Below are 72,089 nucleotides of genomic sequence, written 5' to 3'. Positions count from 1 at the left end.
TTCATTTGGTCATAGCTTGATTGAGGAATGTCTGATTGTTTCCTATCAGTTGAAAGTGCACTTTTCATACTCATTTGGTCATAGCTTGATTGAGGTATGTCTGATTGTTTCCTGTCAGTTGACTGTGCACTTGTCATACTCATTTGGTCTAGGCTTGAATGATCAAAGTCTGGCTCTTTCTTATGTATGGCAGTTACATATTCAGTGCTCATACTCATTTGGTTATAGCTTGATTGAGGAATGTCCGTTTGTTTCCTATAAGTTAAATGTGCACTTTTCTTCCTAATTTGATCATAGCTTGATGGAGGGATGTCTGATTGTTTCCTGTCAGTTATATGTGCACTTTTCTTCCTTATTTGATCATAGCTTGATTGAGGGATGTCTGATTGTTTCCTGTCAGTTATATGTGCACTTTCCTTCCTCATTTGATCATAGCTTGATTGAGGGATGTCTGATTGTTTCCTGTCACTTATATGTGCACTTTTCCGTCTCATTTTATCATAGCTTGATTGAGGGATGTCTGATTGTTTCCTGTCAGTTATATGTGCACTTTCCTTCCTCATTTGATCATAGCTTGATTGAGGGATGTCTGATTGTTTCCTGTCACTTATATGTGCACTTTTCCGTCTCATTTTATCATAGCTTGATTGAGGGATGTCTGATTGTTTCCTGTCAGTTATACGTGCACTTTCCTTACTCATTTGATCATAGCTTGATTGAGGGATGTCTGATTGTTTCCTGTCACTAATATGCGCACTTTCCTTACTCATTTGATCATAGCTTGATGGAGGGATGTATGATTGTTTCCTGTCACTTATATGTGCACTTTCTTTACTCATTTGATCATAGCTTGGTTGAGGAATATCTGATTGTTTCCTGTCAGTTATATGTGCACTTTTCCTACTCAATTGATCATAGCTTGATTGAGGGATGTCTGATAGTTTCCTTTCAGTTAAATGTGCACTTGCCTTATTCATTTGGTCAAAACTTAATTGATCAATGTCGGGCTGTTTCTTATGTATGGCAATTACATATTCAGTGCTCATACTCATTTCATCATAGCTTGACTGAGGAATGTCTGTTTGTTTCCTGTCAGTTAAATGTGCACTATTCATTCTCATTTGGTCATAGCTTGATTGACTGATGTCTGGTTGTTCTGCATCAGTTAAAATTGCACTTTTAATTCTCATTTGATCAAAGCTTGACTGATCAATTTCTGGCTGTTTCTTTTCAGTTAAATGTGCACTTTTCATATTCATTTGGTCATAGCTTGATTGAGGGATGTCTGATTGTTTCCTGTCAGTTAATTTCGCACTTGTTATACTCATTTGGTCAAAGCTTGGTTGAGGGATGTATGATTGTTTCCTGTCAGTTAAATGTGCACTTATCATACTCATTCGGTCAATGCTTGATTGATCAATGTCTGGATGTTTACTATGTATGGCAGTTACATATTCAGTGCTCATACTCATTTGACCATAGCTTGATTGAGGGATGTCTGATTGTTTCCTGTCACTTAAATGTGCACTTTTTTCCCTCATTTGTTCATAGCTTGATTGAGGGATGCCTGATTGTTTCCTCCCAGTTAAAATTGCACTTTTCATTCTCATTTGGTCAAAGCTTGATTGACCAATATCTGGCAGTTTCTTGTCAGTTAAAGGTACACTGCTCTTACTCAGTTGGTCATAGCTTGGTTGAGGGATGCTTGATTGTTTCCTGTCAGTTGAATGTGCACTTGTCATACTCATTTGGTCAAAGCTTGATTGACCAATGTCTGGCTGTTTCTTATGTATGTCAGTTACATATTCAGCACTCATACTCATTTGGTCATAGCTTGATTGAGGTATGTCTGATTGTTTCCTGTCAGTTGACTGTGAACTTGTCATACTCATTTGCTCTAAGCTTGAATAACCAAAGTCTGGCGCTTTCTTATGTATGGCAATTACGTATTCGGTGCTCATACTCATTTGGTTATAGCTTGATTGAGGGATGTCTGATTGTTTCCTATCAGTTAAATGTGCACTTTTCATACTCACTTGGTCATAGCTTGATTGAGGTATGTCTGATCGTTTCCTGTCAGTTGACTGTGCACTTGTCATACTTATGTGGTCTAAGTTTAAATTACCAAAGTCTGGAGCTTTCTTATGTATAGCAATTACATATTCAGTGCTCATTCTCATTTGGTCATAGCTTGATTGAGGTATGTCTGATTGTTTCCTGTCAGTTGACTGTGCACTTGTCATATTCATTTGGTCTACGCTTGAATGACCAAAGTCTGGCGGTTTCTTATGTGTGGCAGTTACATATTCAGTGCTCATACTCATTTGGTTATAGCTTGATTGAGGGATGTCTGATTGTTTCCTATCAGTTAAATGTGCACTTCTCATACTCATTTGGTCATAGCTTGATTGAAGTATGTCTGATTGTTTCCTGTCAGTTGACTGTGCACTTGTCATATTCATTTGGTCTATGCTTGAATGACCAAAGTCTGGCGGTTTCTTATGTGTGGCAGTTACATATTCAGTGCTCATACTCATTTGGTTATAGCTTGATTGAGGGATGTCTGATTGTTTCCTATCAGTTAAATGTGCAGTTTTCATACTCATTTGGTCATAGCTTGATTGAGGTATGTCTGATTGTTTCCTGTCAGTTGACTGTGCATTTGTCATACTCATTTGGTCTACGCTTGAATGACCAAAGTCTGTTACTTTCTTATGTATGGCAGTTACATATTCAGTGCTCATGCTCATTTTGTTATAGCTTGATTGAGGAGTGTCTGATTGTTTCCTATCAGTTGAATGTGCACTTTTCATACTCATTTGGTCATAGCTTGATTGAGGTATGTCTGATTGTTTCCTGTCAGTTGACTGTGCACTTGTCATACTCATTTGGTCTAGGCTTGAATGATCAAAGTCTGGCTCTTTCTTATGTATAGCAGTTACATATTCAGTGCTCATACTCATTTGGTTATAGCTTGATTGAGGAATGTCTGATTGTTTCCTATAAGTTAAATGTGCACTTTTTATACTCATTTGGTCATAGCTTGATTGAGGTATGTCTGATTGTTTCCTGTCGGTTGACTGTGCACTTGTCATACTCATTTGGTCTAGGCTTGAATGATCAAAGTCTGGCTCTTTCTTATGTATGGCAGTTACATATTCAGTGCTCATACTCATTTGGTTATAGCTTGATTGAGGAATGTCTGATTGTTTCCTATAAGTTAAATGTGCACTTTTCATACTCATTTGGTCATAGCTTGATTGAGGTATGTCTGATTGTTTCCTGTCGGTTGACTGTGCACTTGTCATACTCATTTGGTCTAGGCTTGAATGATCAAAGTCTGGCTCTTTCTTATGTATGGCAGTTACATATTCAGTGCTCATACTCATTTGGTTATAGCTTGGTTGAGGAATGTCTGATTGTTTCCTATCAGTTAAATGTGCACTTGTCATACCCATTTGGTCATAACTTGATTGGCCAATGTCAGATTCTCTCCTGTCGGTTAAAATTGCACTTTTCATACTCATTTGGTCATAGCTTAGTTGAAGGATGTCTGATTGTTTCTTGTCAGTTAAACCTGCACTTGCCATACTCATTTGGTCAAAGCTTGATTGACCAGTATCTGGCTGTTTCTTTTGTATAGCAGTTACATAGTCAGTGCTCAAACTCATTTGGTCATAGCTTGATTGAGGGATGTCTGATTGCTTCCTGTCTGTTAAATGTGTACTTTTTATACTCATTTGGTCAAAGCTTGATTGAACAATGTTCGACTGTTTCTTGTCCGGTAAACTTGCACTTTTCATTCTCATTTTGTCATAGCTTGACTGGCTGATGTTTGATAGTTCACTATTGGTTAAATGTGTACGTTTAATTCTCATTTGGTCATAACTTGATTCGCTGATGTCAGATTGTTTCCTTTTAGTTAAATCTTCACTTTTAATAATCATTTGGCCAAAGCTTGGTTGACCAATATCAAGTTGTTTCTTGTCAGTTAAATTTGCACTCTTCATACTGATTTGCTTGTAATTTGATTCAGGGGCATCTGATTGTTTCTTCTCAGTTAAAGTTCTACTCTTCATACTTGTTTGGTCATAGTTTGATTGGCTGATATCTGATTGTCTTCTATTAGTTAAATGTGCACTTTTCATTCTTAAATGGTCATAGCTTGATTGCCCTATATCTGATTGTCTCTTCTCATCTAAATATACCCTGCTCATACTTATTAGGTCAAAGCTTGACTGACTAATGTCTTCCTGTTTCTTATCAGCTAAATTTGCATTTGTCACACTCATTTGTTCATAAATTGGTTGTCCAAAGTCTGATTCCTTCTTGTCAGTTAAAATAGCACTTTTCATTCTCATTTGGTCATGGCTTGATTGGCCGATGTTTGATTGCCTTCTGTCAGTTAAATGTGCACTTTTCATTTTCATTTGATCATAGCTTGACTGATAGGTTTCTAGTGGTTTCATCTTAGTTAAGTATGCATTGATCATATTCATTTGGTCATAGCCTGATTCAGGGATATCTGATTGTTTTCTGAAAATTAAATTTTCACTTTTCTTACTCATTTGGTCAAAGCTTGATTGATCCATGTCTTCCTCTTTATTTTCAGTTAAATTTTCACTTGATATACTCAATTCTTCATAAATTTTTCGGCATATTTCTGATGATTTCCTGGCAATTATAATTTCACTATCTGTTCTCATTTGGTCATTGCTTGATTGGTTGATATCTAATTGTCTTCTGTCAGTTTTACTTTCACTTTTCATTCTCATTTCATCATTTGTTGATTGACAGATTTCAGATAGTTTCAGGTTAGTTATATACGCAGTTCTCATAGTCTTTATGTCATAGCTTGGTTGAGGAATCTCTGACTGCTTCCCGTCAGTTAAATTTTCACTTTTTATACACATTTGGTCAAAACTTGATTGTCCTATGTCTGCCTGTTTGTTCTCAGTTAAATTTGCACTTGTCATACTTATTTCTTCATAATTTGGTTCTTCAAAGTCTAATTCTTTCCTATCAGTTACAATTGCACTTTTCATTCTCATTTTATTGTAACTTGAATGAAGGATTTCTGATAGCTTCAAGTTAGTTAAATATGAACTTCTCATAGTCAAGTCATAGTTCGATTGAGGGGCATCTGATTTTTTCCTGTCAGTTAAATTTGCACTTTTTATACTCATTTGGTCAAAACTTGATTGAGCCATGTCTGCCTGTTTCTTGTCAGCACTTGTCATACTCATTTCTTCATAAATTGGCTGACCAAAGTCTGATTCCTTCCTGTCTGTTAAAATTGCGCTTTTCATTCTCATTTGGTCGTCGCTTGACTGGCTGACATCTGATTGTCTTCTGTCAGTTAAATGTGCACTTTTCATTCTCATTTCATCATAGCTTAATTGACGGATATCTGATTGTTTCTGGTTACTTATATATGAACCACTCATACTCGTTTGGTCATAGCTTGACTGAGGGATGTCTGATTGTTTTCTGTCCATTAAATTTGAACTTTTCATATTTATTTCGTCAAAGCTTGTTTGACCCATATCTGTCTGTTTCTTGTCAGTTAAATTTGCACTTGTCATACTCACTTCTTCATAAACTGGTTGGCCAAAGTCTGATGCTTTTCTGGCAGCTAAAATTGCATTTTTCATTCTTATTTTCTCATAGCTTGATTGGCTAATGTCTGATTGTCTTCTCTCAGTTAAATGTGCACTTTTTATTCTCATTTGCTCATAACTTGATTGGCTGGTGTCTGATTGTCTTCTGTCAGTTGAAAGTGCACTTTTCATTCTCATTTGATCATAGCTTGATTGGCCAATATCTGATTGTTTCCTGTCAGTTAAATTTTCACTTTTCATACTCTTTTGGTCAAAGCTTGACTGACCCATGTCTGCTTGTTTCTTGTCAGTTAAATTTACACTTGTCATACTCACTTCTTCATAAACTGGTTGGCCAAAGTCTGATGCTTTTCTGGCAGCTAACATTGCATTTTTCATTCTCATTTTCTCATAGCTTGATTGGCTGATGTCTGATTTTCTTCTCTCAGTGAAATGTGCACTTTTCATTCTCATTTGCTCATAGTTTGATTGACTGATATCTGATTCTCTTCTGTCAGTTGAAAGTGCACTTTTCATTCTTATTTGATCATAGCTTGATTGGCCAATATCCGATTGTTTCCTGTCAGTTAAATTTTCACTTTTCATACTCCTTTGGTCAAAGCTTGACTGACCCATGTTTGCCTCTTTCTTGTCAGTTAAACTTGCACTTGTCATACTCACTTCTTCATAAGTTGGTTCCCCGATGTCTGATGCTTTCCTGTCAGTTAAATTTGCACTTTTCATTCTCATTTTCTCATAGCTTGATTGGCTGGTGTCTGATTGTCTTCTGTCAGTTGAAAGTGCACTTTTCATTCTCATTTGCTCATAGCTTGATTGGCCAATATCTGATTGTTTCCTGTCAATTAAATTTTCACTTTTCGTACTCTTTTGGTCAAAGCTTGACTGACCCATGTCTGCTTGTTTCTTGTCAGTTATATTTACACTTGTCATACTCACTTCTTCATAAACTGGTTGGCCAAAGTCTGATGCTTTTCTGGCAGCTAACATTGCATTTTTCATTCTCATTTTCTCATAGCTTGATTGGCTGATGTCTGATTGTCTTCTCTCAGTGAAATGTGTATTTTTCATTCTCATTAGCTCATAGTTTGATTGACTAATGTCTGATTCTCTTCTGTCAGTTGAAAGTGCACTTTTCATTCTCATTTGATCATAGCTTGATTGGCCAATATCTGATTGTTTCCTGTCAGTTAAATTTTCACTTTTCATACTCTTTTGGTCAAAGCTTGACTGACCCATGTCTGCCTCTTTCTTGTCAGTTAAACTTGCACTTGTCATACTCACTTCTTCATAAATTGGTTGCCCAATATCTGATGCTTTCCTATCAGTTAAATTTGCACTTTTCATTCTCATTTTCTCATAGCTTGATTGGCTGGTGTCTGATTGTCTTCTGTCAGTTGAAAGTGCACTTTTCATTCTCATTTGCTCATAGCTTGATTGGCCAATATCTGATTGTTTCCTGTCAGTTAAATTTGCACTTGTCATACTCACTTCTTCATAAATCGATTGTCGGAAATCTGATACTTTCCTTCCAGTTAAAATTTCACTTTTCATTCTCGTTTGCTCATAGCTTGGTTGATTGATATCTGATTGTATTCTGTCAGTTGAGAGTGCACTTTTCATTTTCACTTGATCATAGCTTGATTTACCAATATCTGATTGTTTCCTGTCAGTTAAATTTGCACTTGTCATACTCACTTCTTCATAAATCGGTTGTCTGGGGTATGATTCTTTCCTGCCAGTTAAAATTGCTGTTTTCATTCTCATTTGCTCATAGCTTGGTTGACTCATGGCTGATTGTCTTCTGTCAGTTGAACGTGCACTTTTCATTCTTATTTCATCATAACTTGACTGGCCAATACCTGCTTGCTTATTTTCTGTTAAATTTGCACTTGTTGTACTTATTTCTTCATAAATTGGTTGGCCGAAGTCTGATTCTTTCCTGTCAATTAAAATTGCACTTTTCATTCTCATTTGTTCATAGCTTGATTGGCTGGTGTCTGATTGCCTTATGTCAGTTGAATGTGCACTTTTCATGGTCATTTGGTCATAACTTGATTGGTCAATGTCTGATTGTTTCCTATCAGTTAAATTTGCACGTTTTGTACTCTTTTGCTCAAAACTTGACTGAACTATTTCTGCCTTTTTTCTGTCAGTTAAGTTTACACTTGACATACTCATTTCTTCATAAATTGGTTGTCCAAAGTCTGATTCTTTCCTGCCAGTTAATATTGCACTTTTCATTTTCATTTGCTCATAGCTTGATTTGCTGATGTCTGATTGTCTTCTGTCAGTTGAAAGCGCACTCTTCATTCTCATTTGATCATAGCTTGATTGCCCAATATCTGACTGTTTCCTATCAGTTAAATTTTCACTTTTCAAACTCATTTGATCAAAGCTTGACTGACTCATGTCTGCTTGTTTCTTGTCAGTTAAATTTGCATTTGTCATACTAACTTCTTCATAAACTGGTTGGCCGAAGTCTGATTCTTTCCTGTCAGTTAAAATTGTACTTTTCATTATCATTTCTTCATAGCTAGTTTGGCTGGTCTCTGATTGTCTTCTATCAGTTAAAGGTGCACTTTTCATTCTCATTTGATCATAACTTGATTGATGGATGTCTGATTGTTTTCTGTCGGTTAAATTTGCACTTTTCATACTCATTTTGTCCAAGCTTGATTGAACCATGTCGGCCTGTTGTTTTTCAGTTAAATTTGCAGTTGACATACTCACTTCCTCATAAATTGTTTTTCTAAAATCTGATTCTTTCCTGTCAGTTAAAATTGCACCTCTCATTCTAATTTGTTCATAGTCTCTTACATCTGCAATTTTCTTACTTATTTTTTCTTTGCTTAATTGACTGATGTCTGATGTTTTGCTATCAGTTAAATTTTCAATCTTCATTCTCATTTGATCATAGCTTGATTTGCTCACATCTGATTGTTTCCGGCCAGCAGGATTTCTCGTTTGGTCATAGTTTAATTGGCCTATGTCTGATTGTTTTTTTTCAGTTAAATATGCACTTCTGATACTCATTTGGTCATAACTTGATTGAAGAATATCTGATTGTTTTCTGTCAGTTATATTTACACTTTTCATACTCATTTTATCAAAGCTGGATTGACCAATATCTTGCTGTTTCTTGTCAGTTGAATGTACGCTTTTCGTACTCATTTGTTCATAGCTTGATTGGCCAATATCTGATTTTTTCCTGTTAGTAAAGCCTGTACCTTTTATACTCATGTGATCAAAGCTTGATTGACCAATGTCTGGCTGTTTCCTATCCATTACATCTGCTATTTTTTTATTTATTTGGTCCTTGCTTAATTGACTAATATCTGATTGTTTTTTGACAGTTAAATTTGCACTTCTAATAGTCATTTGGTCATAACTTGATTGGCCAATGTCTGATTGTTTTCTGTCAGTTACACTTGCAATTTTCTTACTTATTTGGTCATTACTTGATTTATTTATGTCTGATTGTTTCTTGTCAGGTAAATTTCCACTTCTTATACTCAATTGTTCATAGTTTATTTCACTTACGTCTGATTGTTTCCTGTCTGTAACATCTGCTTTTTTCTTACTTATTTGGTCATTGCTTAATTGACCAATGTCTGATTTTTTCTTAACAGTTATATTTGCGTTTTTTATATTCATTTGATCAAAACTTGATTGACCAATGTCTGATTGTTTCCTGTCAGTTACACTTGCAATTTTCTTACCTATTTGATCCTTGCTTGATTGTCCAATGTGTGTTTTTTTCTTGTCAGTTAAATGTGCACTTCTCCTACTCATTTGTTCATATTTTTTTTCACTTATATCTGATTGTTTCTTTTCAGTTAAATTCGCACTTTTTGTATTTATTTGGTCATAGCTCGATTGACTGATGTCTGTTTGTTTCTTGTCAGTTAAACTTGCACTTTTCCTAGTCACTTGTTCATAGCTTGACTGACCTAAGTCTGATTGTTTCCTGCCAGTTAAATTTGCAGGTTTCTTACTCATTTGGTCATTGCTTGATTGACTTAAGCCTGATTGTTTCCTGGTAGTTAAATTTGCAGGTTTCTTACTCATTTGGTCATTGCTTGATTGACTTAAGTCTGATTGTTTCCTGCCAGTTAAATTTGCAGGTTTCTTACTCATTTGGTCATTACTTGATTGACTTAAGCCTGATTGTTTCCTGCCAGTTAAATTTGCAGGTTTCTTACTCATTTGGTCAATGCTTGATTGATTTAAGCCTGATTGTTTCCTGCCAGTTAAATTTGCAGTTTTCTTACTCATTTGGTCATTGCTTGATTGACTTGAGTCTGATTGTTTCCTGCCAGTTAAATTTGCAGGTTTCTTACTCATTTGGTCATTGCTTGATTGACTTAAGCCTGACTGTTTCCTGCCAGTTAAATTTGCAGTTTTCTTACTCATTTGCTCATTGCTTGATTGACTTAAGCCTGACTGTTTCCTGCCAGTTAAATTTGCAGTTTTCTTACTCATTTGTTCATTGCTTGATTGACTTAAGCCTGATTGTTTCCTGCCAGTTAAATTTGCAGTTTTCTTACTCATTTGGTCATTGCTTGATTGACTTATTTCTCTTTGTTTTTTGTGAATTGAATTTGTACTTGTATGGCTGATGTCAAATTGGTTTATATTGGATAAGTTACTGCTTGACTGGCTGGTGCTTGATTGTCTTGGTAAACTTGATTGACTCATCTTGATTGATTAATCCTTTGTTGTTTCCTGCCTAACTGGTTTAGGACTTTTTGTTCAAGGACTCATTTTCTACTCACCGGTTTGATGTGGACTGACTGGTTGGCTGAGAGCTGGTTTGCAGTGATGGTTTGGCAGATGACAGATTCATCAATAAGTATCTTGATTGAACAGGAGACTTTCATGCTGTGAAAGAAGGCTCTATGTATCTGGTATTTCTTACTGTGATTCTGACTTTAAGATACCCCTCTGTATAGATGAGAATAAGAACATTAAAGGAGGGCTATCTACATATTATCTCCAATTTACTGGACTTGACATCACTGATGATCACAGACTTATACTTGCCATCTGCCCTTTCCCTGCCATCTGAGAGGGAGAAGCTACTGACCCCAAGGGAGTATAACATCCCCTGAGCCTTGCAGGGGTACAGAGTCATAGCTATGAAGTCACAATGCTAGGATATATGTGACTGTGTGCGTGGTCCCCTGTGTGATGAAGGTGTGGACAGAAAGGCCCCACCTGACTACTGTTTTCTCTCTGAGAGTTTAACATATAAAGCAAAAATCCAGGTACCTTGAGCTTATGCTCAGTACTCACTCTAAGAGTACCTGCTATTTTAACCAATTTATCCAAAGATGAATCTTTTTCATTTTCTTCATGGTTTAGTTCTGAAATATATTCTTCTTCCTGCCTTAATGTCAATTTACCACTACTTTCTTCTATAGATAGAAGCCAGAATGCTTAAAGCTATTGTTTCATATAAAGTTATCTTAATTTTTTACTGAATCACAGTGAATTACAAGTTAACGAATTCATTCATGATTGATTTCAGGTGTACAGTTTTTCAACATCAATCCTTTCACCAATGTCCATTTCCCTTCATCAACATCTCTATGAGAGCAAAAGAATACTAGTAGGAAACTTTCTTTGAGGCCGTACCAAGTGGTGCGCAGAACTTACTCCTGGCTCTGTTCTCAGGAATCACTACCGGTGAACTCAGGAAACCATATGTGGTTTAACAAGATCAGCCTTGTGCAAGCACCCTACATGCTGTACTATGGCTCCAGCTCCAAGTATGAGGTATCTTAATAAGTAACTGTGAGGGTTAGAGGTTGTCTCAGTGGAAAAAGGTGCCTGCTTTTGAAGTGTAAATATGCAAATTTGATCCCATTGTTTCTTTGAGCTCATTGAATATCCTCAGAATCTCCTCTCTAAAATACTTATCTGAGACATCTGATAGCTGATTATTACTGGTTGAGTTTTCACTGCTAGTATCTTTGTTCACTAAGCTTGGTGGGAGCTCTGCAATGCTTTCCCCCTATACCTGTTGCAGATTGAGGGGTGGTGAGTCTCAACAATTTATCCTTTGCACCACTCCGCTTCTTTGGAACTTTCTGGAAGGAACAGCTTGTTCTCTTTATTTTCTGTCAAAACTGCCCAACCCAATTTGTTGTTACTCATTGTTTAGAGTTTCTTATGCTCGTCCTGTTGTATTCTGTGTGGGATTTGTAAGAGAAGTATGCTTCATGATTCAGCAGTCACGACACTTCGTTGTTTTCATGATGTGGGAGGCAGATTCTGATGGCTTTACCCTCTGGAATTTACAGAGAGACAGCCTGTTTCTGCGGATTTTTGTCTCATAGCTGGTCACATAGTAGGTCACACAGTTACAAGTTGCCCACGGTGGTAGGTGAGGGTCATGGTTCAGCTTTCCCTCCCCATTTTTGATAGGATGATTATTGTTATTGAACTTTGTGTGTTTCTTTTAATAATTCTGAATATTAGTTGTTTATCTTATGTATTGTATGCAATTTTTTATTCCAAAAAGACATGGGTGTCTTTTTCCCTAATTTATCTTTCATACTTCCCACACCTTGCTGCCATCCCAGTGACACGCTTCTTACTGAAGATCAGTTCTCCTGCTATTTGTTTCTATTGCCTTCGGCATTTGATATTCAACAAAGAAGTTTCTTTATGTGTATTATCTTGTAGCCTGCTACTTTGCAACAGTTTTTTTTATTCCTAATAGTCTTTAGTGGTAATGATAATTTTTAATCTGTATGGAAGATTTTTGTTTTAATAATTTTATCCTGTTTGCTTTAATATGTTTTCTGGATTTAGGTCTCACATTCAAGTTTTAAATTCATTTTGAGTTAATATTTTTGTATGATATTAGAGAGTGATCCAATTTCATTCTTTTGCATGTGGCTATCCAGTTTTCCCAGTAGCATTTATTGAAAACTTTACATTTTTTCTTATTTGCTCCTTTACTGGTCACAAATTACTATATGTGTGAGGAATTAATTTTTTTCCCTTTATTTTATTTTATTTTTTTTACAGTTGTAGATTTACAATTTTTTGTGCTTTGGTTTCAATTATACAATGATCAGATACCCATCCCTCCACCAGTGCCCATTTTCCACCACCATGGATAATATCCCTCCCACCCCCATCCCCCCATTCCCCCTGTCTCTGTGGCAGGGCAATCCCCTGTGTTCTCTCTCTCCTTTTGGGTGTTGTGGTCTGCAAAAGAGGCATTGAGTGGCAAACATGTTCAGTCCATAGTCTACTTTCGACATGCATCTCCCCTCCTGGGAAGATCCTCCAAACATCCTTTATTTGGTGCTCCCTTCTCTATCTGAACTGCCTTTTCCTCTAGGATACCCGGCTGGCCTCTAAGTTATGGAGTAATCCTCCTGGTGCTGATCTCAGCTATTCTTGGGTAGTAATCTCATACTTTGTTACTTTATATCCCCCAGATGAATGCAATCTTTCTATGTCTATCCCTCTCTTTCTGACTCATTTCGCTTAGCATGATAATTTCCATATTGTACCACTTGTATGTAAATTTCATGACTTCATCTTTTCTAACAGCTACATAGTACTCCATTGTGTAGATGTACCAAAGTTTCTTTAACCAGTCATCTGTTCTTGGGCATTCAGGTTTCTTCCAGTTTCTGGCTATTGTAAAGAGTGTTGCAATGAACAAACAAGTGCAGATGTCACTTCGACTATACATTTTTGCCTCTCTGGGATATATTCCCAGGAGTGGTATTGCTGGGTCAAATGGGAGCTCAATTTCTAATTTTGTGAGAATCGTCCATACTGTTTTCCAGAAGGGCTGAACCAGTAGACATTCCCACCAACAGTGAAGGAGTGTCCCTTTCTCACCAAATCCACGCAAGCATCGGTTGCTTTTGTTCTTTTGAATGTGGGCCAGTCTCTGAGGTGTGAGATGGTATCTCATTGTGGTTTTGATCTGCATCTCCCTGATGATTAATGATGTAGAGCGTTTTCTCATGTGCTTTTCTGCCATTCGGATTTCTTCTTTGAGAAAGTTTCTGTTCATTTCATTGCCCCATTTTTGGATGGGGTTGGATGTTTTCTTCTTGTGGAGTTTAACCAGTATTTTGTATATCCTGGATATCAACCCCTTGTCAGATGTGTATTCGGTGAATATCCTTTCCCATTCTCTAGACTGTCTTTGTATTTTGGTCACTGTTTCTTTGGAGGTGCAGAAGCTTCTTAGTTTAAGATAATCCCATTGATCTATCTCTGTTTTCACTTGCTCGGCCAGTGGCGTGGCATCTTTGAAGATACCATTAGCTTCAATGTCATGGAGGGTTTTGCCAACTTTATCTTCAATGTACCTTATGGTTTCTGGTCTGATGTTGAGGTCTTTAATCCATTTTGATCTTACTTTTGTACATGGTGTTAGGCAGAGTTCTGAGCCTATTTTCTTGCATGTAGCCGTCCAGTGATGCCAACACAATTTATTAAAGAGGCTTTACTTACTCAACTTCACATTTCTTGCACCTTTATCAAAGATTAGATGAGCATATGATTGAGGGGAGATGTCAGTGTATTCAACCCTGTTCCATTGGTCTGCAGTTCTGCCTTTGTTCCAGTACCATGCTGTTTTATTTATTACTGCTTTGTAGTACAGTTTGAAGTTCGGGAGGTTGATTCCTCCCATTTTCTTTTTCCCAAGAATTGCTTTAGCTATTCGTGGGGACTTATTGTTCCATATAAATTTCAGGAGTGTTTGCTCCATTTCTTTGAAGAATGTCATGGGTATCCTTATAGGGATTGCATTGAATTTATACAATGCTTTCGGTAGTATTGCCATTTTGACAATGTTAAGTCTCCCGACCCATGGGCAGGGGATATCTTTCCATTTACTCATGTCCTCTTTTATTTCCTGAAGTAGCGTTTTGTAGTTTTCTTTGTACAGGTCCTTTACTTCCTTAGTTAAGCTGATTCCTAGGTAGTTGATTTTCTGGGGCACAATTGTGAACGGGATTGCTTTTTTCATGTTGCTTTCTTCTCTCTCACTGTTTGCGTATAGGAAAGCCATGGACTTTTGGGTATTGATTTTATAACCTGCGACTTTACTATATGAGTCTATTGTTTCTAGGAGTTTTTTGGTGGAAGTTATTGGGTTCTCTGAGTAGAGTATCATATCATCTGCGAATAGTGAGAGCTTGATTTCTTCCTTTCCTACCTGAATGCCCTTAATATCTTTTTCCTGCCTAATCGCTACTGCAAGTACTTCCAGTACTATATTGAACAGCAGTGGAGAGAGTGGGCATCCCTGTCTCGTCCCTGATCTTAGATGGAAGGCTCTCTGTTTTTCCCGATTGAGGATGATGCTTGCTGTAGGCTTGTGGTAGATGGCTTTAATTATGTTGAGGAAGGTCCCCTCTATACCCATTTTGGCTAGGGTTTTCATCATAAAGGGGTGCTGGATCTTATCAAATGCTTTCTCTGCATCTATTGATATGATCATATGCCTTTTATCTTTTCTTTTGTTGATATGGTGGATTATGTTGATTGATTTCCGAATGTTAAACCATCCTTGCATCCCTGGGATGAATCCTACTTGGTCATGGTGTATGATCTTTTTGATGAGTAGTTGGATTCTATTTGCTAGTAGTTTTTTGAGGATCTTTGCATCTGTGTTCATCAGGGATATCGGCCTGTAATTCTCTTTCTTTGTGGTATCTCTGTCTGCTTTTGGTATCAGTGTGATATTTGCTTTGTAGAAACTGTTCGGAAGTGTTTTTGATATTTCAATTTCGTGGAAAAGCTTAAAGAGCATTGGGAGTAAGTCCTCTTTAAAGATTTGGAAGAATTCACTAGTGAATCCATCCGGGCCAGGACTTTTGTGCTTGGGGAGACTTTTTATTACCATTTCAATTTCCTTGATGGTGATAGGTCTGTTCAGGTATTCCAGGTCTTCTTGGTTCAGACTTGGGAGTCTGTTGGAGTCTAGGAATTTATCCATTTCCTCGAGGTTTTGATGTTCCGTGGCATAAAGCTTCTTAAAGTACTCCCTGAGGATCCTCTGAATTTCTGTGGTTTCTGTTGTAATGACCCCCTTTTCATTTCTGATTCGGTTTATTAGGGTTTTCTCTCTCCCTTTATTTGTGAGTTTTGCTAGAGGCTTATCGATCTTGTTAATTTTCTCAAAGAACCAGCTTTTGGTTTCATTGATCTTTCGGATTGTTTTTTGGGTTTCCATCTCGTTAATCTCTGCTCTGAGTTTTATTATTTCCTTTCTCCTGTTCGGGTTGTGCTCCTTTTTTTGGTCCTTCTCCAAGCTCTTAAGCTGTGAGGTTAGGTTACTTATGTGTGCTCGCTCCTCCTTCCTGAGGAATGCTTGTAGAGCTATAAACTTTCCTCTTAATACAGCCTTTGCTGTGTCCCATAAGTTTTGGTAACTCATGTTCTCATTTTCATTCGTTTCTAGGAATCTTTCGATTTCCTCTTTGATTTCCTGTCTAATCCACTCGTTGTTCAAGAGTGCACTGTTTAATTTCCAGGTGTTTGATTTAGTTTTCTGTTTTTGTGTGTGATTTACTTCTAATTTCAGCGCATTATGGTCTGAGAAGATTGTTGATACAATCTCTACCTTCTTAATTTTATGGAGGCATGTTTTGTGGCTCAGCATGTGTTCTATCTTGGAGAATGTTCCATGTACGCTTGAGAAGAATGTGTATTCAACTTTTTGTGGATGAAGTGTCCTGTATATATCTACTAAGAACCTTTCTTCCATTGTTTCCCTCAGATTAAGTATGTCCTTGCTAAGCTTGAGTCTGGTTGATCTATCAAGAGGTGACAAAGCAGTGTTGAAGTCTCCCACTAGTATTGTGTTGCTATTGATGTCTTTTTCCAAATCTATGAGTAGTTGTTTTAAGTACTTTGCTGGTCTCTCATTAGGTGCATATATATTTATTATTGTAAGTTCTTCCTGTTGTACAGATCCTTTGATCAATAAGAAATGGCCTTCACTGTCTCTTATGACCTTCCTCACTCTGAAATCGTTGTGGTCTGATATAAGGATGGCTACCCCAGCTTTTTTATGGGAGCTGTTTGCCTGTAGGATTGTTTTCCAGCCTTTGACTCTGAGTCTGTGTTTGCTTTGACTATTGAGATGCGTTTCTTGCAGGCAGCAGAATGTTGGATTCAATTTTCTAATCCATCCTGCCACTCTATGTCTTTTAATAAGTGCGTTTAGCCCATCGACATTGAGAGAGATTATTGTTATGGGATTTTGTCCCATTGTTCTGTTAAAATTTGGTGTATTTGAGGGGCCTTTCTTGCCTTAAAGTAGCCCATTTAGTTGTTCTTGTAACCATGGTTTTGAGTCTATGAAGTTCCTGAGCTGTTGTTTGTCTGTGAAACTGTGTGTTGTTCCTTCTATTATGAATGAGAGTCTTGCTGGGAAAAGTATTTTTGGGGAGGCATTTATTTCATTGAGTTTTTTTACTATGTCCCACCACTGTTTTCGGGCCATGAGGGTTTCATCAGAAAAATCAGCTGTGAATTTTATTTTATTTTATTTTTTTTTTTTTAGATTTTTTTCCCTTTTTTTTATTAGTGAAAAACCATGAGGTACAGTTATAGGCTTACAAATTTTGTGCTTGGGTTTCAGTTATACAATGATTAAGTGCCCATCCCTCCACCAGTGCCCGTCATCCATCCCCACGGGTCCCAGCATCCCCCTCCAACCCTCATCCCCCCCTCCCGTCCCATCCTGCCTCTGTGGCAGGGTATTCCCCCTTGTTCTCTCTCTCTTCTTTTGGGTACTGTGTTTTGCAAGAGAGGCTTTGAGTGGCAATCATGTTTGGTCTATCGACTACTTTTAGCATGCTTCTCCCACCCTGGGAGGGCCCTCACAACACCCTTCATTTGGTACTCTCTTCTCTATCTGAGCTTCCTTTTCACCTAGAGCCTGTGGCTGGCCTTCCATTCATGGAGCAAAATTCCTGGTACTAATCTCAGCCATTCCTGGGTGTTACTCTCCCTTTTTGTTGCTTTATGTTCCCCAGATGAATGCAATCTTTCTGTGTCTATCCCGCTCTTTCTGACTCATTTTGCTTAACATGATACTTTCCATGTAGTACCACTTGTATGTAAATTTCATAACTTCATCTTTTCTAACATCAGCTGTGAATTTTAAGGATGCTCCTTTGTAAGAGATTTCTTTCTTCGATCTTGCTGCTTTCAGAATTTTGTCTCTGTCTAAGGTTTTGGTCATTTTGATCAGAATGTGTCTTGGGGTATTTTTATTCGGATTTCTTCTAGCTGGTACCCTTCGGGCCTCCTGAATGTGGTCACAAGTTTTCTTCAGCTCTGGAAATGTTGTAGCAATGATTTCTTTGACAGTTTCTTCTTCATCAAGGTTTTCTTCCTGTAGCTCTGGGACTCCAATAATTCTTATGTTACCCCTCTTGGCTTCATCACGATCTTCTCTTGCCATCTGTTCCCGAATTGTGAGTCTCTTTTCCATTTTCTGCTCTTTTCTGGAGAGTCTCTGAACTTTATCTTCGAGCTCACTGATTCTGTTCTCAGCCGCTCTTACTCTGCTGCTGAGGCCTTCCACTGAGCTTTTCAATTCGCCTACGAGATTTTTCAGGTCTGACATTTCTGATTGCATTTTCCTCATTTCTGCCTTCAGATCCTCTTGTCTTCTATTGGCATTGCTTTCCATTGTTTCTTTTAAATCCCTAAGCATCCTAAGTAGCTCCCTTCTGAATTCCTTGTCAGAGAGGTTGTCTAACACTACAGTACTGTTGGTGTCATCTGGGCTAGACTCTTCAATATGAAAGTTTGGTGGGCTTTTGCGTTGCTTTACCATTGTGAGAGGTGTGGTTTAGTCCTTCACGTTCACTGTTACTATTCTGCTTGATATGCAGTGTAAGTTAAGATAGGCTTATGAGTTATTGGCTACTGTGTTTCTAGTGGCTGAGCTAAAATAGAGAAGTTTCCATCTAAGAAGGTAGCTTATGGTTCCTATGGCATATGTAGTGGGAAAATATTTCCCACTAACTAACTAACGCTAGCTAACGCGGCCGCGGCTCCAGAAAGAGTCCCTGGCACTGGCGAGGAGTTGGGAATGTCTCCTGTTTGGAATTGGAGCCGTTCAGCTTTGTTGCCCAGAGCTGGGCCTCTGTGCCCGTCCCACGCAGATCAGGGGTTGAAAACTGGCTTTCTAGGGGCTGGTTCTAGCTGTGCATGCCCAGAGAGGGACCCAGGCCCTTGGGGGAGGGCTGTACCTGTTGGAATTGGAGCCGTTCAGCTTTGCTGCCCAGAGCTGGGCCTCTGTGCCCGTCCCACGCAGATCAGGGGTTGAAAACCGGCTTTCTAGGGCGAGGAATTAATTTTTAACTTTCAATTCAACTTCATTGATCTGTGTGTCAATGCTATGCTTTGTTACTGTTATTACTAAATTTTGTATGATATAGTGTGGTAGTTTCCCCCCTCCCACGTGGATCCCATTTATTTCTATATAAAACCTAATTGTTTTGTCTAGAATTTCCAATACCAGGTTGAATAATAGTGGTGAGAGTGACTGTACTCACCTTTTGCCTTAGAGTAAGGCAGTATCTTTTGTCTAATATTTTCCCATGATTTTAGAAGAAAATATTTCCATTTTCCTCAATTTCTTATGAAATTAACTGTGGATTTGTCATATATGGCTTTAAGGTATGTTCCTTATATCTACAATTTGCTGAGTTTTTATTACAAGTGGACTTTGAATATTTACAAAACCATTTTCTGTTTACTGAGTGATGATAGGATTTTTATCTTTCCCTTTTATCATCAAACCAATATGATAATTGGTTTTCAAATATTGATGCATTCATTCATCCCTGGAATGAATCACAGTTCTTGATGTATAATTCTTTCTTTACTAGTTAGTTTTTGTTTATTTCCTTTTTTAGTACAGGGGTCATACTCTAAAGTGCTCAGTTGATACTCCTAGTGGTTCTTGGGGGACAACATAGTGTTGGGATCAACTGGGCCTCTGCATGATAGCCTGAGTTCCATTCTTTGAGCTATCTCTCCAGGTCATGTTTAATTCTTTTAGTGAAATACGAATGTGCTTTTTTTATGATTTTATTTGGTATAGTTGCATCTGAGTTTATCAGTGACATCAGACCTAGTTTTATTTATTTGTTTTTATACCTGGGCTACACACAGTTGTGTTCAAGGATTACTCCTGACTCTAAGCTCAGGGATCACACCTGGCAGTGCTCTGGGGATCAGTGCAATGCCAAATATCAAACCTAGATCAGCCACATACAAGCCAAATGCTCTCCCAGTGTACTATCACTCTACCCCTTAGTTTTGTTTTATATAATTTCCATGTCTTCGAAGATCAGCATTATATTACCACCATAAAATTCACTTAGAAGAATTACTTTTCTTCCATATTTTTTAAAAAGTTTGAGAGGGATAGAGCACCTTTGAAGATTTGGTCAAGTTCACTAAGAGAGCATCTGGACCTGGCATTCGTTGTGAAAGACACTTATGGTTACAATTCTAGTTTTCTTATTCTTAATTGTTCTGCTCAGGATTTCTATTTCCTCATGCATTACTCAGTCTTGGAAAGTTCTATGTTTTTAATAATTTTTTCATTTCTACCTTTTCCTTGTGTTAGTGAGAGAAAGTTGTTCATTGTAGTATCATGATCCTTTTTATTTCTCTAGTATCTGTTGTAACATTTTCCCACTCCCTATTTTAATTGTCTTTTGTTGGTTTCTTTTTTGAAATAGGTTTTTTATGACTTTTAAAGATTATATTTCCTTGTATAATTTTTCCTAACATTTCACTTCAAGCAAGTTTATTACTTAAATTCACAGAAGTCTCCTTTTCACAACAGAAGGTCTGGGTGTGTTTTTTGATATTTCCAGTCACTTTCTCTCCATATTGTTTCATACCATTAAAGTGTAGTGCAATTATAGGTATAAAATAATTTTTGTGATTTTTCTATGTCCTTCTGAGTTTAAATGAAGTTTTACTCTGTTTCTTTGTTCTTTTGTAGGTCACTTTTTACCATTCTCTTATTTTGTAATTTGCTATGTTTGTGTGTGTATGTGTTCTCTTATTTTGTAATTTGCTATGTTTGTGTGTGTGTGTGTGTGTGTGTGTGTGTGTGTGTAATCAGATACATTTGCCTTGTTTGTTTCTTGGAAGCATTTTTGTTACAGGTTATAATAGATTTACTTCCAAGGTTTTAACTTGGAACAAATTTAAATTGGTAAATCTGTAAAAAAAAATCTAGTTTTTTTCTAAGAGATTCCATTTTCACCCTACTTACTCACATATTAAGTTTTTAGTTATCTTGAAATGTGCAAGTGGGATTTATTGTTGTTTTATTGAAGACTTCAGTAATACTTGGAAATCGAAGTTAATTCCTCTTAACTATATTTTTCCCTGAAAGATATTTTATGATTCTTTCAAAACTAAATGATAACCTCACCGAGTAGCATTCTGTGCATTAGAGCTATTTTCCTTTTAACATGCTGAATATGTCACGTTTTCCCTTCTGGACAGTGTTTCTGTTGAGAAATATGCTGATAGTCTCATGAAAGTTCCCTTATTTGTGCCTTTTGATCTTTTAAATTATAGCATTTAGTGTTATACACGTATTTAGGTTATTTTATTTGCAACTTTCAGATTCCTGCCTTTGTAAATTTATCTCCATCACTTTGGGAAAGTTCTCAGCAATTATATAATCAAATAAGATGCTGACTTCCCCTTCTTTTTTCACCTACTAGAATCTTTTTTTTCCCTTTATTTTATTTTATTTTATTTTATTTTACAGTTGTAGATTTACAATTTTTTGTGCTTTGGTTTCAATTATACAATGATCAGATACCCATCCCTCCACCAGTGCCCATTTTCCACCACCATGGATAATATCCCTCCCACCCCCACCCCCCCATCCCCCCTGTCTCTGTGGCAGGGCAATCCCCTGTGTTCTCTCTCTCCTTTTGGGTGTTGTGGTCTGCAAAAGAGGCATTGCCTACTAGAATCTTTTTACTGATAATATTGTGCATCTTGATGCCATCCCGTAAATCTCTTATGTTATCATGATTTTAAGCTTTTTTAATTTTTTCTGGCATTTTAAATTATTTTCTTTATCTCTGTGATGTTGTTGAATCAATCCTTAGTTACTGTCATTCTACTTTTGAGATAGTATATTAAACTAATATATTTTCATGCCATGATATCTGCTTGGAGTTTTTTCATATTTTCTTTGTAATTGTTGAAGTAACCTTCCACTGTCCTCTTGATTTCATGAGCATCAATAGGAATGTTGTTTTGAAGATTTATTCAGGAAGTTTGCATTTTAATTTTATATGGAGCTCTTTGCAGGCTTTTGTGTTCTTTTAACAGAAAAAGAACACAAGTTCCTCTGGCTCCTTATCATGAATAGGTCTGCATGAAGACTGGGGCTAGAGGTTTATATTCAAGGAGGCTTTAGTGTCAGAGACTAGGAATTCACAATCACAGATGCCAAATAACAACTGTGACTCAAAGTTTTTATGGACCTTGGTAAATACTGGAAGTTCATGGTTGTTAGTGTTCTTTACTGACTGGAAGACAAAAGTGTGCAATGTTGGTCAGCAACCAGGAATCTGTTTTTAATAGTGACTAATGGTTGTTACAGTGCCAAGTTAGAGTAGATCTGGGTGGATTCCTGGTTCATGGTTGTTAGTTCCCATCAGCAGTGGTGACCGTGAAGTCAAGTATTTGTGGACATTGACTAATGGACTAATGTTTTGTTGTATAAAGTTCTTGGCAACAACTGTGGCACTGGTAAGTGATTGAAAAATTCATATTTACAAGTGATGGGAAATAGTTGTAGGATCAAGATCAAGCAATTCTGTGTTGGTTATCAGGGGTTGTAGCCATTAGCTAACCCAATCACCTCACGGATTTGGATAATAATTAGGATTTGGTTTTAGGCAGGTTTGAAAGGAAGCTGGAGCCTCAGATGCAGCTGATTACAAAATATGCAGTTTAGGGCTGGCATGGCACTGGTTGACTATGCCAATAAGGGATGAGCAGAAAGTGAGATACACCTTGCTAACTGGCTATGCTATGGCACATAAATAGGGAATTTTGTCCCTACTAATAGCTGTAGACATAGTATACAGCTGTAGGGATGTGGCTTTATTGCTAACAATCAGATGCATACCTATAGGGCCATAAGACATGTTTTCTTTGCCAGAATTAAGCACTGTTATTCATTGCATTTCCCACTTCCTTATTATCCCCACTAGCTCAGTTATTTACTAGAGATACGAAGAGTTTTCCTCAGTCTTTTACTGTGTGACATGAGATCCAATGCAGCACTCACCAGCACTGGTATAAGCAAGATTCCAGACGTCTCCTAAATGGTATCTTTAAATTGCTCAATCTCTGTTGATGCCCTATAGTTTCTTTCTTCCTTGACTATTTTTGTAATTATTGTATTCTATAATTGGGTGTAAGTCAGTGATAACATTCCCATCTTCTCCCCAAGGTAAAGTTCAGCACATTAGAAAATGCCTCCTGGATGTGTGCTGAAAGTAAACTATAGACCAAGCATGATGGCCACTTAATAACTGTATTGCAAACCACAACACCCAAAAGGAGAGTAAGAGGGAATGCACCAGCCACAGAGGCGGGGGGGAGGGACGGGGATGGCGAGGGAGGCGGGAGGGCTACTGGGAACATTGGTGGTGGAGAATGGGCATGGTGGAGGGATAGGTACTTGATCATTGTATGATTGAAACGTAAGCACGAACGTTTGTAAGTTTGTAACTGTACCTCACAGTGATTCACTAAAATTTTTTTAAATGAATAAATAAATAAGTAAGATGACAGAAATTTAGCCTCAAAAAAAGAAAAGAAAAGAAAATGCCTCCTGATTGTATCTTGACGGTTTGTGAATGGATTTTTTTTTTTTTTTGGTGACAAGAGCCTCTCCCTATGTCCAGCTGTCTTAATGGGGTTTTATTTGCTGCTGCAGAACCTTTGTTCTTATGGGTCTTATGGGTTTGATGTCAGTTTCTATGTAGATTAATAAAGTTATGGTATGGATTTGCTCTTATCACAGAATTATGTAAATGCAATTTTTCTTATTTGATCATCATGACCCTACCTTAATTCATGTTTATTGAGAAATGTGATTTGAATACAGTTTTCTCTTTTCAAGCATTCTTTCTATTAGATTGCCTAGTAAACTAACTAAATAGTATTAATATATTGTTTTCACAGTCTCTTCAAATATCCCTTATCCTTTACTAATACACTGGGAGATCCTCTCTCTCTAGGAAATAGTGGAATGAGGCAGAGGCCAGAGTACCAATACTTCAACTTTGGCTTCAAAAATATTTATGCTCTCTTCCTCTGCCTTGTATTTGCTAATATCAAAAATGTCTAACTTTATTGTCTTTCTGAAATGTCTCCAGATTGAAAGAAAATTACATCTCCAAAAGATGAACAATGTCAGTCTTTCTCTACATCTATAAATTAGTAATGTGCTTGGAGAAAGTGAGAAATTAATTTAGCTGTCTCAAGAAGAACAAATATATGGTATGATAGATTTTAAAAATAATGTGTTCTGTAAGCAGGGCATAGGTCACCATCTCTGGGCCCAGCAGAGGGCCTGGAAATCTCCCTTAATCAACGCTACATTCCCCAACTCCAATAGATGAGCACCAATCTCTGTCTGTACTGAAGAAGTGCAAAGCTCATTGCTAACTCCTCTGCCATTTTTGGATTCTCCAGAGGATCTGGGAAACCCACAAACTCAGCACCACTCCCAAACTGAAACAGGTGCGTGCTAGTGAAGGATCTATTAGCCCTTCCCATAGAGTCCTTTTAAAATGCTCTCTTCTCCTTCAATGGAACTGCACAGTTGATTTTATGGCCTTGCAACATCTACGGCCCACCAACTTCAACTTCATAGTTTCATAACAAGAGGTCCAGGAAAAACAGTCATAATGGAAAAAAACAAAGGTCAAGAGGAGAATCAGGCTGAAATGTATCTATTGGAAGCACCCCGGTAAAGTCCATAAGCCTCTAAGGAATCCAGTGGAGTTATGCTTCCCCTGAATTTTAGGGTATATTTATAGGGATATAAAGGAGGTCTGGGGTGGGGATAGAAATTAGTGCTTAGCCCAAAACCAGGTGTTCTTTTTGCCTGATGGGGGTTGGTTGACTGGTGCTAAGGATCAGATAAGGGGTCTTTGTTTTGGGTTCCATATATTCTCATGATAAGACACTTTTGGGTAGTGATTTTATGAGCTACATGCACAGGTTTCAAGGTGTCCTTCTACCCTGAGCTCCTGGACTGACCCAGCATTCTGGCCTTTTCTTTACAAAAGGAGTGGGAGAAACATCAATCTCATACTACCTCCTGCTGTTTCAGGGCAAAGTTGGGGGAGAGAGGAAAGGTCACAGAATATGATCAGCTGGGGCAGTCATGGGCACTTGGGTGTATAGTTGAAGGAGAAGCTGGTTAAAAGTGGTCTGCGATATTTCTTGGACAAACTTAAGGAGACATGGGGTAAGAAGAATACCATTATAAAAATGAACAACTCTGCCATTGGGAGTATCCAGGAACCTAATAAAGCTGTGTCCACATGCCCCACCAGCTACATCTATTTCAAGTATTAAAAATGTCAGGCTTATTAAACCCATTTAAATCTAGCCTATTAGAATACATTTATTTAATCACTCCATAGAACTAGAATCTAATGTCTACAGAGGGCAAGTTACAGAAACAGTTTTCTCTCCATATTCACTTTAAATTTTCCAGGTTGGTTAATAACCTGACTTGTTCTTTAGTATAAACTCAGCAAGATTTGAGAATTCTCCATTTGGGGTACCCCTTTATTTACTGAGAGGTCCTGGGGATTGTCTAAGGACAGATCAGGAGACACACCAATGATAGCATTAGTATTTTATCTGTCACATCAGGGTTACTCAGACTCGGCCATTTTAAAGAAATGAAGATCAGATCAGCAGGATAAGCTGGAGGTAGACTTGATCCTGCAGGATGAGCTGGAGGTATAACCTCAGTCCTATCACCTTCTGTAGGAGTGTCTGGGAGGAAGGAGTACTACTTATCCATTTTCTGAGTTAGGAGATATCCTGGTCTCCAAGTTTTTCTTGACGCTGAGAGAAGGCAGTGCCCAGACTGTGGTCGGTTAATGCAGATATGCATATTCCTCACTTTCCATAGTAGAGAAGACTTCCATCTCTTCCTTGTCCTGGCCTGTCTTTAGAATCTCTCTGAGGTTAGTAGGGTACAAATTAAAGTATCTGTTATAATGGTCCTGCAACTGTCATTTATTTTGTTTTAATTTTATTTTTAATTTAGTTTAATTAAATTTATTTTTCACATTTACAAAAGTTTTTTCATGATTGGGTTGTCATATAATGTTCCAACATCTGTCACTTTGGCAGTGTACATTTCCCACCACCAATGTCCCCAGTTTCCCTCCCACCACTCCCACCTGCCTGTATGGCAAGGACTTTTCTTTCCTCTCTCTTTCTTTCTCTCTCTCTTCTTTTTTGGGCCTATGGTTTGCAGTGCAGATACAGAGAGGTTATCAGGTGTATCCCTTTACCTATTTTCAATATTTAGTTCCTGTCCAAAATGATCATTTCCAACTATTATTGTCATGCTGGTAATTTCTCTATCCTAATTGCTCTTCAATCCCAGATGGTCTTAGGGTTAACTTACAACTATTGAACTGTTCTCCTGACCTGTTTTCTCTGGACTTGGATATTAATCTCATGTTATGTAGTTTTAATATCTTAAAAAATGAAGGCAGTCATTCTATATTTGTCCCTCTACTTCTGAATCATTTCACTCAGCGTGATACTCTTCATATTCATACATTTATAAGCAAATTTCATTACTTTATTTTCTTAATGGGTGCATAGTACTCCATTGTCCAGATGTACTACAGTTTATTTATCCAGTCATCTGTTCCCAGGCAAATGAGTTGTTTCAAGATTCTGGCTATTATGTATAGTGGCACAATGAACATATAAATACAGGTGACTTTTATGCTTTGTATTTTGGGGCCCTTGAGTTATATTCCCAGAAGTGGTACTGCTGGGTCAAATGGGTGCTCAATTTCTAGTATTTTGAGCAATATCATATTGTTTTCCAAAAAGGTTGAACCACTCGGCATTCTCACTAACAATGAAGGAGAGTCCCTTTCTCCTGGCATCTGCACTAGCTCTGGTGACTCTTCTAATTTTGGATGTGTGCCAGTCTCTGTGGTGTAAAAAAGAAATCTCACTGTTGTTTTGTTTGCATTTTCCTGATGATTTGTGATGAGATAATTTCTTAAATTTAAAAAAAAATTTCTAATCATTTGAATTCCTTCTTTGAAGAAGTTTCTGTTTGTGTTTTCTCTCCCTTTTTTTGATGGGGTTGGATGTTTTTTCTTGTAAATCCTACTAATGTATATAACTTTGATATTAACACTTTATCAGATGGGTATTTGCTGAATAATTTTTTCCATTCCTTGGGCTTCTTTGTATCTTATACACTTTCTTTTGAGGTGCAGAAACTTCTTAATGTAGCCCATTTTGTTTATCTTAGCTTCCACTTGGTTGATTAGCGGTGTGTTTTGTCTTTGAAGAAAGAAGCCTTTAGCTTCAATATCATGGAATGTTTTGCCTACATTTCCCAGTATAAACCTTAAGGATTCAGCTCTGATTCTGAGGTCTTTAATCTATTTTCATCTGACTTTTGTGCAGAGAAGGAGAGAAAAATCTGAGTTCATTTTTAAAAACCTTTAGCTGTCTAGTTTTCTCAGCACCACTTGTTGAAAAGGTTTCCTTGCTTCACTTCATATTTCTTGCTCATTTACCAAATATTAAATGTTAAATGATAATATACATGGGGATGTGTAGGACATTCAATTCTATTCAATTGGTCTTTGGATCTTTCTTTATTCCAATCCATGCTATTTTTAAATTACTACTGCTTTATATTACAGTTTGATGTTGGGGAAGCTGATACCTCCCATCTTTTTTTCCCCTAGGATTTCTTTGGTCATTTTTGTAGGTTTATTGTTACATATGAATTTCTTGGATGAATGTCATGGGTATCCTAATAGGGACTACACTGAATCTGTACAAGGTTTGGGAGAGTAATGCCATTTTAACAATGTTAATTCTCCCATGCATGAACAGATCCATCTCCATTTACTCATGTTCTCTTTTATTTTTTAGAGTAGTCTGTAGTTTTCTTTATACAGTTTTTTTACCTTCTTAGTTAAGCTGATTCTGGTGTATTGATTTTATGATGCACAATTGCAAAAGGGATTTTTTTAAATATCACTTTCTCTTTCATTACTTTTATATAGGAAAGCCATGGATATTTGGATATTGGTTTTATAACCTGCCACTGGACTAAACAAATCTATTGTTTCTAAGAGCTTTTTGGTACAGTCCTTAGGATTTTCTGAATATATAACTCTGTCATCTGCAAATAGTGATAGCTTAACTTCTTCCTTCTCTATCTGAATGTCCTTGATATCTTTTTCTTGCCCAGCCACTGTGGCAAGTACTTCCAGTACTATATTGAATAGAATTGTTGAAATTGGGCAAACTTGTCTAGTATCTGATCTTAGTTGGAGGCATTTTAGCTTTTCCCAATTGAGGATAATGCTTGCTGTGGGCTTGTGGTAGATGGCTTTGACTATACTGAGAAAAGTTCCTTCAACTCCAATTTTGTTGTGAGTTTTTATCATGAATGGTTGCTGGATCTTGTTCAATGTTTTCCTTGCATCTACTGATATGATCATATTGTTTTCAATTTTTCTTTTATTAATATGGTGTATTGTAACACTGTCCTCCTGTTGTTCATTGATTTTGCTCGAGCGGGCCCAGTAACTTCTCCATTGTGAGACTTGTTACTGTGTTTGGCATATCAAATATGTCAAGGGTAGCTTGCCAGGCTTTGCTATGCGGGCAAGATACTCTCGGTAGCTTACTGGGCTCTCTGAGAGGAGCAGAGGAAATGAACCCGGGTTGGCCATGACAGCCGTGTGAAAGGCAAATGCTCTACCGGCTGTGTGGAGTGATAGCACAGTTGTAGGGTGTTTGTTTGTCTTGCGCAAGGCAGGCCGGGTTGAGCTAGGTTCGATTTCTTGACCCCTCTCCAAGAGCCCAGAATGCTATTGAGAGTATCTCACCCGCATGCCAAAGCCTGGCAAGCTACTCATGACGTATTGGATATGCCAATCACTGTAACAAGTCTCACAATGGAGACGTGTACTGGGCCCACTCGAGCAAATCAATGAACAATGGGAGGACAGTGCTACAGTGAAGTGCATTAATATGGTGTATTATGTTGACTGACTTGAGAATGTTAAACTGTTCTTGCATTCCCAATATGAACCTTACTTGTTTATGGTGTGTGATCTTTACGGAGTTTGATTGTTTGCTAGTATTTTGTTGTTGATCTTTGCATCTGTCTTCATCAGGAATATAGTCCTGTAATTCTCTTTTTTGTGGTTTTTATGTCTTGTTTGGTATCAGGATGCTATCTGCCTCATTGAAACTCTTTGGGAGTGTTTCTGTTTATTCAATTTACTGGAAAAGTCTGAAAAATATTGGGAGTATGTCATTTTTAAAGGTTGGGAAGAATTCACTAGTGAATACATCTGGGCCTGAGATTTTGTTTTTGTGAAGAATTTTGATTACTGCTTCAGTTTTCTTGGTAGTTATGGGTCTGTTGATTTATTCCAAATCTTCTTAGTTCAGCTTTGGGAGGTTATATGAATCCAGAAATATATTCATTTTGATTTATTAGGGTTCTCTCTGTTTCTAAGTCCTGGTAGTGATTTAGCCCATCTTATTTACTTTTTTTTGAGAGAACGAGCTCTTGGTTTATTGATCTTTTTAATTGTTTTATGGGATTCCAGCTCATTAATTTCTGCTCTAAGTTTTGTCATTTCCTTCCGCCTGCTTTGTTATGGCTACTTTTGTTGGTCATTTTCTAAGATCTTAAGTTGTAAAATCAAGTTATTTACGTGGACTCTTTCTTCCTTCCTGATGTATGCTTTTAGAGTTATAAATTTTCCTCATAACACTGCTCTGCTGTATCTCATAAGGTCTGGTAGCTTATGTCTTCATTCTCATTTGTTTCCACAATTTTATTTATTTATTTATTTTTTATTGAATCACTGTGGGAAAAGTTACAAAGCTTTCAGGTTTAAGTCTCGGTCATGCAAATATCAAACACATTTCCCTTTACCAATACTTATTTTTCACCACGAAGAAGCCCAATAACCCCCCCAACCCTCCCAATGCATGTGAGGCAGATGAATTCTAATTAACACTCTATCTACTTTGACTAGATTCATTGTTTCGACAAAAGATGCACCATTATTATTTAGAGTTTACACCCCCAAATCAGACATGCTGAAAAGGCATTACCACAATTTTTAAAAATTTATTCATTGATTTCCTTTCTACGCCACATTTGTTTCCACATTTTTTAAAATTTATTCTTTGATTTCCTCTCTACACCACAGGTTTTTCAGTAGTGCATTTTTTAATTTCCAGGAGTTTGATTTGATTCTCCATTTCTTTGTGTGATTAACTTCTATTTTAAGTTCATCATGATCTGAAAAAAATAGTCTATATCATTTTTATCTTCTTGATTTTATGGAGGAATGTTTTGTGGCCCGTATGTGATCTATCTTGGAGAATTTTCCATGTACACTGGAGAAGAATGTGTATTCAGCTTTTGGAGGATGAAAAGCCCTGTATATATTTAGTAGCCCTCTGTCTTCCATTTCTTCTTCAAATCTACTATTTCCTTACGAGTTTAGTCTCATTGATCTATCAAGAGGAGAAAAAGCGGTGTTGAAGTCTCCAACTATTATATTGTTGCAATCAATGTCCTCTTTAAATTATATTACCAGTTTTTAAAAAGTATTTTGCTAGCCCCATATTGGGTGTGTATATGATTAGGAGTATAATTTCTTACTCATATACACATCTCTTGAATATTAAGAAATGGCCTTTCTTTTTTTTATTATTAGTGAAACACCATGAGATACAGTTGTAGACTTACAAGTTTTTATACTTGGGTTTCAGTTATACAATGATCGAGTACCTATCCCACCACCAGTGCCCATTCTCCACCCTAACCAATCCCAGTATCCCTCCCACCTCCCCATCCCCCACCCCATTCTGCATCTGTGGCAGGGCACTCCCTTTTGTTCTCTCCTTTTGGGTGCTGTGGTTTGCAGAAGAGGCATTGGGTGGGAATCATGTTCAATCTATAGTCTACTTTCAGCATGCATCTCCCATCCTGGGCAGATCTTCCCAGTACCCTTTATTTGGTGCTCCCTTCTCCATTTGAGCTGCCTTTACCCCTAGACTGTGCGGCTGGCCTCGAAGCCATGGAGTGAACCTCCTGGTATTTATCACAGCTTTTCTTGGGTGTTAGTCTCTTATTTTGTTAGTTTATGTTACCCAGATGAATGCAATCTTTCTATGTCTGTCCCTCTCTTTCTGGCTTATTTCGCTTAGCATAATATTTTCCATGTACTACTACTTGTATGTAAATTTCATGACTTCATTTTTTCTAACAGCCACATAGTACTTCATTGTGTAGATGTATCAAAGTTTCTTTAACCAGTCATCTGTTCTCGGGCACTCAGGTATTTTCCAGATTCTAGCTATTGTAAATAATGCTGCAATGAACAAACAAGTGCAGATGTCACTTCGACTACACTTTTTTGTCTCTCCAGGGTATATTACCAGGAGTGGTATTGATGGGTCAAATGGGAGCTCAGTTTCTAATTTTTTGAGAATCATCCATACTGTTTTCCAAAAGGGTTGAACCACTTGGCATTCCCACCAGCAGTGAAGGAGGGTTCCTTTCTCGCCACATCCATGCCAACACAGGTTGCTTTTATTCTTTTGGATGTGGGCCAGTCTCTGTGGTGTAAAATGATGTCTTGTTGTTTTGATCTGCATTTCCCTGATGATTAATGATATAGAGTATTTTCTCATGTGCCTTTTAGCCATTCGGATTTCTTCTTTGAGAAAGTTTCTGTTCATTTCGTCTCCCCACTTTTTGATGGGATTGGAAGTTTTCTTCTTGTGGATTTCAACCAGTATTTTGTATGTCCTTGATATCAACCCCTTGTCGGATGTGTATTTGGAGACTATCCTTTCCCATTCTGTAGACTGTCTTTGTATTTTGGTCACTGTTTTTTTTGACGTGCAGAAGCTTCTTAGTTTAATATAGTCCCATTTGTCTATCTCTGTCTTCACTTGATTGGCCAATGGAGTGACATCTTTGAAGACACCATTAGCTTCAATGTCATGGAGGGTTTTTCCAACTTTTTCTACAATTTACCTTATGGATTCCGGTCTGATGTTGAGGTTTTTGATCCATTTTTATCTTACTTTTGTACATGGGGTTAGGCAGAGATCTGAACCCAGTTTTTTGCATGTATCCATCCAGTTTTGCCAGCACCATTTGTTAAAAAGGCTTTCCTTACTCCACTTCGCGTTTCTTGATCCTTTGTCAAAGATTAGATGATCATGTATTTGAGGGGAGATGTTAGTATACTCAACCCTGTTGCATAGGTCTGCAGCTCTGCCTTTGTTCCAGTACCATGCTGTTTTAATTATTACTGCTTTAGGGGCTGGAGCGATAGCACAGCGGTAGGGCGTTCGCCTTACAAGCGGCCAACATGGCCGACTCGAGTTCGATTCCTCTGCCCCTCTCGGAGAGCCCGGCAAGCTACCGAGAGTATCCGATATGCCAAACACAGTAACAACAAAGTCTCCAATGGAGACGTTACTGGGCCCGCTTGAGCAAATCGACGATCAACGGGAGGGCCTTTACCTTTACCTTGTAGTAGAGCTTGAGGCTCGGGAGGCTAATTTCTCCCATTTTCTTTTTCCCAAGAATTGCTTTAGCTATTCGTGGGGGCTTATTGTTCCATATAAATTTCAGGAGTGTTTGCTCCATTATTTTGAAGAATGTCATGGGTATCGTAATAGGGATGGCATTGAATTTGTACAGTGCTTTGGGAAGTATTGCCATTTTGACAAAGTTAATTCTCCCGATCCATGAAAAAGAGATATTTTTTCCAATTCCTCGCATCCTCTTTTATTTGCTGAATCGTCGTTTTGTAGTTTTCTTTGTACAGGTCGTTTACTTCCTTAGTTAAGCTAATTCCTAGGTAGTTGATTTTCTGGCGTACAATTGAGGACAGGATTGTTTTCTTCATGTCATTTTCTTCTCTCTCACTATTTGCGTATAGGAAAGCCTTTTGGGTATTGATTTTATAAACTTTTGGGTATTGATTTTATAGCCTGCAGATTTACTATACAAGTATGTCATTTCTAGTAGTTTCTTGGTAGAGGTTTTAGGGTTCTCTAAGTATAGTATCATATCATCTGCTAATAGTGAGAGCTTGATTTCTTCCTTTCCTATTTGGATGCCCTAAATATCTTTTTCTTTCCTAATCTCTATTGCAAGTATTTCCAGTACTATACTGAACAGTAGTGGAGAGAATGGGCATCCTTGTCTCGTCCCTGATGTTAGGGGGAAGACTCTCAGTTTTTCCCCATTGAAGATGATGCTTGCTGTAGGCTTGTGGTAGATGGCTTTAATTATGTTGAGGAAATTCCCCTCTATCCCCAGTTTGGCAAGGGTTTTCATCATAAACCGGGTGCTGGATCTTGTCAAATGCTTTCTCTGCATCTATTGATATAATCATATGATTTTTATCATTTCTTTTGTTGAGAAGATGAATTATGTTGATTGATTTCCGAATGTTAAACCATCCTTGCATCCCCGGGATTAACCCCACTTGGTCATGGTGTATGATCTATTTGATGAGTTGTTGAATTCTATTTGCTAGTATTTTGTTCAAATCTTCACAGCCATGTTTATCAGAGATTTCGGCCTGTAGTTTTCTTTTCTTGTGATGTCTTTGTTTCCTTTTGGTAATTAGAGTGATATGTGCTTCATAGAAACTGTTTGGGAGAGTTTCTGTTTTTTCAATTTCCTGGAAAAGCTTGAGAAGAACTGGCAATAGTTCCTCTTGGAATGTTTGGAAAAATTCGCTAGTGAATCCATCTGAACCTGGGCATTTGTCTTTGGGAAGATTTTTGATTACAGTTTTAATATCTTTGATGTCAATAGGTCTATTCAGGTACTCTATATCCTCTTGACTCAGCCTTGGGAGATAATAGGAATCCAGGAATTTATCCATTTCTTCTAGGTTCTCTTGTTTCGTAGCATACAGACTTTCAAAGTAGCCTCTGATGATGTTTTGAATTTCTTTGGTTTCTGTTGTGATATCCCCATTCTCATTTCTTATTCGGTTTATTAGGGTTCTCTCTTTCTGTTTCTTTGTGAGTGTTGCTAGTGGTTTATCTATCTTATTTATTTTCTCGAAGAACCAACTCTTGGTTTGATTGATCTTTCATATTGTTTCTTTGGTTTCCATATCGTTGATTTCTACTCTAAGTTTTATGTTCTCTTTCCTTCTGCCCAATTTGGGCTCCTTCTGTTGATTATTTTCTAATATCTTGAGCTGTGAAGTCAAGTTGTTTATGTGCTTCCTTTCTTCCGTCCTTAGATATGCTTGAAGAGCTATAAATTTTCCCCTTAATATGGCTTTCGCTGCATCACAGAAGTTCTGGTAGCTCGTGTCTTCATTCTCATTTGTTTCCAGGTACCTTTTGATTTCATCCTTGACTTTCTTCCTGACCCACTCGTTTTTCAGCAGTGAGTTGTTCAGTTTCCTGGTGTTTGATTTTGTTCTCCGTGTCTGTGTGTGATTCACTTCTATCCTCAGTGCATCGTGGTCTGAAAAGATTGTTGATACTATTTCTATCTTCCAGATTCTATTGAGGTATGTTTTGTGGCCTAGCACATGGTCTATTTTGGAAAATGTTCCATGCGCACTGGAGAAAAATTTGTATTTGTTCTTTTGGGGAAGTAAAGCCCTGTATTGGTCTATAAGTCCTTTCTATTCTATTTCTTCATTCAAAGCCAATGTTTCCTTGCTGAGTCTTGTTCTTGTTGATCTATCCAGAGGTGATAGGGCGATGTTGATGTCTCCGGCTACTATTGTGTTGCTAGCAATGTCCTTCTTAAAATCTTTTAGCAGCTGTTTTACGTATCTAGCTTTTCCCTCATTAGTTGTCTATACATTTAAGAGTGTGATTTCTTCCTATTGTACGTATCCCTTGATGAAGGGATGAAGGCCTTTGCTATCCCTTCTAATCTTTTTCAGCCTGAAATTAATGTTGTTGGATACTAGTATGGCCACCCCAGCTTTTTTGAGGGAGCTGTTTACTTGCAGGATGGTTTTCCATCCTTTAACTTTGAGTCTGTGTTTGCTCTGATTGTTCAGATAAGTTTCTTGTAGACAGCAGAATGTTGGTTTCAGTTTCTGGATCCATTTTGCCACTCTGTGTCTCTTGGTTGGTGCAGTTAGGCCATTGACATTAAGAGAGATTATTGTCATGATGTTTTGTGCCATTTTTCTATAGGAGTTGGTTGTGTTTATAAGTGTTTTCCTTCTTGTCTTACAGGAGCCCCTTTAGTCCAGGATTCTTTTAAATTTCTTTTTGAGTCTATGAAGTTCCTGAGCTGTTTTTTACCTACAAAGTGGTGTATCGTTCCATCAAATTTGAGTGATATTTTAGTTGGATAGAGTATTCTTGGTGAGGGGTTCATTTCATTGAGTTTTTTCACTATATCCCACCATTGCCTTCGGGCTTGGAGGGTTTCCTCTGATAGGTCTGCTGTGAATCTAACGTGTGCTCCTTTGTATGTAATTTCCTTCTTTGACCTTGCTGCTTTTTATATTGTGTCTCTGTTCACAGCATCCATCGTTTTGACTATGATATACCTTGGGTTTTTTTTACTGGGGTCTCTTTTAGCTGGTACCTTTCTGGCTCCTTGGATCTGCATGTCTGTATTCCTTAACTCTGGGACCTTTTCAGCAATGATTTCTTTGACTGTGGCTTTTTCATTGGGGTTGTCTCCCTGTCCTTCTGGTACTCCAAAGATTCTAATGTTGTTCCTCTTAGCGTCATCCCCTAGGTCTCTGATTCTCCTTAGAGCGATTTTGAGGTCTTTTCCTATTGCTTGTTTTTCCCTATGGGATTTCTGTTGCCCATCTTCAAGTTCGCCGATCATCTCTTCACCGGCACTTATCCTATTGCTAAGGGAACTTACTGATATTTTAATTTCATCTACTGAATCCTTTATTTGTGATACTTCTATTTTTTAAAATTTTTTTTTTATCTTTTTTTTTATTAGTGAAACACCATGAAGTACACTTATAGACTCACAAATTTTTGTGCTTGGGTTTCAGTTATACAATGATCAAGTACCCATCCCTCCACCAGTGCCCATCCTCCCCCACCACAGGTCCTAGCATCCCTCCGACCCCCCATCCTCCCCTCCCCCCGTCCCACCCTGCCGCTGTGGCAGGGCATTCCTCCCTGTTCTCTCTCTCTTCTTTTGGGTACTGTGTTTTGCCAGAGAGGCATTGAGTGGCAGTCATGTTTGGTCTATAGACCACTTTTAGCATGTCTCTCCCACCCTGGGAGGGTCTTCACAACACCCTTTATTTGGTGCTCTCTTCTCTATCTGAGCTTCCTTCTCACCTAGCACATGTGGCTGGCCTTCAAGTCATGGAGCAAAATTCCTGGTACTAATCTGAGCCCTTCCTGGGTGTTAGTCTCCCGTTTTGTTGCTTTATGTTCCCCAGATGAATGCAATCTTTCTGTGTCTATCCCGCTCTTTCTGACTCATTTCGCTTAACATGATACTTTCCATGTAGTACCACTTGTATGTAAATTTCATAACTTCATCTTTTCTAACAGCTACATAGTACTCCATTGTGTAAATGTACCAAAGCTTCTTTAACCAGTCATCTTGTCTCGGGCACTCAGGTTTTTTCCAGATTTTGGCTATTGTAAAGAGTGCTGCAATGAACAAACAATTGCAGATGTCACTTCGACTATACCTTTTTGCCTCTCTGGGATATATTCCCAGGAGTGCTATAGCTGGGTCAAATGGGAGATCGAATTCTAATTTTTTGAGAATCGTCCATACTGTTTTCCAAAAGGGTTGGACCAGCCTGCATTCCCACCAGCATTGAAGGAGGGTCCCTTTCTCGCCACATCCGTGCCAGCACCTGTTGCTTTTGTTCTTTTGGATGTGGGCCAGTCTCTGTGGTGTGAAATGATATCTCATTGTTGTTTTGATCTGCATCTCTCTGATGATTAGTGATGTAGAGCATTTTCTCATGTGCCTTTTTGCCATTCGGATTTCTTCTTTGCGAAAGTTTCTGTTCATTTCCTCGCCCCATTTTTCGCTGGAACAAAAGCAGAGCTGCAGACCAATGGAATAGAGTTGAATATACTGACATCTCCTCCCAAACATATAATCATCTAATCTTCGATAAGGGGGCAAGAAAAGTGAAATGGAGCAGGGAAAGCCTCTTTAATAAACTGTGCTGGCAAAACTGGATGGCTACATGCAAAAAAGTGGGCTCAGATCTCTGCCTAACGCCATGCACAAAAGTAAGATCGAAATGGATTTATGACCTCAACATCAGACCAGAATCCATAATGTTTATTGAAGACAAAGTTGGCAAAACTCTCCACGATATTGAAGTTAGTGGTATCTTCAAAGACGTCACGCCACTGGCCGAGCAAGTGAAAACAGAGATAGACAAATGGGACTATCTTAAACTAAGAAGCTTCTGCACCTCAAAAGAAACAGTGACCAAAATACAAAGACAGCCTACAGAATGGGAAAGAATATTCACCAAATACACATCCGACAAGGGGTTGATTTCAAGGATATACAAGGTACTGGTTAAACTATTTGTGATACTTCTTTTTGTAGCTTTTTTATTTCTGCTCTCATTTCTTCCTGTATTTTTTCGACCATCTGTTCTATTGTTTCTTTCATTTCTTCTTTTAGTTTTCTAGATATCTCTTCCATTGATTCTTTGAGTATATCCTTGAACATCCTCTGCATTTCGTTCCGTAATTCTTTATCGAAGAGAGCATAATTGTGGACTACCTCGGTTGAGGATTTGGGATTCTTTTCTTCGTATTCTCCTTGTAGTGGATTTTTGTGCTATTTCTTCATGTTGTTTTGGTTGTCTAGAGGTAGAACCCTGAAATCACAGGTATTTTTCCCTTTTATCGTGGGAAAGTATTTTGCATAAGGTTGGTCGATGGTAGTCACCCTTCTCCCTTTCTAGAGTCCAACCTTCTTCTCAGTCAGGCATTATTCTTTATTTTATAACGGACATTGTGTGAAGCTTTGTAGGAGGTGCTCTTTAATATTGAGCTTGTACAGCTTATTTCATACTGGTCTTTTGTTAGAAATGGAGTAGGAGAGTGGAATATTGTTGTATTGTAGTAGAGGTTGTTGTCAGAAATTTTTGGTCAGTATTAGGTGACAAAGGGTGGGATGAAAGTCCTGAGTGCTCAGATTGGGAAATATAACTGTGGCCGCCCTGGAGAAAGCCACACCCACTTCAAGGAGGCCACGCCTCTTACATAGTGGCCATGCCCCTTTCCCGTCCTGGGGTCACTCCCACCCAGGATCATGAAATGGAGGGGCGATGGAGAGTCCCGCGGATCTGCGGCCGGTGTCTTCCCACTGGAGGGTGTCTGGTTCAGCGGGAAAAGGTGCGTGGGGGTGGGGAGGGGAGGAGCAGCAGTTCCGGCTCCCCCTACCCACCTGGAAGGGAGGGGCCGATATAGGTGATGGGTTGTCCCAAGGCAGAGCTGCGGCCAGTGTCCCACGCTGGAGGGTGGGAAGAAATGGTCTTTCTAAAACTTTTCAGCCTGCATCTATGTAACTCCCTTTTTGAGGTCGCTTCTAACCTTGATCAGCCCGAAACCTATTTCGTTGGATACTAGTATGGTCTCCCCAACCCCTTTGGATTGGGAGTTGTTTGCTTGAAGGAGTTGTTTGCTTGAAGAATTGTTTTCCAGCATTTGACTTTGAGTATGTTTGCTCTGACTATTCAACTGTATTTCTTGTAGTCAGCAGAATGTTGGATTCAGTTTTTAAATCCATTTTTCCACAGTGTGTCTCTTAATTGGTGCATTTAGTCCATAGACATTGAGAGAGTATTGTCATTGGGTTTGTGCCATCTTTCTGTGGAAATTTGTGGGGTTTGTCTTGCCTAACCATAGTGCCTTCCCTTCTTTAAAGGTTGGTTTTGAATCTATGAAGTTCTTGAGCTATTTTTTTATCCAGAAAGTTGTATATCATTCCTTCAAATCTGAATAAGTGTCTATCTGGGTAAAACATTCTTGGCGAAACCTGCATTTTATTTTTTTTATCTATATCCCACCATTGACTTTGGGCCTGGAGCATTTCATACAATTGGTCTGCTGTATGTAATTTCCTTTTTTAGTATTGCTGCTTTCAGTATTATATCTCTGTCTATGATATTGGATATTCTGAGTAAGATATGTTGGAATCTTTTTATTGGGGTCTCTTATAGCTAGGGGTCTCCAGGCTGCTTGGACTTTTATTAGTGAAAGGAGGTATGGTTCCGCCAGCAGGTGAATCTGTACCTGTGAGGCGAGTGCATCAGCATCCTGATGACACTGTCAGACTTTCAGATACCCCAAAATTGCTGCTGTGCCTTTGGCCAGACCCCAAAAACTTGGGGCAAAGCTTACCAAGAAAGTAAATGGCCAAAAGTTAGGTGTGTGGGAGACACACCCACAAACCACCTCCGGCTCAGCTATATAATTGGAGGCATGGCCTCTCTGGTTCCTAATCAAACTGCTTAACAGCGTGATCCCAGAGACTCAGAAACGAACCTCGGAACCCAAAGACTTTTGGCAGAAATGCGTCCTGTTCCTACAGTAGGTTACTGGGGCTGGACCACTCCAGGTGGGAATAGGTTTCGTGCCTTGGTCTGTTCCCCTTTGCGACCCAGTGACCATCATCCTCCAGAGGCCACTGGACAGACAAGTTTGGGCCTGCAGTGACGAGACACGTGGGGCCTCACCAGATGGGGGTGGGACTGGCCCTTTTGTCCCCATCCCAGCGAGACCCCAAGTCGCTGCCTACAAATGGCCTCTCTGGCTGACTAATGGCCATGATCTCAGAGACTCAGAAACAAATCTCTAAACCCAGCAGCTTTTGTCAGAAATGCATCTGGACCGCATACACGGCCATGGCTCCAGAGACAAAAAGAGCCCTGCAGCTTGCAGCAGAAAAGTGAATGGACCATGCGTGAAACTATGGCACCATGCTCCCCGGGAGGGAATGGGTGTTGCTCCCTTCCGCCTTTCTCACCCCTGGCAGCAAGGTGGCTGCCTCCTCAGAGCTTATTGGAAAGCCAGGTATGAGCCGGTGGTGACGGGGCAACTGCAGTCTCATGGGAAGGGGGGCGGTACTAGCTCATCCTTCATGCCCTACTGAGGTCACAGGTTGCCCCCCACGACCGGCTCCCTGGCACAACCATAACACCAGACACACAGAAACCAATTTTGTAATTATCTGGGTCTTCGCAGAAATCCAAAATTGCGAGGCCACTGTTGCAGCCATGCGAGATTATATGATTTTCATAACCAGTTATACAAAACAAAGTATTTCACAATGAATTTTCAGGAATTCTGATTGTTGGGGGAGGGGGAATTCTAAACAATAATGGTGCATCTTTTGTCGAAATAATGAATGTAATCAATGTAGATAAGAGTGGAAACCCAATGCGCTTAAATTAGAAGTAAATCACAAACAAAAACAGAAAACTAAATCAAACACCTGGAAATTAAACAGTGCGCTATTGAACAATGAGTGGCTTAGAAAGAAATCAAAGAGGAAATCAAAAGATTCCTAGAAAAGAATGAAAATGAGGACACGAGTTACCAAAACGTATGGGACACAGCAAAAGCTGTCTTAAGAGGAAAGTTTATAGCTCTGCAAGGATTCCTCAGAAAGGAGGAGCGAGTCCAAATAAATAAACTATTTCACAGCTTAAGAGCATGGAGAAGGAAAAACAAAAGGAGCACAACCTGAACAGGAGGAAGGAAATAATAAAACTCAGAGCAGAAATTAACGAGATGGAAACCCAAAAAAACAATTAGAAAGATCAATGAAACCAAGAGCTGGTTCTTCGAGAAAATTAACAAGATCAATAAAACTCTAGCAAAACTCACAAAGAAAGGGAGAGAGAAAACCCTAATAAACCGAATCAGAAATGAAAAGGGGGTCATTACAACAGAAACCACAGAAATTCAAAGGATCCTCAGGGAGTACTTTGAGAAGCTTTATGCCACGGAACATCAAAACCTCGAGGAAATGGATAAATTCCTAGACTCCTACAGACTCCCAAGGCTGAACCAAGAAGACCTGGAATACCTGAACAGACCTATCACCACCAAGGAAATTGAAATGGTAATAAAAAGTCTCCCCAAGCACAAAAGTCCTGGCCTGGATGGATTCACTAGTGAATTCTTCCAAATCTTTAAAGAGGACTTACTCCCAATCCTCTTTAAGCTTTTCCACGAAATTGAAATATCAAAAACACTTCCGAACAGTTTCTACAAAGCAAATTTCACACTGATATCAAAAGCAGACAGAGATACCACAAAGAAAGAGAATTACAGGCCGATATCCCTGATGAACACAGATGCAAAGATCCTCAACAAACTACTAGCAAATAGAATCCAACTACTCATCAAAAAGATCTTACACCATGACCAAGTAGGATTCATCCCAGGGATGCAAGGACGCATTAATATTTGGAAAACGATCAACATAATCCATCATATCAACAAAAGAAAAGATAAAAAGAATGCGATCATATCAATAGATGCAGAGAAAGCATTTGACAAGATCCAGCACCTCCTTATGATGAAAACCCTAGGCAAAATGGGTATAGAGGGGATTTTCCTCAACATAGTTATAGCCATCTACCACAAGCCTACAGCAAGCATCATCCTCAATGGGGAAAAACTGAGAGCCTTCCCCCACCATCAGGGACGAGACAAGGATGCCCACTCTCTCCACTGCTGTTCAATATAGTACTGGAAGTACTTGCAATAGCGATTGGGAAAGAAAAAGATATTAAGGGCATTCAGGTAGGAAAGGAAGAATTCAAGTTCTCAGTATTCGCAGATGATATGATACTATATTTAGAGAAGACTAAAACCTCTACCGAGAAACTTCTAGGAACAAAGACTTGTATAGTAAATCTGCAGGCTATAAAATCAATACCCAAAAGTCCATGGCTTTCCTATACGCAAATAGTGAGAGAGAAGAAAGTGACATGAAGAAAACAATCCCGTTCACAATTGTGCCCCAGAAAATCAAGTACCTAGGAATCAGCTTAACTAAGGAAGTAAAGGACCTGTACAAAGAAAACTACAAAACGCTACTTCAGGAAATAAAAGGACATGAGGTAATGGAAAGATATCCCCTGCTCATGGGTCGGGAGACTTGACATTGTCAAAATGGCAATACTACCGAAAGCATTGTATAAATTCAATGCAATCCCTATAAGGATACCCATGACATTCTTCAAAGAAATGGAGCAAACACTCCTGAAATTTATATGGAACAATAAGCCCCCACGAATAGCTAAAGCAATCCTTGGGAAAAAGAAAATGGGAGGAATCAACCTCCCTAACTTCATACCCTACTACAAAGCAGTAATAATTAAAGCAGCATGGTACTGGAACAAAGGCAGAACTGAACACAATGGAACAGGGTTGAAAACACTGACATTTCCCCTCAATCATATGATCATCTAATCTTTGATAAAGGTGCAAGTAATGTGAAATGGAGTAAGGAAAGCCTCTTTAACAAATTATGCTGGCATCACTGGACGGATATATGCAAAAAAATGGACTCAGAACTCTGCCTAAAACTATGTACAAAAGTAAGATCAAAATAGATTAAAGACCTCAGCATCAGACCAGAAACCATAAGGTACATTGAAGACAAAGTTGGCAAAACCCTCCATGACATTGAGGCTAATGGTATTTTCAAAGATGCCACGCCACTGGCCGAGCAAGTGAAAACAGAGATAGACAAATGGGACTATCTCAAACTAAGAAGCTTCTGCACCTCCAAAGAAACAGTGACCAAAATACAAAGACAGTCTACAGAATGGGAAAGGATATTCGCGGAATACACATCTGACAAGGGTTTGATATCAAGGATATACAAAGTACTGGTTGAACTCCACAAGAAGGAAACATCCAACCCCATCAAAAAATGGGGCAAAGAAATGAACAGAAACTTTCTCAAAGAAGAAATCCGAATGGCTGAAAGGCACATGAGAAAATGCTCTACATCATTAATCATCAGGGAAATGCAGATCAAAACCACAATGAGATACCATCTCACACCTCAGAGACTGGCCCACATTCAAAAGAACAAAAGTAACCGATGCTGGCGCGGATGTGGCGAGAAAGGGACCCTCCTTCACTGTAGGTTGGAATGCCGACTAGTTCAGTCCTTTTGGAAAACAGTATGGACGTTTCTCAAAAAATTAGAAATTGAGCTCCCATTTGACCCAGCAATACCACTCTTGGGAATATATCCCAGAGAGGCAAAAATGTATAGTCGAAGTGCCATCTACACTTGTTTTTTCATTGCAGCTCTCTTTATAATAGCCAGAAACTGGAAGAAACCTGAGTGCCCAAGAACAGATGACTGGTTAAAGAAACTTTGGTACATCTACACAATGGAGTACTATGTAGATGTTAGAAAAGATGAAGTCATGAAATTTACATACAAGTTGTACAATATGGAAAGTATCATGCTAAGCGTAATGAGTCAGAAAGAGAGGGATAGACATAGAAAGATTACATTTATCTGGGATATAAAGTAACAAAATATGAGATTAATACCCAAGAATAGCTGATGTCAACACCAGGAGGATTACTCCATAGCTTATAGGCCAGCCGAGTATTCTAGGGGAAAGGACAGTTCAGATAGAGAAGGGAGCACAAAATAAAGGGTGTTAGGAGGATCCTCCCAGGAGGGGAGATGCAGGTTGAAAGTAGACTATGTACTGAACATGTTTGCTACTCAATGCCTCTTTTGCATACCACACCACCCAAAAGGAGAGAGAGAACAAAAGGGAATGCCCTGCCACAGAGGCTGGGTCGGATGGGGGGGGATGGGAAGGGAGGGATATTATCCATGGTGGTGGAAAATGGGCACGAGTGGAGGGATGGGTATTTGATCATTGTATAACCGAAACCCAAGCACAAAAATTTGTAAATCTACAGCTGTACCTCATGGTGTTTCACTAATAAATTTTTTTTTAAAAAAAGAGTTAAGTGGAAATCATCTGCCTCACAGGCATTGGGGGGGGGGTGGGGGCCATATTGGGGTTCTTGGTGGTGAAAAATGAGTACCGGTGAAGGGAGAGGTGTTTGATCATTGTATGACCGAGACTTAAACCTGAAAGCTTGGTAACTTTTCCCACAGTGATTCTATAAATAAATATAAGAAGAAAAAATAAATAAATTAATAAAAATATGGAAAAAAAAGTAAGGTGGAGTTCATGCCCAACTCAACCAGCTAATCAGTGGCTGAATAAATATCAGTACTCCTACATTAAAAAAATAAAAATAAAAAATTTAATCGTATAACTTAAAAAATAAATAAATTTTTATTGCTGAAACACCATGAGGTACGGTTGTAGACTTACAAATTTTTGTGCTTGGATTTCAATTATACAATGATCGAGTACCCATTCCTCCACCAGTGCCCATTTCCCACCACCAAGGATCCCAGTATCCCTCCCCCCCATCCCCCCCCCCCCTCCGCCTCTGTGGCAGGACATTCCCTTTTGTTCTCTCTCTCCTTTTGGTGCTGTGGTTGGCAAAAGAGGCATTGAGTGGCAATCATGTTCGCTCTATAGTCTGCTTTCAGCATGCATATCTCATCCTGGGAGGATCCTCCCAACACCCTTTATTTGGTGCTCCCTTCTGTATCTGAGCTGCCTTTCCCCCTAGCATGTGCGGCTGGCATCCAAGCCATGGAGTGAACCTTCTGGTACTTATCTCGGCTATTCTTGGGTGTTAGTCTCTTATTTTGTTACTTTATGTTCCCCAGATGAATGCAATCTTTCTATGTCTGTCTCTCTCTTTCTGACTCATTTCGCTTAGCATGATACTTTCCATGCAGTACCACTTGTATATAAATGTCATGACTTCATCCTTTCTAATAGCTACATAGTACTCCATTGTGTAGATGTACCAAAGTTTCTTTAACCAGTCATCTGTTCTCGGGCACTCAGGTTTTTTCCAGATTCTGGCTATTGTAAACAGTGCTGCAATGAACAAACAGCTCTTTGATAATTCTCATGTTTTTCCTCTTATTTTATCCCATAGTTTCTTGTCTGCCCTGGAGTTTTTTGAGATCTTTTTCCATCTTCTGCTGTTGCCTGGATGCTTTCTGCAGTTCAACTTATAGCTCACTAATTCTGTCTTTGTTGTCATTCAAATATTTAGGGCTCTCTTTGAGTTTTTCATTTCACCTGTCAAACATTTTATTAATGTCATTTTTGCTTCTAATTTTCGTATTTCTGCTTTCATTTCCCCCTGACTTTTATTGGCCGTGCATCACATATTCCATGAGTTCATTGAATATACTCACTGTTTTGTCTCTGAATTCTTTATCAGACAGACTTTGTATGTTAATATTCTTTGTTGAGGCCTCAGGGACCCTAACTTTCTTCACTCTTCGTGGTGGGGTTCTGCACTGTTTTCCCTTAGTACCTGTGGCAGTCTGGAGGTAGTGATCTCTTCTTTCCCCTTCAAGTATAGTCCCTTCCTTATTTGTGTCCTGTGTAACTACACGGAGCCTCTTTGGAAATGGATCTTATGGGCTATACATCGGGAATATAACTGGTAGCCAGGGAATCCATGCACTCTATCTCTCTAATCTAGAGGTAAGGCATTTGCAGAGTTCCACATGTTTAAATCCTGCGGGGTAACCTCCTATATATGTTCTCCCTGGGTCTGCGCCACTGTTGCTATACCACCACCGCTGCTGCAGCTGCTGAAGAAGCCATGTCTTCCACTTTTCTAACCTGGGGTTGGGACCTTAGTAGTGTTCCATGTGTTTGAATCCTGTGAAGCCTCCTTCTAGGAATACTTGCCTTGGATCCATGCTGCTGCTGTTACCGCCATCTCCTCCTGTTTTTAAACCAATCCCTTTGACTCTGTTTTCCTGGAGGAAGGATTGGAAGTCCCTTAGCTGGCTTTGGAATGTCCTCTCTGTATGAGGGGCAGAGCTTGCTACAGAGAGGAAAGACTTCTTATCTGAATTTATGCAAACAAACATAGTGCCATGAAGGATCAAAAATGTACCCAAGGTGCAAAGAAGAGAAAAGCATATATTTTACTTTAATCACAATCAGATGCAATGTGCCTGTTTGTCATGGTACTAGTCAGAAGAAAGCATCATTAAACTCTGTCACAGTAGAATCACATAGTTCATCAATATCATTTTTAACTCATTTAATTCCATGTTGAAAACCTTGACTTACTGCAACTTTTTAAGTTTCCAATGATCTAAGAGCATTGTAATATGAGTCTAATATCTCTTTCACAAACCTCTCCAAAAAGGTTCTAGAATAATTATGCAAATATAATTTAAAAACCTCCCTGTAACAAGCCAGATTGATCATACAGTTTCTTTTTTAAGACACAATATTCGAGCTTTCTACGCACTCTGTTGAATTTATTCTCACCTGTAACGTTTATTCATTCCAATTAACAACCAACCAATTTCACTTTAACAGATTTTCCTTTTTTTTCTAACCTGTGTGGGGAAATATTTCTTAGAAAGCACAAGATAAGAAATCCTTCAGTAAGGGACTGGCTACCTTTAATCTTTCACTGAATTTGGTGACTTCAATATAACTGGGAGGAGTCTTTATCCATATTGTATTTTTTTTGCAGATCTCTCTGAACAAAGGCAGTACTTCAGTTTTATAGAAACTCAAAAGGTGTTATAGTGTTCAGAATTAAAGATCTTATAACATATTCTTAGCAAGAAAGTTTGCTTCATGTTCAGAATTAACACTGTAGCACTGTCCTCCCGTTGTTCATCGATTTGCTCGAGTGAGCCCAGTAACGTCTCCATCGTGAGATTTGTTGTTGCTGTGTTTGACATATTAAATACGTCACGGGTAGCTTGCCAGGCTTTGCTGTGCGGGCGAGATACTCTCAGTAGCTTGCCCGGCTCTCCGAGAGGGGCAGAAAAATTGAAGATGGCTCGGCCGGCCGGCTGCGCACAAGGCAAACGCCCTGCTGCTGTGCTATCGCTCCAGCCCCGGAATTAACAGAACATACTAAAAAGTTTCATCTTTAAAATTCAAATTTCTAGGAAAACACAGATATTACAGGGTTAAAACACTCACGAAGATTATCAAGAAACAGCAAGGATTTCACACTTGTAGGTAAAGATCTCTCAAGGTCAAACTAGTTTTCTGATACCTGACAACAAATCTGACATGAAGTAAAGTTAGCTTAACAATAGCACGCATTTTCATGTACTGGGCAGACTAATATATATATATATATATATATATATGTTTGTGTGTATATATTTATATCTATATAGTGTGTGTATGTGGCAAAGCTGACTAGTTATTTACACATTTCTTGCCAGTTCTCCATTTTCAGAAACCACAAAAGTGGGTCTTTGTAGCAAAGGCTATGTTTTATTTTTTTTTTTTTTGGTTTTCAAAATTTTATAGTAAAAATTTCTTATTTAGACTAAAAATTTTATGCTAATACGTAAATATGGTTGTGCAGCAGTTCATTAGAAGGTCTTACAGCATTTAGCAAAAATTTCAAGACCAAAAAAGTAAATCATATAATCTCCAAGGCATGAATTAGAGAAAAAGCCTTTAAGTTAGGATTTGAATTAAATAGATTACTTGACAAATGGGGCTTAATTTTCTCTTACAATGAGACTCCAACCTCAGGCATCATGACACACTGCAGCTTCCTGATGTATAAAGACCCTTGTTCCTTCAGTGAGCTGATCATGCATTGTAAACATGTTGATTTATTTTTTCTGCTGGTTATAGTTACTATAACTCCTAATGTTATGCACCTCTTGAAGATAAAGAAGGGAAATAATAAAGACTATGAGATATGCCAGCTGAGTTTTCTCCATATTATTAAAAAAAAGTTTTCTAAAGACAACCCTTGACTTTGTCTTTAGAAAGACAATAATTAGGTCAAAACACAAAGCAATCTGACAAGGTAAATATTTTTGCTCTGGCTAAAACACACCCCCATGTCCCCTATGCACAACTGGGAATCGGTTAGTAAAGAGAAAAATTAGAATGTATATAAAGAAGGCAAGTTTCTTCAATCATCAGAAGGCATAATTGGTGAGGGCGGGGTGGGGTGCATGGAAACTTCCAAAGAAAAAGTTGGAAATTATTTTCCAGTTTTTGAGATTCTGTTTCTATAAATGGAATTTATATAAATTTTATATAAAAAAGCAAAGCAAAGTGAGGAAACAGAAGTCCCCAAATGAAGTCGCGTGTACAAAGCCCACCAAAGTGTTTAAATCTCACACAACAATAGAAATATGTGTCTTCTACCCATCCCTCACTCTTGGAATTAGAATTCAGATGTAAAACGGTTGGCATAGAAATCCATAAAGATGATGTTCATTTGAATTTGAATGTAAGGAAAAATGTTTTACAAGTACATTCTGTTTTTCTGATTGATTTGACAATGGACAGCTTTTTTTCTTCAGTCTGTTATTAGTAGTTAACTCAAGTAGATAATAAATTCCCCAGATTACTCCTGCAGGTGAAGGGTGAGTTTTTGTCTCTGAAACTGCCAATTAGTGCAAACTTACTTTTTCTATGTAACTCTAAAAATTTGATTCACCAAAGTTGCAGTGGTCAAATATTCCTAGATGTGTTAAAATTTGGGTTATTAATGATTACCTTCCAATGGAGTTTACAAAATTTGGAGCTAATTAGTACAAAGTTTTGTTTTGTTTTAGCACTGGTCAGAATCTTGAAAGACTAAATTAGTTCCCTGTTTAGATAGCTTGAATTAATTCTGATCTTTAAACATTGGTAGGATAATCATGAATGCAGACCACCCCTTTCACTCCGGGCGACCTCTCAGAATGGTGCGAGGAGGGCTGAGTGATGGAATGGTGTATGACTACTGACCGGGGCAAGAGAGATTAGGATTGTGGCGTGTAGGGGAGGATAGTGCCGGGCAATCAATCTTGAGATTATCAGACAATCTCAAGAAGTTGCAGAAGGGTCCTGAAAAAAAGGGGATGGCTGGAGTGGGCACTGCAGCCAGCTGGACTGGTCGCAGGTGTTACTGTTCAGAACAGGTGCCCCTAGTGCAGGCAGCAGCAGTGGGGAGAGGGGTCATATCAGTTCTGTAATCTGTTGAAGAAGGCGGTGGGTAGGCATTGGAGGATATGGGGGGTGGAGAGGTGGACTGTGGAGAAGGTGGCTGGAGAAGAAAGTGGGTGGGCAGTGGTGGAAGTTAGCAGAGGGAGAACGGGCAGTTATGGAGAGTGATGGTGGCTTCACCATGCAGGGAACAGGATTCAGCCAGAGTGAGAGTTTTCAGCAGTTGCTAGAGTGTAAAAGGAGGTCAGCTCAGTTGAGTATAGATGAGAAGGAAGCACTGATGGGGAGTGCTCTGAGGACTTTGGAGAAGTAACTTCCAGTAACAGGGTATGGAGCAGGAGAAGAGGATAGATTACAGAAGTTCGAGTCCATGCAAGAATCAACGGAGTGTCAGAAAGGGTGTCATGAGAATAAGGAGAACTTGCAAAGCATGATGGTTCTTGAGGAGATAGGGGCAGGAGCACATAAAAATTAAAGCATAGATGTAAGGGGAGAAGATGAAAGCATAAGAGATAGAAAGAGTGGATGTAAGGGACTTCCATCCATTTATTGTTACATTGGTAGTATATCCTTAAACTGGTCAAAGTGGGATGGTGGGGTATGGTGCCTCTAGCAGGTCAACCTGTACCTGTGGAGCGAATGCATCAGCAGCTTGATGGTGCCTTCAGGCTTCCTGATGCCCCAAAATTGCCTCTGTGCCTTTGGCTGGACCCAACAACTGGGGGCCAATTTTTCCAAGAAATTAAATGGCCAAAAATTAGGTATGTGGGAGCCATGCCCATAAACCACCTCTGGCTCAGCTTTACAAGCTCATTTATTGGTCTTATTTTAGAGACCAATAGATGAATCTCCAAAAAGATCAAAAGTCACAGTTAATCTCAGACCTGAGCATGTCTGAACAGGCTGTGTTAAATTGAAGGAGGGTGGGTCGGCCATGGGCCTGCCCAAGTAGAACCCCTGTCAGCCACTTGCTTCCACAATCCAAAATCGTTGTGTTACACCCAGCCTGATTCCACCATCTCAGAACGGACCTCATCAAGGTATATGTACTGAAAATTTGGGATGCGAGTTTTGTAACTGAAATCTCTAGGCCTTCTCAGAGTTGAGATGGACTACTTCCCCTACTTCCCAATACTCCTGGAAGCACTGGGTGTCATCCCCACGAACCAATTATAGTGCCACCATGTAAGCTCTGCTATCGGCCTTGCTTCAGAGACCTATAAATAAATCTTGAAAGAGACCAAAAGCCACAGTTAATCTTGGACATGCACATGGCTGAATAGACCTGGGTAAATTGGAGGGGGATGGTTTGGCCAGGGTCCTGACCAAGCAGAGCCCGTAGCAGTCACTTGCTTCCACAATTCAAAATCGTTAACATACCCCCGGCCTGACTCCACTGTTTCAAGACAGACCTCACCAAGATATCAGTCGTGGTCATGGTCCTCCTGTTGTTCATCAATTTGCTCGAGCAGGCCCAGTAACGTCTCCATCATGAGACTTGTTGTTACTGTGTTTGGCATATTGAATACATCACAGGTAGCTTGCCAGGCTTTGCCATGCGGGCGAGATACTCTCGGTAGTTTGCTGGGTTCTCCAAGAGGGGTGGAGCAATCAAACTCGGATTGGCCATGTTGGCTGCATGCAAGGCAAATGCCCTACCCACTGTGCTATCGCTCCAGCCCACCACCAAGACATAATCTGCTGAAAATTTGGATATGCGAGTTTTGTGACTGAAATCTCCAGGCTTTCTCGGGGTCAGAATGGCTACCTTCTCTCACCTCTATGTATTTCTGGAAGCCTCAGAAGTCACACCCACACCCCAATGCAGCCACCCAATTGAAAATCTACTCTAGCCTTACCATCTGGATAAAAATACCAATTGCCTTGAACAAACAGCATGACCTCTTCGCACCTGTATTGCAAACCATAATACACAAAAGGAAAAGGAGAGAGAGTGCAAGAAGGAAAGTGCCTTCCATAAAGGGAGGCTAGGGGTGGGGTGGGGTTTTGGGGGATGGTGGTAGGAAAACATGGGACATTGGTGGTGGGAAATGTACACTGGTGGAGGGATGGATGCTGGATCATTGTATGACAGAACCCAATTATGAACAGCTCTGTAATGGCCTATCTCAAGGATATTCAATTAAAAATTTTTAAAAACGTAATGTGGAGTTCATGCCCAATTCAATCAGTTTAATCAATGGCTGAATAAATAGCAGTACTCCTCCATTTAAAAAAGTAGGGTGGTCATCATCAAAAAATGGGGCGAGGAAATGACAGAAACTTCCGCAAAGAAGAAATCCGAATGGCAAAAAGGCACATGAGAAAATGCTCTACATCATTAATCATCAGAGAGATGCAGATCAAAACAACAATGAGATATCATTTCACACCAAAGAGACTGGCCCACATCCACAAGAACAAAAACAACCGGTGCTGGCGCGGATGTGGCGAGAAAGGGACCCTTCTTCACTGCTGGTGGGAATGCCGGCTGGTCCAACCCTTTTGGAAAATAGTATGGACGATTCTCAAAAAATTATAATTTGATCTCCCATTTGACCCAGCTATGGAACTCCTGGGAATATATCCCAGAGAGGCAAAAAGGTATAATTGAAGTGACATCTGTAATTGTTTGTTCATTGCAGCACTCTTTACAATAGCCAGAATCTGGAAAAACCCTGAATGCCCGAGAACAGATGACTGGTTAAAGAAACTTTGGTACATTTACACAATGGAGTACTATGTAGCTGTTAGAAAAGATGAAGTTATGAAATTTACATACAAGTGGTACTACATGGAAATATCATGTTAAGCAAAATGAGTCAGAAAGAGCGGGATAGACACAGAAAGATTGCATTCATCTGGGAAACATAAAGCAACAAAATGTGAGACTAACACCCAGGAATGGCTGAGATTAGTACCAGGAATTTTGCTCCATGACTTGAAGGCCAGCCACACGTGCTAGGTGAAAAGGAAGCTCAGATAGAGAAGAAAGCACCAAAATAAAGGGTGTTGTGAGGACCCTCCCAGGGTGGGAGAAACATGCTAAAAGTAGTCTATAGACCAAACATGATTGCCGCTCAATGCCTCTCTTGCAAAACACAGTACCCAAAAGAAGAGAGAGAGAACAAGGGGGAATGACCTGCCACAGAGGCAGGGTGGGACGTGGGGGATGGGGGGTGGGAGGGATGCTGGGACCCGTGGTGGCGGAGGATGGGCACTGGTGGAGGGATGGGTACTTGATCATTGTATAACTGAAACCCAAGCACAAAAATTTATAAGTCTATAACTGTACCTCATGGTGTTTCACTAATAAAAAAATAAATAAAATAAAATAAAAAGTAGGGTGGTCATAAGTTCCATTTGGGGGCGAAAGGCTAACATCCTTGCCCAACGAATGTTGAAGCCAAACAATATGACAGTAATTGATAACACATTTGGATCAAATATCCAAGACTAATTCTTGGGCCTTAAGGGAACTCAGGAGAAAAACCCAGTGAGGTAGAGGACACTATTTTGGAATTTTGGCTGTCCCTAATGTTTGTAGATGCCAATTGTGATAACCACTTGGATAGAGATCTGGTGTCCTTGTCTTCTGCAAATGGCTCTGGAAAATGGGGGGAAAGATGGTAAAGAGGGGACATCTCCACACCCTTCTATTGCCCAAACACTGGGGAGTTCTGAACTTCAGACTAGGGAGACAGAAACAGCAAGCATCCTTGACCGAATTTCGACTCCAGTCAGGGAGTCTGAACTCTGAAAGAGTGGAGATAGATTCTGAACAGGGGTGACCCTGACGTGAGCTCACAGTTTACAGACCGGGTACCTGGACAGCACGATGGGTACCAAAGGAAACATTTGGGCAGCAACAAAACTTTATGAAAGCCAAAATATTGTGGATGCGAGGTGCCTGTAAGTATAGATTGGAGGTACCTTGTAGAAGAGAAAGAGACTGTCCCAGACATATGAGGTTTGGGTTGAGGTCACGGGACCAGCCAATGAACTCTAATATCAAGACTCAGGGAGTAAACCTGCAAAAAACTGCTGCATATGCTGCTTCCCTGGTTGTAGACCTGGGTCAAAGATCAAGGATCCTCCAGGTCTCCAGAAACCTTTCCCAGGGTTCATCACCAAGATCAAAGTTCAAAGAACAGCCTCAGGGAAAGGAAAAAAAAACAGGAAACAAGATTAGAATCTGGCTGAAATGGGTTTATGGGAAGTACCCCCTGGGGGAAGTCCACAAGCCTCTAAGGAAACCAGTGGAGTCCTGCTCATTGTTTTAGGGTGGATTTTTAGGGATGTAAATGAGGTCTGGGATAGAGGGAGGAATTCATGGTTAGCCCAGAATCAGTTCCTGTTTCTCCCTATTGGGAGTTGATTGGCTGGTGCCAGAGGTCTTTGCTGTGACTTCCAGAGATTCTGAGGATAAGAAATACCCAGAATCTGGTGGCTTTATGAGCTGCACATACAGGTATCATGGTACTCTTCTATCCTGAACAACTTAGGCTGACACAACACATATATCTGCTAGGAGACCACAGGGACTCACTAAAGACTCAGCATACCCCCAGCGATTGCCCCTTTTAAGTAATGGACCCTACAACCCATCTTTGTGCTTTTGAGATTTACTTGTTTCATCCAGCTCCTCAGATAGCTGCACTCTTGGTAAATGTCACTGGACCTGAATCTTTTCCTGCAAGTCTGAAGCATCACAGAGACCTCTCCCACCCACCATTTATCTGGTCCTATATGACATGACAGCCGTACACTCAGCCACTCTAACCCAGGTCAGACCATGGACTACCAGCAAATATTCAGACCCCAAACTCTCTTATGTAACACCTTAATAACAGAAAAAAAGAAAAATCCAAAGAAATAAGCCTCTAAGGCACAAGAGGACATAAGTCCAAGGCTGACTTCAAACCCATCAAAAGCTTTGACTTAATTCGAGGAGAACCTCAGAGCAACAGTCTTAAAAATTGAAATGAAGAAAATGCTGAAGGAGAAATTCAATCAATACAATTAAATATGGATTTAAGACATTAAAGAATATATTGATATGGAACTTGAAGATATAAAGAATACAGTAGCAAGTCACAGCAAAATAATTCAAAATGCTGGCAGCCTTATCAGTGATCTTGAAAACAAAACACAAGCTAGATTCATAAAGGAAGATGCAAAAGGGGTAATTCCTTTTAAAATGGAAGAAAATGTAGAATTGTTAATGGATAATAGCAAAAGGAACAAACTTCGAATAACAGTAATTCATGAAGGGGAAGAAAATGAGAAAGGGGAAGAAAGATTAGTGGAAGGGAAATAGTTGGAAATTTCTTCAATCATTGGTGGGACACCTGTGCACAGATTCCAGAAGGCCAATGAATAACTAACTATATATATACATAAAGAAAAATACCAACACACTGTATTCAAAATGTCAAGAATCAAAGAGAGACAGATTACTTAAAGTAGTGAGAGAGAAGAAAAATCTAAAATATGAAGGAAATTGTATCTAACCCCTAACAGATCTCATATGAAATGATACAGGCAAGAAGACAATAAAAAGATATATTAAAACATTGTAGGAGAACAGTCAACTTTGTGTTCTCTATCCTGCAATGCTGTGATTCAGACTTGAGTAAGGGATAAATACATTTTCAGACAAACAAGAATTCTAGATATTTGCTATATATAATCCATCACTACAACAAATACTAAAATATCTCCCATAGAAACAAATATCTAAGGACAAAATTAACCAAAATAACCATAAAATGATGAAAAAACTCATTTGTATTGTATCAATAATTTCAATAATTCCCCCTGTGTCATGGAATAAACTCTCCCATTTAGAATATTTAGTTTACCAGCAAATAAAATCCATATATTTCCTGCTTTTAGGAAGCACATCTAAAGTCACAGTGATGTAGGCAGGTAGATAGGGAAAGGCCCTTTGCAATGAAACAAAGTTTCATGGAAGAAGAATTCTAGGAATGACCCACCTTGTGGATACAGAAAACAAAGGCCTGATAAGACCATCCAAGACCATCTGCAGACCCTGAGGATATAGGCCACCTCCCCATGAAATTCCTTTTTGGACCTCCCTGGTAACCTTCTTAGCAACGGACTTTTACCTGGGAAGAAAGCTTCACGTGGGGGCAGGCTGGAGAAACCCTATAAAGGCCACCTTGAACAAAGGAAGGGCGCGCATATGCTGCCCAAGCCCATGTGCTGCTTGTGCCCATGTGGCCGAGAACATGTGGTGCCTGAGCACATGTGTCGCCCGCATCTCCCCTCTTGAGAAGTGTACTTTCATGCTTTCGTGTCTAATGCTAGTATGTGTGTAGGGGCTCTCTCTGCCCTTGGAGAAGCCCGTGTTCTCTCTTGAGTACATTACTCTCTCTTACTCTCCATTCCCCAACTTATCTGCTTATCCCTTTCTCTCCCTCTCCAAAAATCCTCCAAATAAAATCTATTTATTTCACTGCTTGTCTACTCCTGAAATTCCTTTCTGCAAGGCGAGACAAGAACCCAGTAATCCTGGGTCCCAAGTGGCAGAGGCTTTCTTCCCAGGTAAAAGTCCGTTGCTAAGGAGGTTACCAGGGACGTCCAAAAAGGAATTTCATGGGGAGGTGGCCTATATCCTCAGGGTCTGCAGATGGTCTTGGATGGTCTTATCAGGCCTTTGTTTTCTGTATCCACAATGTGTGTCATTCCTAGAATTCGTCTTCCGTGAAACTTTGATTCATTGCAAAGGACCTTTCCCTATCTACCTGCCTACATCAACTCTATGCCTCTTTTTATGGGAATTTCAGTCACAGAGAAGATTTACATAATGGAGTGTATTTTTCTATGTGTGATTTGTTTTATAATTATCCATTTAATTTTTATAGGTGTCTTTCCATTAATTCTTGCAGGGTTGGTTTCCATGTATCAAATATTGCCAGCTCTTGTTTGCCTGATAATGTCTTTATCCCTACCTTGAATCTAAATAATAATTTTGAAAAGTAGAGGATTTTAGGTTAAAGATTTGTTTTCATTCAGCACTATGAGGATGACATTCAAGTCCCTTTATTTGTATGGTTTCATATGAGAAGTCTGTTGTGATTTTTATACCATTTGTCTTGAATTTGAAGTTTCAGTTCTTATTGCTTTAAGTATTTTGTCTCTCTTTGGTTCTTGCTATTTTGATTATAGTGTATATTAGTGTTGTTCTGTTTGACAATATTTTGTTTGGTGGTACTTTGGCCTCTTGAATCTGTGTACTGGTCTCCCTCCAGAAACTGAGGAAGTTCTCAGCTATTATCTTTTCCACAAGCAGATCTTTTCCTTATTTCTTTCTCTCCTTCTAGTATTCCTATAAAAAGGATATCATTCTTCTTGCTGTTATCCATTAAATATTTTATATATTTTTTAGGCCATACTTGGTTACCTTAGGGCTTACCCCTGGCTTTGTGCTTAAAGATGACATTTATCAGGGATCGAGGGACCATGTGGGGTTCTAGGTATTGAGCCTGGTAGGCTGTGTATGAGGCAAGAGTCCTACCCACTACACTACTTCTTCTACCAGTATTTTATTTTTCCTATTTTTATAACTATTATTTTCCCTCTTAATTTTTACTGATGGCTGGTGTTTTTTCTTCAAGTTTTCACATATGGATATCAACATTTATAATTCTGTTGCTGTAACTTGTGTTCTTTAACTCCTTCAGTTTCATTTATTTGAATTATCTTATGTTCTGCACCAGTTCTTATATTGTTTAAATTTCTCTTCCAGTACTCCTTAACTTCCAGTGTGTAGTGTTGTTTTGAGGTCCTTTTCAACCAAGATGCTGAAGATTCTGATAAACTTAAGGACTGATATGGATTTCTGTCCCTGCCTACTGGAGCAGCTGAATTTGTTTTCCCATTGTTCTTAAAGTTTTGTGGTTGCTGACAATAGTTTCAAGCTCCAGAATATGTGAGTATTCATTTGATGTGTTGTGTGCACTGTCAGGCCGGTCTTTATGCCTCTATAGCTTTCTGGCTATATCCATTGCCTTTTGAAAAAGAAATCACCAATATGGGCAAGAATGGGGACTAGGTGCTTTGTTTTAAAGGCAGAGAATTTTGGGTGAGGTATACTGGTGCTAATGAATATTTTCCTGGTTTCCCAAAATCTCTTAGAGTGAGTAAGGTAGGTAAGGCACACCCAGCTGTTACATGGCTATGTTCTTCAGGGTAGGCACTGGCTTTGGAAGCAGGGAAACGTGCTCCTCTAAATCTGAGATGGTGCTGGGTTATTTAATGAACCCAGGAATCCTGTGAGCACCTATGAAAATGGGATGTGCTAGGGATGCAGCTGTCATGTAGGTTGTTATGTCACCATAGCTTGAATGGGGAAGAACGTAGGTAAGGCAGCAACCATCTGGCATGTGGAACAGACACCTTCATTTTTTTCTTGCTTGTTGGATTTTATTAGTTCCTATGAATTTGATGTTTCCCCTCCTTATGTATGAAGTTTTTTTCTTTCTCTGCTTTAGAGAATGTATCTCTGACATTGGTTCTTACATTTTGATCACAATGTGTCTTCATGTGATTTTCTTTGGGCTTATTTTGATGGACTCTCTTCCATATTTTTTGACAATTGCTCCAATATGGCTCTTCCTATTAGGAATGATTTCACCAATTTTATTTTTTCAACCAGTCATTCTTTCTCTCTTCCTTTTCTCTTCTTTTGGAATTCCTGTGGTTCTGAGGCTTTCGCTCTTAATACTGTCAATTATATCTCATATATTCTACTTTTTTACTTAATCTGTTTTCTATTGCCTCTCTATCCTGGGCTATCAGTTATGGTACAGAGTCAAGAGGTTCCTTCTGGGTCTCCTTACAGAGAAGCATAAAGAACAAATATGAGTTCATGTGTATGTATAGCATCTATCATATTTCAATGTGTTCAACAAAAACTAGAATTTATTTTCACCATGTTCTTTGAATGAATGTATACAAAGTGCCTATGTGCCAGACAACATTTTATGAAGTGGAAATATACAGTTCACAAAGCCTTTCATGGTTTTTGGGCTCATGACACTGCATGCTGAGTAGTCAGATATTAAATGGCATCTATTGCTATCTTTATGTATAGCAAAAAGATGTGATAAATATCTTGAATAAGAGTCATAATGTGAGATATCATAGAGATATATAATTTTTGTTATTTTTTTATGTAGAAAGATAGGTACCTTGGAAAGTGAAAATTAAAGAGACCAAATAGTGTCGGTCAGAAAAAAGTGAAATCCAAACAAACATAACCCTATATTTCCTTAGCCTAAAGGATTAAAGCAGGATTATGTATTTTTAACTTTTGGGCCATACAAGCTGGTATTCAAGGGTTACTCCTGGCTCTGCACTTAGGAATAATTCCTTGCAGGCTCTGCGGACCATATGTGGCGCTGAGGATGGAACCAGGTTGCCCAAGTGCAAGGCAAATGTTCTACAGGGATATGTTTTAGACTATGTTTTTGTTTCTTTTCACTTAAAAACCAAAAAATAGGGGAAAGCATATGTACGTGTATAGACAATAAAGAAAGATTTTCCTTATGGTAAATGTTAGCTACCACTTCTGAACTTTGCCCACTTGAGATTTTATCTCAGAGTTAATCTGTAATGAGCCCATAGGAATTTGCTTAAGCAAACATGTCAGTATTATAACATGCGCTGTAGAGATTTCAGGGGATAAGTGGGTGATTTAATTTAATTAAAATTAAAAAGTGGGTGTTTACATACATATATATGTATGTCTACATAAATGACACATATTCACCATAGTTAAAATGATTCATGAATCAAAGTTCAAAGTAGTTACAAATATTAGAAAATAGCTCAAGAAATATTTTAATTTCTTGGGCTGGAGTGATAGCACAGCGGGTAGGGCATTTGCCTTGCACGTGGCCCGACCCGGGTTCAATTCCCTGCATCCCATATGGTCCCCTGAGCACGGCCAGGAGTAGTTCCTGAGTGCATGAACCAGGAGTAAGCCCTGAGCATCGTGAGGTGTGACCCAAAAAGCAAAAAAAAATATTTTAATTTCTTTTTAAAAAATTTTATTGAATCATTATGAGATGGTTACAAGCTTTCATGTTTGGGTTTCTATCACAAAATGGGCAAACATCCATTTCTCCACCAGTGCACATTCCCCACCATCAATATCCCCGGTATATTCCCCGCCTTTCCCACCCTCCCCCTGCCTCGATGGCAGACAATATTCCATATACTCTCTCTCTACTTTTGGGGATTATGGTTTTCAATAAAGACACTGAAAGGTTATCATGTTTGGTCCATTATCTACTTTCAGCACACATCTCCCATCCAGACCGGTTCCTTGAGTCATCATTTTCTTAGTTATCCCTTCTCTATTCCAGCTGCCTTCTCCCCTTCGCTCATGAGGCAGGCTTCCAGCTATGGATCAATGTACTGGTCCATGTATCTACTTTCCTTAGTTGTCAGCTTCATGCTATGTTGTTTTATACTCCACAAATGAGTGTAGTCCTTCTATGTCTGGTCTGTCCCTCTCTTTCTGACTCATTTCACTTAGAATGATACTCTCCTTGTCTAGCCATTTATAAGCAAAGTCAATGACTTCATCTCTCCTAACAGCTGCATAGTATTCCATTATGTATATGCACCAAAGTTTCTTTAACCAGTCATCTGTTCTAGGGCACTTGGTTTGTTTCCATATTTTGGCTATTGTGAACAGTGCTGCAATGAACATATAGGTACAGATGTCATTTTGACTGTGCTTTTTTGCATCCTCGGGATATACTCCCAGAAGTGGTATTGTGGAGTCATATGGAAGCTCAATGTCTAGTTTTTGAAGGACTGTCCATATTGTTTTCCAGAAAGGCTGGACTAGTGGGCATTCCCACCAACAGTGAAAGAGCATCCCTTTTTCTGCACATTCATGACAACACTGGTTGCATTTGTTCTTTTGAATGTGTGCCAGTCTCTGTGGTGTGAGGTGATATCTCATTGTTGTTTTGATTTGCATCTCCCTTGTGACTAGCAATGTGGAGCTTTGGAAAGTCTGCAGTTTTATTATTTTGTTGAGGTACTTTATCAAGTCATGGTCACGGTCACGGTCCTCCCGTTGTTCATCAATTTGCTCGAGCGGGACCAGTAACGTCTCCATCATGAGACTTGTTGTTACTGTGTTTGGCATACCGAATACGTCATGGGTAGCTTGCCAGGCTCTGCCGTGCGGGCAAGATACTCTCGGTTGCTTGCTGGGCTCTTCGAGAGGGGCAGAGGAATCGAACTCGGGTCGGCCATGTTGGCTGCTTGTAAGGCAAATGCCCTACCGCTGTGCCATTTTATCAAAAGGAAGAAATAAAAAAAACAATAGAGAATGTGGCTAAGTGATACGTTGTTTTCCTTGGCTGTGCAAAGTCCTAAATTTGATCCTCTCACCACAAAAGTAATTAACTCCAGTTTAATGTTAATTAATTTTTGTTATTAATTTACTAATTAATTATTTGGCTTGTTGTGGTATGATGTGTGGTTTAGAGTCAAACTAGTTAAATAACTAAAACATGAATATGAGTCCCAATTTTCTTCTACATCACTACACCTTTGAAGCAGAACTCTGTGACCTTGGACTCCAGGCTCAACTGACCCGGGAGCAGAGATCCTCTGCCTGCTCCCAGCAGCCCAGCAGACCTTCATTACCTCCACTACCTCTATTGCCCGGCCGCTGACACACTCCAGGACGCTTTCCAGACATCATAAAACACTTAATACAGATTACTGCACCATATTTGATTGCGTTGAAATATGGTTTGAACCATGGGAATCCTGCAAGGACGATGAGAAGCCACCCGAAAAGCTTCTATCCCTCTTGGAGAGCCTGGCAAGCTACCTCGAGTGTTCTGGTCACAAGGCAGAGCCTGGTAAGCTATATGTGGTGTATTGGATATGCCCAATCCAGCAAAAACAATGGTTCTCATTCCCCTGATCCTGAAAGAGCCACCAATATGGCAGCATTAAGAACGATGAGGAAGGAGAGGCTGATAAAATCTCAGGGCAGAACTAGGCTGCCAAAATGAAGAAGGACAAAAATAACTGTCAATACTTTCAATGCACATATGCTAGCATCTGATGCATCCATCGAGGACCTGATGGTGCAAGCACGGAAGATCAAGTACGACATTATTGGTCTGACCGAGAGGAGAAGGCATCAATCACATAATGCCTTTTTTGACACTGCGGAAGAACTCTTCATCAATACATGTGACAAAAGAGGCGGTGGTGGTGTCAGTGTCCTTGTCAACATGAACTTGGCCATAAACATAAATTCATTCGAATGCCTATCAACCCGAATTGGATGATTACACTTAAATAAATATGGCTCACTGCTGGGTGTTTTCTATATTCATTGTCTATGAACCAACATCCAATTATGATAAAGGAGAAATTGAGAAGTTCTAAATGAAACTGGAGAAGTTCTATAAAGAACACCACACCTTCTACAAGATCATTGTCGGTGAATTTGATGCTAAGATAGGACCAAGATGATCAGCTGAAGAACTCCACATCAGGACCCACGGCCTACAATGGCACGAAGAGGGTGAGAGACTGTCCGAGTTCATCATGTCGACAAAGACCATCCATGGTAACTCACAATTCCAGAAGGCTGAATCTAAACTTTGGACATGGGAGTCAGGCAGTGGATGGTTCCACAACGAAATTGACCATGTCATATTCAATCGATGGTTTTGACTGACCAATGTTGCTGTTGTCCCAAAATTCCAAACGGGATCAGACCACCATCTCCTTTGTGCAAAATCCTACTTCACAGAGCGGGGAGAAAGGGCTGCAAAGTTTAAGAAGAGAACGACCACTAACTGGGAGCTCTTTGGCACTATTGCGGCAACATGGGAAGATGTCATCGTTGACAACATTGATGAGGAATATGATCGACTGGTTCAGCACCACCATGATTGTGCGAAGAACGCTGAGAGAGAGATAGCCACAAAAAGACGCTTGTCTTCAAAAACTCTCGAGCTCATTTGCCAACATTGCTTGGCCCAAGCCTCAGGCAATCGTAAGCGAAGGTCCGATCTGGCAAAGAAGTGCAGAGAAGCGACAAAGGAAGACCTCAAAGAGAGAAGAGCAGCAGTGCTGGCAGATGCGGCAGAAGCTGGGAAAAGCATTTGGAACGCCCGCTTGTCCTTCACCAACTACAAGACCAAGATGACTGCCCTCTGACGTCCTGATGGATCCATCACATCTTCCAGAAGGGCAATGAAGAAGATTATCTATCTGCCTGTTGTCTGTCATCTACAAACTGTTCACTCGAGTCATTCTGAATAGGATTGGCAGAACACTAGATGAAGGACAACCATGTAATCAGGCCAGTTTCTGTAAAGGATTTGGCACAATTGACCATATTCACACGATAACCAAGCTTATTGAGGTTTCTCGGGAGTTCAAGATGCCACTCTCTCTAATGTTCATTGATTTAAAGAAGGCCTTTGATTCTGTTGAGACTGAAGCAGTCAAGGCCTTGCCAAACAGTGCATTCAATGTCAATACATCAGGATCCTCCGTGAGCTGTATTGCCGATTCACTACCAGTATATCACCATTCTACAGGGAGGTGATCATTGATGTCAAGAGAGGGGTTCAGCAGGGTGATACCATTTCACCAAAACTCTTCAGTGCCACTCTCGAGAATGTCATGTGATGACTGGAAAGGGAAGGAATGGGAGTGAAGATAGACGGTCGGCAACTACACCACCTCCGCTTTGCTTATGACATTGTTCTTATAACACCAAACATCAGTCTAGCGGCACAAATGCTGGCTGACTTAGACTGTGAGTGTGGAAAGGTCGGACTACAGCTGAATCTCACAAAGACAATGTTTATGAGAAACGGTCTCATTCCTGACGTTCCATTCACTCTCAATGGGACAAACATCTCCAAATGCAACAGTTATGTGTACCTCAGTCGAGAAGTCAACATGACAAAGGACCTGGCACCTGATTTGTGCAGGAGGAAGAGAGCGACTTAGAATGCCTTCAAGAACGTCGAAAAAATAGCTAAGAGGATGAAGAACCTACGGGTACGAGCAGATCTCTTCGATTCTACTGTTTTCCTGCACTAACATATGCCTCAGAGACCTAGGCCCTATGAAAACAGTATGAGAACACTATTTGGGTCTCCCAAAGAGGAATTGAAAGAGCTATGCTTGGAGTATCACGCTTCACTCAAATGAGAGAAAGAATCTGGAGTTCCGACCTCCATTGAACGGTCAAGAATCAGGGGTGCTGCCTTGTTTGACAAGGTGTCAAAAATCATATGGGCTGGACACATAATGAGATTTGGAGACGACCGCTGGACTAGAGCCATTACTGACTGGATTCCATGGGACGTCAAAAGAACGCGTGGCCACCCACCTATGAGGTGGTCAGACTTCTTCGTCAAGACCCTGAATGATTGGTTTGAGGCTCTTCATTGGTCTACACTAGCATGCAACAGGGACAAATTGAGTCATTACTGGTGCCCTCTCAAGCAAATGGATGAGTAACAGGATGTCAAGTGATCACTCCACCTCTGATAATTTTGTCTGTAAGCTGGTGACAGTAATTTTCCTTATCTCACATATAGGTTTAGGGGGTAACAAAGATGCTATGCATGAAAGGGGAAAACATATATATAGCTAAGCATTTTTCCATGAAACTTATATTGATCACCAAAGAGATGTTTTGAAAAACATATATTGTGCTAGGTTCTATGGAAACAAAAAAAGCTCTGGGAAGATATAATAAGATAGGAATTGCATTGAATCAGTATAATGCTTTGGAGGGTATTGTCATTTTGATGTTAATTCCCCCCATCCATAAGTAGGGAGTGAGTTTCCATTTCCTCATATCTTGTTTACTTTCTTCAAGAATTATTTCGTAGGTAATTTTTGATAGGTCTTTCACCTCCTCATTAAGCTGAATCTTACGTACTTGATATTCTGAGGCACAATTGTAAATGGGATTGATTAATTGTATCTCTATTCTACTTTATTCGCACATAGGAAAGTCATGAATTTTTGTGAGATACTTTTGTTGCCTGCCACTTTACTATACAAATCAATTGTTTCTAGGAGCTTTATGTAAAGCCTTTAGGGTTTTCTACACAAAGCATCATTGTTATCTGCAAATAGTTAAAGCTTGACATCTTCCTTTCCTATAAGGATGTCCTTGACATTTTTTCTTGCTTAAATGCTATGACAAGCACTTCCAATACAATACTGAATAGAAGCGGTGAGAGTGGACAGATAACCTTGTATTTTGCCTGATCTTAATGGGAAGGCTAATAGCTTTTCCCCAGTGAGTATAATGTTTACTGTGGGCATGTGGTAAATAGCTTTGACTATGCTGGAGAAAGTTCCTTCAATTACCATAAAATTGAGACCTTTTATTGTGAATGGGTGCTGGATATTATCAAAAGTTTTCTCTGCATTAATTTACATGTTCATTTGATTTTTATCATTCCTTTAACTGATAAAGTATATTATGTTGATTGACTTGCATCTATTAAACTATCTTTACATACCCAGGATGAATTCCAGTTGTTCATAGTGTATGATCTTTTTTTGATGAATTGTTGGATTCAAAGAGGCAGCATTTTGTTTAGGTGTGGGAAACTGTCCCTTTAACTGACCAAGAACCTACGTGCCTGTGCTAGGTATGACTATCTTGACCTATGTGACCCTCGGCAGGAAAAGCCTGTGCTATGTATGGTTATCCTGAGAAAACATCTGTCATGGTTGTAACTGACAATGATTAACTTGGTATAAACTTTGTAATGCATGGTATGTCAAACTTATAGACTCTGTAACTTTCCTAACCACATATGGGCACGACCCTTTTTGTGTAACTGCATTGTGCTTTTCCTATACTGATAGGTATTTAAGCCCCTGCTGCCCTGAATAAAGTTCTGTCCTCTCCTATCCTGTCTGATGTCCTGTCTGCTCTGTTTCTAAACTGCATTATGTCTCTTGTGTCTTGTGTTTATTCAGTCGGTCCCTCCCTGCACATACGGATCCTAGGGCCACCTCTGCGGGCTGGAGAGTGGTCTGGCAGGGCCCCCTGCATTTAGGATCTTTGCCTCTATGTTCATCAGGGATATCGGTTTTTAATTCTTCTTTATATTCTGTCACTCTCTGTTTTTGGTATTAGGGTAACTTTTGCTTCATAGAAGTTCTTTGTGAATGTTTCTGTTTTTTGATTTACTGAAAGAGGTAAAAATAGTCTGCAGCAGAACTTTTTAAAGGTTTGAAAAAAACTTAATAGTGAATCCATCTGGGTCTGGGCTTTTTGTTTTGTGGAAACGTTTGATTAATGTTTTGTTTTCCTCAATATTGTTAGGTCTATTTGGGTGTTCCATATCTTCTTTATTCAGCCTTGGAAATTTTTAGGAATCTAAGAATTTATTTCTTCTACGTTCTGTCATTTCATGACATAAAAATTTTTGGAACAATCCCTAAAGTTCTTTTAAATTTCTTTGGTATCCACTCCTGGGAATATACCCCAGAGAGGCAAAAATGTGTAGTCGAAGTGACATCTGCACTTGTTTGTTCATTGCAGCACTCTTTACAATAGCCAGAAACTGGAAGAAACCTGAGTGCCCAAGAACAGATGACTGGTTAAAGAAACTCTGGTACATCTACACAATGGAGTACTACGTAGCTCTTAGAAAAGATGAAGTCATGAAATTTACATACAAGTGGTACAATATGGAAAGTATCATGCTAAGCGAAATGAGTCAGAAAGAGAGGGATAGACATAGAAAAATTGCATTCATCTGGGGGATATAAAGCAACAAAATATGAGATCAATACCTAAGAATAGCTGAGATCAACACCAGGAGGATTACTCCATAACTTAGAGGCCAGCCGGATATTCTAGGGGAAAGGGCAGTTCAGATAGAGAAGGGAACACCAAATGAAAGGTGTTTGGAGGATCCTCCCAGGAGGGGAAATGCATGTTGAAAGTAGACTATGGACTGAACATGATTGCCACTCAATGCCTCTTTTGCAGACCACAACACTCAAAAGGAGAGAGAGAACAAAGGGGAATGCCCTGCCACAGAGGCAGGGTGGGAGGGGGGGTGGGGGGAAATGGGCACTGGTGGAGGGACGGGTATTTGATCATTGTATGACCAAAACTCAGGCACAAAGATTTGTAAATCTACAACTGTACCTCATGGTGCTTCACTAATAAAAATAAATAAATAAAAAAAAATTCTTTGGTATCTGTTGTGATATTTTCCTTTTCATTTATGATGCAGTTCATTAAGATTCTCCCTTTCCCTGTGAGTATTGCTAGTGGTAAATTAATCTTGTTTTTGTAAGCTTTTGTTTTTAATATACTTTGAATTTTTAAAATTACAATTCCTTGAGAGGGAAGCAAGCCTCAGTTTCCCCAGACAGTGCTGGATGATACCCCCTAGGGCTCACAGATGTGTGTATGTGGAGTGGGAGGGACTCCCAAATACATCCCACACCCAAACCCTCGAAGTTTCCAGTGCTGCAGTCAAGAACTCCAGGGAACAAGCCTTCTGGAGAAATGTGGGAAATATCTTCTTTTGGGTCATCCCAGCAAGTAAGAGCGGAAGGTCCAGGAGGGAAAAGGGAAGAGGTCTGGGGCTATCAGTCCTGTTAGAGTGAAGGGTAGGTTGGGGGAGGGGGACAGGTGGGAAAGGAAGAGGTGGGGAGAGGGGTGGAGGGAGAGAGGAAGAGAGGTAAGGAGGGGAGGAGAAGGAAGGGGAGGAAGAGGAGAGAGAGAAGGAGATGAGGAGAGAAAATGAGGGGGGGACGTTTAAGTATTTCCTTTCTCTTGCCTGCTGTGGTATCATTATGTTGGTCATTTTCGTTTCTTAAGCTCTGTAGTTATTTATGTGAATCCTTCCTTCCTTCCTTCCTTCCTTCCTTCCTTCCTTCCTTCCTTCCTTCCTTCCTTTCTATGAATACTTGCACAGCAATAAACTTTCTTCTTAACACAAGGATAGATAGCTTGTGTCTTCATTCTCTTTTGTATCGAAAAATCATTTTATTTCCTCTCTGATCTGCTGGTTTTTCAGTAGCTAAGCTGTTTAATTTCCAGGTGTTTCAGTTATTTCTCTCTTTATTTTTGTGATTAACTTTTATTTTCAGCACATCATAGTCTGAAAATATAATTATTATTATTTCTATACTTTTGACTTCATGAAGGTATGCTTTGTGACCCTGTATATTTTCTGTCTTAGAGAATGTCTTGTGAATTGAAGAAGAGTGTATATTTGGCTTTGAAGGATAGAGAGCACTGTATATATCTTCTAAATGCCTATTTTTCATTTCTTCATTCAAATCTAGTATTTTCTTGCAGAGTTTTAGGCTAGTTGATCTATTGAGAAGTGGCAGATTAGTGTTGGAATCACATATTATCATTGTGTTACTATCACTCTCTTCCTTCAAGTCTAATAAGCTATTGATTTAAATATTTTTCTAGTTCCTTGTTAGGTGCATATATTTAGGTGTGTAAGTTTTTCCAGATGTACATAGCTCGTGATCATGAAGAAATGAACTTCTGTCTCTTTTAAGTTTTTAAGCGTGAACCTTGCTCTTCATACCATCATTGCTGTGTCCCCAAAGATTGGATACTTGTCTGGTACAAGTATGGCCACCCCAGCCAATGTGTAGTCATTCTTTGCTTGAAATAATGTCTTCCAACATTTGACTTTGAATCTGTGTTTGCCCTTACTGTTCAAATGTGTTTTTTTGTAGGCAGAAGACATTTGGATTTGGTATTCTAATCCATCCTGCCTTACTGTATCACTTAGTTGATGCATTTAGGCCACTGACATTGATTAATATTACTGTCATGGAGTTTTTTTTGCCATGTTTCTGTAGAAGTTTGGTGCGTTGAAGTCCTAAACTGCTGTTTATGCCTGAAGTTATGTATTGTTCTGTCAAAACTAAAAGAGATTCTTGCTGGATAATGTATTCTTGGTAAGGTCTTAATTTCATTGAATATTTTTACTATATCGTTCCTCATCATTGTCTTTGGGTTCTAAATGTATTGTTAAATCTACTGTATGAATGTTGCATGAATGAATCTACTGTAAATCTTAAGGATGCTCCTTTGTATATGATTTTCTTCACTAAAATTACTGCCATCAGTATTTTATCTATATCGTTGGCTTTTGTTGTTCTGATTAGAATGTGTCTTGGAGGTTTTTTTTCAATGTCTCTTTTAGCTTGTACTCTTCTGGCCTCGTGAATATGGGTGCATGTGCTCTTCATCTTCAGACATTTCTCAGTGATAATTTATTTAACTATTAGTTGTTCATCGAAATTGCCTTCAGTGTCTTCTCGGACCATGACTGGTCTTATGTTGTTCCTCTTAATTTCTTTTTAGAGTTTTCTTGTATGCTGTTAATTTACATATTTATCTTAAATTTTATTTTATTAAAGCACCAGGATTTCAAAAGTTATTCATAGTTCACTCTTAGATATAAAATATTCCAGCACCAATCCTACTACCACTGCCAACTTTCCTCCACCAAGGTTCCCAGGTTTCCTTTCCTATCCCTACCCCTGGCCTGTCATCTTGACAGGCAATTTTTTTAAGTTTGTCATTAAAATTTGAGTTTCATTATTTCAGTGTTGTTGACTCTGTGGTTCAGATATTTAGTTCTATCATTTCTTTTCTTATTTTTTTTTTGGCTTTTGGGGTCACACACAGCAATGTACTCTTATTTCTTAAAACCACTGATTTACCTGAATATCCTTGATACCTGCTCTTGTTGCTTCTTATCTATCTCTTCTTCCCACACCCCACGTCCGCTTGATGTTTTTCCTTCTCCTCCCTATAATGTGAGGCCAAGTGTGATCTATGTATACAGAATTCACTATTATAAAAATAGGAAATATTGCATATTGATACAACTTTGATGAAACTAGAGGATGTCACGTTAAACAAAACAAGTTAGAAGTAGGCATTTGTCAGATGATATTACTCATCTGTGGTGTATACATAAACAAAGAAAGGGAATGAACAATGGACAATGATAACAAACCTTAAATTCTGACAATAGAATTGTGATTACTAAATTGGGAAGGAGGTTGGGAATTGAGATGAGTGGAGGAAGATAATGAATGTAATGACAGTGGTGAACGTTTTTGAAATGATGTTGGCAATGAAAGGTCAGTAACTGTAACCAAAAGCATATATGTTAACATTATTGTGAAACATTACTTAAGTAATAATAAAATAATATTTATTAACAAGCATATGTTTTCACTCAAAACCCTAACAAAACTTCCTTTTTACTGATTTCAGAAAGGACGAGTAGAGTGTAAAGTATAAAAAATAAAGTATTATGGCCAGAGTAATAGTACAGCAGCTAGGTCACATATCTTACAAATGATTCAGTTTCGATTCCCTGAACCCCATATGGTTCCCCAAGCCCACCATGACTTGTTCCTGAGCACAGAGCCAGAAATAAGCTTGGAGCACCATCAGATTAATTAAACCCCCCAAAATATAAAACTAAGTTACAAACAGAAAATAGTAAATAAACTTGCCAATAGGTAAGGGGAGAAACAGTAATTTTGAGACATATGGAGTATACATAGTTAATAAAATCTAAACAAACTTGATAGAACATTCTAAAAATGTGGACTTTGAGGAGAAAGAGGAATAAAAGATAGATTTAATATTAATGGGAGAGAGAATTTAATACAGGCCTAATGTGCTATATTTGTGTTAGTAATAATAGTCAATGAGAAGAATTTATAATTAGACAGAAATGTCACATGAATTACATCAATTATACAGAGTTATAGAAACTTAGATGTTATCAAGTAAGCAGAATGAAAAAAAAAACTTGCTGTTAGACAAATATCAGATACCAATCATGTTATTCATCTTTTTGTGTTGCCAAAGCATATGATAAAGCCCTTTGTCACAATGCTTATCACACTAGAATGGTATTATTTCTCAACTTTTTGCATTCCAAACATATGTCACAGCATCTGACACATAGTACTTGCTCAGTTAACAGAGATCAATTGATGGAATGTATGAATGAAATACATTTTCTGGTAAAATCATGGGGGTGGGGGGGGCGCAGAGAAGAATTTTGTCCCAGCTAGATACAGTTCTGTCATTTTTTCCTAATCTCACACATTTCATGCCCTATCTCGTCTATAATTTTTCTTCCTAAAATTCTTTTTTCTGCTTCTCTCTTTCTGACATCTTCCACTTTCATTTAAAAAGTTACTTTCCGGGGCTGGAGCGATAGCACAGCGGGTAGAGCATTTGCCTTGCATGCGGCTGACCCGGGTTCAATTCCCAGCATCCCATATGGTCCCCTGAACACCAGCAGGGGTAATTCCTGACTGCAGAGCCAGGAGTAACCCCTGTTGCATTGCTGGGTATGACCCCCAAAAGCAAAAATAAATAAATAAATAAAATCTTACTTTCCTAAGCTTATCTCTTTTCTTTTTCAATGATAATAATGATCACTGTCACTGTCACTGTCCTCCTGTTGTTCATTGATTTGCTTGAGCGGGCCCAGTAACGTCTCCATTGTGACAATTGTTACTGTGTTTGGCATATCGAATACGTCACAGGTAGCTTGCCAGGCTTTATCGTGCGGGCGAGATACTCTCGTAGTTTGCTGGGCTCTCCGAGAAGGGTGGAGGAATCGAACTCGGGTCAGCTATGTTGGCTGCTTGCAAGGCTAACGCCCTACCCACTGTGCTATCACTCCAGCCCATAATAATGATATCTTCAGATATATGTATATATATACATACATATATCTTCAATATATATAGTAATACATTTAACATTTATAAGGCTACAAATCTATACTTTTAATCAGAATTAAAATTATATTGTTAGAAACAAAATACAAAGACATAGGTTATTTCAAATAATAAAAATCATGGAGTCTAGTACAATGATCAAGTTGTATCGTACATAATAAATATCTGTGGTTAAAAGCAATCAGTATACAACTCATAAATCATACATGTTCTCTATAGAGGAAATATTTTTATGGATAATCACAAGGGTACAATAAAAATGTTAACGAGTAATTTACACAGACAGTAAGTAAATAAGTTCAAATTCCATGCTCAGTTTTGTCATATATAAACCACTCACAATCTCTGTTTGTTGATCACCTTTCATCATTACAATGAGTGGTTAGTACTGCTTGTATTGCTATTACCTTCATGATGGTGAATCTCAGATCTATATTCGTGCGAATCCTGTTTATTTCCTGCTGCTTTCTGACTGTACACTGCTCACAGCGTAAGAAAAACTTTAATTTATTTACATAAACTGTATATATTATTAATTATATTTTAATTAATTATGAAATCAAGAAAATGCTAGTATCTATGCCTAAAGGACTATTTTAATATGCCTAATGAATTATTTTAATCTGAGGTGCAGTTGTTCACTAAAGGTATCTTTAGGTATCTAAAAGTATCTAAATTTTCAGGGTATTTATTTTTTAAGGCATGAATAATTGTTTTCTATGTTACTGTTTGTTTTGATCTCCATGATAAATATAAAAATTTTTCAGACTAAAAAAATTTACATGTATCATTATTAGTGACTATTTTATACTACTTGCATTAAACTTTTTCTTACACATATCATATAAAGTTGTGCTTTCTTCAGAAGACTTTCTCCTCAAATATATTTATTTATGTTTTTTTAATTTTCATTAGTGAAACACCATGAGGTAGAGTTGTAGACTTACAAATTTTTGTGCTTGGGTTTCAGTTATACAATGATCGAGTACCCATTCTCCACCACCACTAATCCCAGGATCCCTCCCACCTCCCATCCCCCATCCCACCCTGTCTCTGTGGCAGGGCATTCCCTTTTGTTCTCTCTCTGCTTTTGGGTGCTGTGGCCTGCAAAAGAGGCATTAAGTGGCAATCATGTTCTGTCTATAGCCTACTTTCAGCATGCATTTCCCATCCTGGGAGGATCCTCCCAAAC

The sequence above is a fragment of the Sorex fumeus genome, unplaced genomic scaffold (genome assembly GCF_029834395.1).
Source record: "Sorex fumeus unplaced genomic scaffold, SorFum_2.1 ptg000050l, whole genome shotgun sequence".
Taxonomy (NCBI): Eukaryota; Metazoa; Chordata; class Mammalia; order Eulipotyphla; family Soricidae; genus Sorex; species Sorex fumeus.
The sequence above is the reverse complement of the archived record's forward strand: the minus strand, read 5'-3'. Positions refer to the sequence as shown.